The sequence below is a fragment of the Tenebrio molitor genome, chromosome 4, assembly GCF_963966145.1.
Source record: "Tenebrio molitor chromosome 4, icTenMoli1.1, whole genome shotgun sequence".
NCBI classification, from domain to species: domain Eukaryota; kingdom Metazoa; phylum Arthropoda; class Insecta; order Coleoptera; family Tenebrionidae; genus Tenebrio; species Tenebrio molitor.
Window position 1 is genome coordinate 10,608,963 of NC_091049.1, and position 60,948 is coordinate 10,669,910.

Below are 60,948 nucleotides of genomic sequence, written 5' to 3' on the forward strand. Positions count from 1 at the left end.
TTCTCATTTTTACTCACTTTTGCTGTCAAATAATTTGAACGAACGAAAAGCCGGTTTTGTCGGCCAAAAACGACAGATGAAGAGCAAATTGGACAACTAATCAACTTTTTACGGCAAAATCCAATGAGTACTGCTGCCTCTAGACCTAGAACAACGCGTCTCGTCGTATTGATGATCAGAATTAGGCAACCATTATAGGGCTTTAAAGCTTTTTCTCATCAGTTTTCACAAGGAACAAAGAGTTACCTAGTTGTGCCTTGCGATTTCTTCAGTAGGAATATTTTTTTGGAATAACGTAGTGTTTTTGAAAGGAACTACTTTTTTGACCATTTTTCCGTTAATGTGTGGGCATGGAACGAACAGTGCCGGGGGATCCTTGAGGATGTTATGCTGCGCTCGCTCATTGAAGTCTTTCCTTACAATGCTTTTACTTTCCAACATGATAATTGCTCAATACATACATCGGTTTGCATTGGACAGAATTGCACATAATTCGCTAAGAACAATTATAATTAACGTTTTACAATGGGCTTCCAGAATCCAGACATTAGCCCTATTTAAAATGTATGGGGCTTGTTTGTCAAAGGACAATTTTTCGTGCTCAAAATAGGAATTCATAAATGCGAGAAGGAACGAATGACATCATTTAACTTTTGAATATTACAGATGCTTAATTGCTTCTCTGCATAGGCTTCTGCATTTAGTTATAGAAAAACGGAGCTATCACCAAATATTAACAGAAGTTGTTAGTTTTTCAATTGTTCATACATTATCTTACTAATGAAATACTTGTTATTACTCTTGCTTGTTTTGCACATTCAGGCATTTGAGAACTAAAGGAGTAGTGTTTTTTCACACTGGTAAAGCGACAACATCACTCTAACCCTAACCTTTTTACAAATAAGGCATTTTCAAACCATTGAAACAATTTATAAAGATGTTCACGTTTTTCTGACCGGGATTCCTGGTTTGGCAGCGATAGCGAGCAGACGTGGAAAAAGTGCAGCGATAACAAACGTAAACAATGACGAGTGAGTGAGAGGTGATAAGCAGAAGACAGCGGGCAAGAACGAGAGGGCATGCCGAAATCGCCGAAAGCAAGGAAAGAAAGCAGCAAGAGAGAAAGAGAAGAGCGTAGGATGTCGAAAGAAGGCCTGAACCCATTCAGAAAGAGTTCCAGAACCAAAAGATCCCCAAGTAGAGGCGAAAAAAGAAATCAAAACAAAGAAATACAGAAGAAAATAGAAACAGTGCTCAGAGAGATAAAAGAGGATATGGCGGGAATAGTAGAGGAGAGCAAAGTACGAAGAAAGGAATTAGCGGCAGCGAGAGTGAAGGAAGGAGAGCAAGAAAGAGAGGACATGCTGAAATCGTCAGAAGTAAGGAAAGAAAGCAGCAAGAGAAAAAGAGAAGAGGGTAGAACGTCGAAAGAAGGCAAGAACCCACTCAGAAATAGTTCCAGAACGAGAAGATCACCAAATAGAAGCGAAAAAGAAAATCAAAGCAAGGAAATGAAAACAACCATGATAAGAGAGATGAGAGAGGAGATCAAAACACTAAGAAAGGAATTAGCGGCAGTGAGAGAGGAGAATGGGGAGCTAAGGAAAGAATTAGCGACAGTGAGAGAGGAGATGAGAGGAAGAGAAGAAAAAGGGCAGTTGGAGAAGGCAGATTGGATGAAAAGGATGAAAATGATAGAGGAAAAGATGGAATAGGGGCAATAAGTGGAAATATAGAGAGGGGGTGGAAGAATGGTTAGAAAGGGAGATAGGGGTGAAAGTGAAAGTAAAGGAAGCATTTAATAGTTATTTAATAAACTAGTTTGTTAATGAAGGCGATTAATAAACGAAACTGTTTAAAGCACGGACGAGTGTAGCGAGTGAGTGGCTTTAATAGTTGAGATTATTAATCGCCCGTTAACAAAAGAGTTGATTACAAAATTTTTTCGTTGACCGCAAACTTTTTTTTTTGGTGACAAATTTTGAAATTAAAGCCAAATCAAAACCAATTTCATCTTTTTCCATAAAGATGAGACCTTATAAATACCTTCATTCTTTTTTTGTCCTCAGGGTAGGCCATTTTTAAATTTTTCAACACTTTCTATTCCCTTTTCCACCAAGAGGGTCAGAAGACGTCAACTCCATTCACATTCAATTTCACGTAAAAATCACGATTGCTACGGAAACCTAGTTACCTTTGAAAAATATGACATGCGAATTATAACCAAAAATGTCGGTTTTTGAAAAAGTGAATTTGTAATTGTGCAGTTATGGAGCTATAAAATATAGAAAACCCTGCTGCACTACCTACTGCAGTGTTGGTAAGTGCAAACAATGCATGTTCGAGGTTGTTTATACGTCAAAATTTAATCAAAACGTCAAAATTGCAAAAATCGTGTATTAATGAGGTCCATTAATACACTATAATTTAGACAAAAGAATTCATTAATATTGAAAATAACAAGCGGTTAACGGAAAAATAATTAAAGATAAGTTGATGTTGGCAAAAATAGAAAGTTTGGAGCAAAAGAAGAACATAATGCTAAGTTAAAGGAAAAAAAAGGTGAGAGGATGTATATAGATGACGATTTGACAAAAGAAGAAAGGGAAACACAAAAGAAGTTAAGAGAGTTGGCCAGAGAGGAGAGAGATAGAGGAAAAAGAGTGAAAATAGGATACAGGAAAATACAGATATACGGGGACTGGTTTAGATGGGATGAAAGACAGGAGAAACTGAAGAAAATTTGCTAGAAGAAGGAGAGAATAAGAAGACGACCCGGCGAGAAAATGTACAAGGAGAAGGTGAATAAAAAGGTAGAGGGACAAAGACACAGATAAGTAAGAGAGAAGAGAGAGAATAAGAGAATCGAAGTACAATAGGGAGGGGAGAGAGTGTGTGTGAAAGAGGAAAATGATAGCGGGTTGCAGAGGTGGGGACGAGGAGAGAGAAAACAGGAATGGGAAGGAATGAGAAGAGAGAGAGAAGGTGCAGGAGGTGACGCGAGGACAGTGAGAAGATCGAACACATGCGGCGAAATGAGAGAGAGAAAGAGAAGGGAATGGGGAGAAATATGGAGCGAAGACGGCAGGGAGATGGATGAAAGAATAAGGAAGAGGAGAGAAAGAATAGAGAACGAGAGGAGTGAGGGAGAACAATAAATTGTTATTTTTATGTTTATGTTTGTAATCAGGAATCCGAAGGCCCGTAGGGCAAAATAAAGCATTTTGATTGACGTTTTTCTGACCGTTTTTTTGAAACAATTAAACTGTCACTTATCAATTTTGACATTTATATCTTTTTTTTAATGGTTTTCACTCGAGAACACAAAATACCAAAATACTCAAGACAGAATCCTATTTTAGAAATGGGAACGAAGAAAATAGTAACTGAGTTTACCATACACAACTTAGTTGGAGTTTCGGTAAAACCTCTCTTCATCACCGCTGTTAGTGTGATTAAATGTGCACGTTTTCAGAAGTTGTATTTTATACAGTTGCCCCATATTTCTTTTTTATGTTGATCATATGGTATAATTTACGTGAAATATAATACACATTGATAAAATCGTAGGGTTAGTTTAATTAAATATTTTTTTATATACAGGGTGTTAGGTAAATGTCCGGCCAAACTTTCACCGCGAGCTACTGGCTTTATGTAGAACTCGGAAAAAATATTTAAAAAATTCTATGTCAAAAAATAAATTGACATTTAATTTTTGAGGTAAATTTTTTTTAACTGCTTTTAGTCTTCTACGTTGTCCCACAACCTCGTAGGTAAAATTTCGGAATATTTTTTAAATACACCCTGTATATCATATTTTATAAAACGTACGCCAATGCGAAGTAACCTCTAGGAAATATGCTTTAAAACAAGAAAACCGCATTGGTGTACGTTTTATAAAATATGATATACAAGGTGTGTTTTAAAAATGTGCCGAAATTTTACCTACGAGGTTGTGGAACAACGTAGAAGACTAAAAGCAGTTTAAAAAAATTTTACCTCAAAAATTAAATGTCAATTTATTTTTTGACATCGAATTTTTTAAATATTTTTTCCGAGTTCTACATGAAGTCAGTAGCTCGCGGTGAAAGTTTGGCCGGACATTTACCTAACATCCTGTATAAAGAAGGTTTTAAATACGTACATCAACAAAAATTTAAGAGAGATGTTTTAAATGGTCTCCACTTTTCTGACTTTGACATATTCGAATTCTTTCTCGTATCTTGGCTGTCAGAATTTAGAAAATTGTTTGTTTTGTCATATTTTTGTATGATTATTCTTAATGTGAATTTATTTAAAATTTTAACGGCCTCTGAAAAATATGAGTACTATAGTGTGCTTTCAAGGCATGTAAGATATCTAGGAGTTGTTTTTTTCAGTGTGTACTCTCTGTCACTGTACTATTGATCGTGCCATAAATTTTAAATAGTTTTCATGTGTCTCTACACACTGGTTCACTCTTTCGTTCCATAGATGGAAAGTTCTGCCCCAAATTTCTTTGGAAATGCTCTCAAAATACTAGGACGACACAAACCGTTTTTCTGTCCGAGCAATTTTTCTTGTAGCATTCGGCTTCAGTTCTTTGAATAGCCATAAATCAGCTATTTCTAGGTTAGGGTATTAAGGAAAGTGTGCCACAGTGTTAATTGTGTGCAAGGACAGTACGAACAGGTTCTTCAGTTTTAATAAACCTTTCCTCTAAGATTCAGCTTTACTCTGTTGAATAGACATAGCCATAGGTGATAGGGAAGGCCACAGGCCACATCATAAGTAATTTAAGGATCATCCATAATCAGAAAGTGTGTGAAGTTATGCAGTAGTAACCGTTACCTGTCTACCGAGTTGGGAGTTATTTTTGAACGACTTTCTACTGTGTTTAGATTCATCGATCCATTGTCTGGTGGTCTCATGTGAAACAGCCTACTCCCCTAAATGTCTTTTAATTCTTTGGTGAATTTCTATAATCCTCTGTGTCTAAATATTAAAACTAGATAATGACCTGATCTGTTCTCGATTGAACTCCATGGTTTAAAAGGACTTTTTTTTCGATGCAGTTGTTTTATTTACGGACATTATTAATATGTGATATAATAGTATATTGTTATACGAGTTGAACAAGACAGTCTAGTGTCGAACGAGAGGGTTTAGAGCACGACGAAGGAAGTGAGGAGCATGCTATTTTTTCGTACTTCGGCCTCATTAATTTAATTTTTTTAAATATAAAATCATTATCTAGTGACTTTTACTTTAATGGAATTGGGTTGTTATTGACGAAGCAATGTCATTTCATTGCAAATTAATTTTCAAATTGTCTCCCAAATGTTGTTCCAATAATAATCTACCCCCTTAATAGTTTATTTTGATCCAAAACATGGATTCAGGTTCAAAATGACATCACATTTAACATTAAAATTTACTATCAATACCAACCCTACATTCAATACTCACTAGAAACATTTCTATAAAATTGATTTTTGTGAAACTGTTTTCGGTGTCACAAAATGCTCGTTGTGACACCGAAGTAGAAAATAGTATATTAAAAGACAAGTTTCATAAGATCAGTCTTGAAACACGAATTCAAGATTAAAAAATGAGTGGCGTAGCCACGGGTTATTTTAAAGAATGAGTGCTTCAAGGTCTTATGAAACGAGTTATTTATACTATTTTTTGTAATTTGCCCTTTTTAAGCCGTTTTTAAACAAAAATGTTTACTTTCGTCGATTTATGGATTTTTGTGGCGGTTGGTAATATCTTAATTTTAATAGTGAAAATTTGATCGAGTCTTCAAAGTCGCCTTTTGTTTTATCCAAATTCTGTTACAAAACACGCGAATTTGTTGCCTGATAAATCCTGATAAATAATTCTTTGCACATTTCGTAATTTAAACTGACACGCATGACGGATCAAGTTTTGCCAACCTAAAAATTTTCGTAAAATGTTCCGTGAAATAATGGCTATAAGGACATCCCAGATGACGACGTCGCGTTCGTTAATATGTCTATTAGAGAATCAAAATGGAGGCAAATTACAAAAAGATATTTTAAATGGTAGTCAATATGTATTAGAGATTGGATATATCAATGTTCTTTCTATAAGATTTGTTTTAACGTTGCAGTGAAAATAAAGTATTTTTCCGAAATCTACATTCTAATATTTTAATAAATGGTGTATCTGGCCAAGTAGAAGCAGATCCTATCGGAACAGAGAGTTACAAGTATTGTTGCATTCGGGTAGATTCTTTTTTAGAATGGTTTTCCAGATTCCTAAAGAACGAGGTAGTAGGTTGTGGAAGAAGTTTTAGTATTAGCAATCTTAATTTATCTGAAGTTTGTTCTCGTGTGGATTTGAGAACTATAGTTCTATAGAGCACTTAAGTTGGCGAACAAAAGCTTGGTACAGGAAATTTGTTTGCAAAGTGATTTACGTCAACAACACGATTTTACTTTTGACATTCGTAGTTTCAGCCGAAGATATGAAAAATATTTCCGTCTTACTAAATTAAGAAATATTTGTGAGTTCTTGCTTATTAATTAGAGTTGTTTTTGTTAACGAGTTCTTCAGTTTATCAGTGGAAAAATATTTGATACAAATCAGAGTTTCCATGTAAGATTGGCATTTAGATTTTTCGGATATGAAATTAGAAATCGCAGAATTTATAATACGTACCTACACAAAACTGAAACATCACTTTCACTATCTTAGTAGTTGCATTTAAGTACTTAGCTGGTTGATGTTTCTTGTTGATCGAAATGGTTTAGGTATAAGAATACAGGATGGTCCCGATATAACCTGCCAAAAGAAATCCAGTAATAGGTGACGATGAGTAGAACTCATACACAAAAAAAGTTTCTAATAAAAGTCTTTTCGTTTTCGAGATAAAAATAATTGAAAATTTGGTCAAAATTTGCTGTACGCTAATGAGTTAATCGGTTTTAAAAAGGTAATTCTGGTTACTTGGCTGCAATTTCTTTAGCAACGGTACCTGCAACACCTATGACATTTGTCAAGTTTAATTTTAAATTTTCGAATCCTTCAAAAGGTTATGAAATTCACAAAACAAGAATACGCCGATTTGCATTTACTCTATGGCGAAACACGTGGTAATTCAAGACCGGCAAGGCGACCATACGGCAAGCGTTTTCCTGAAGGAGTCCTTCCGTCCCGTTGTACTTTTGTGGAGCTACATCCGCATTTTTGTGAGGTTGGTTCTGACTGATTCCAATACGATGACGTCCCCGATTCTCCATTTAACCCCTCTGGATTTTAATTTTTGGGACCACACGAAAGATTTGGTATACGAAGTTGAAATAAATACAGGAGGCCAACTCCAGAAACGCGTAACAGACGCCGCGAACCAGATTTGTAAAAACCCAGAAATGCTGAATTCTGTTTATTAAAATTGGTACCAGCGTACTCAAATGTGCTTAAATGCCAACGGAAGGCACACAGAACATTTATTATAAAATAATTGTTCTAGTCTAGTTTACCTTTCATTAGTTAGTAGATATTCTCAGTTAGAGTTGAAAGTACGAATATGTAAAGTGTAAATAAATTTATTCAATACATTATTTTGGCTATTTAACCACAATTAAGACGATACTCTTGTTACACAGTTCTTCCACAATTTTGCACACACTACCTCTACATTTATTTACACATTGAGGAACAGCACTTTATTTATTACTCATTCATCTCAGTCTACAAAATCAGCTTTTGTACCTAAATAAGCTGGTGAATTAACGCACACAGTGTAGGTACAGCGTTTTCAATAAATGTCATTAATTTGATTTAGTTTGTCAGATTTGAGATTTGTCATAAACGATTCAGGTACCTATGTTGCTTAGATACTGTCATACTTACAAACACCAACAATTAATTCCTGAGTAGGTACGTATTTTTGTGGTCAGCAGCGTCGAATGGGTGTGGATAGGGGTTAATTTATCCCCATTATTTTGGACCTAACAAAATGGGGTTTTTTGGACTTGTTAGATCCTTCTAATGACCCAGAATTTTTTTGGCAGGTTATATCGGGACCACCCTGTATAACATATCGAAGAATGCGTACAACAACATGATTTTTAGTTTTAATTTTTAATGAACGAAACTAAATAGAAAATACCAGTTAAAATTGAAAAAAGTTGTTAAATGCAAGAAAAAACTGGCAAATATACTCGTACAACAGTAACTAATCTACAACAGACAAGTTAGTATAAAATTAAGTCCCGGAAAAACCTCATCAGCATGTACAATTATTGTAAACTACACAACCGCTAATAATAATATCTAACAAAATCTTTCAAGTAAATTCATGCGGTGAAAATCCCCTTGTAAATTTTCAAACAATGGATTTACATGGAACTACAAGCAGACAGCGTCCCCACAACCAAATTAAATTAATTACATACATACAAAATAAAGTACAATATGAAAATATCTGCATCTAAAAATGAACTAGAAAAAAAGGGTTTTGATGCCATTCAGGAGTCTACTTCGTAATAAAAATGTTTCACGTCGATTACAGGAATATTGTGAAGAAGATATAATTTTTCCTGAATGTTAATTAATCTCTTAATATTTTCACCGCAAGGAAGCAGTAAGTTTTGTCATCCATAAAGTATTGTAAATTGCTATAGCGAATGGTTATTAATCTAATCATGTATAGAACGGTTGAGTGTTAAACATGGGATGAAAAATGTTGTTGACCGTATGTTTGTTCAGACTCTCTAACAAAAGTTAGTCTTGCCCTATCAAATTTGTTTTATGTTATTTTTTGTAACTGTTTTTATTGTTATGTATTATGTATGTAAAACGGGCTCGTGCAAGAATCATTCAGTTTCTATAAGGAAATACCACTCTTCATGATATAATTCATTATGGGCGACTAAAAGAGTGGAACGGCATCGCAATGTCACTATTGCTTCAACGTTAACAGCTCACTTCTGAACCAACTGCTCGAAAAGTAGATCAGCTTAAACAGATGCCAAAAAACTAGAAGCCAAGATGGACTCCCAAATCTAACATTCAAAAAGTCGAAGAAATGTTACTTGTTTGGTAGCGAATTGAGAAATTGTATATTCTGCTCAGTTTCAACGGGGACCTACAGTAATACAGTAATAGTATTTTACAGTAGAAGTCGGTTACTGTCTAGCCAGAGATTTTGTGAGACGAGGTCGCAGAGCGAATCCAATAATACTGGCGAGGCAGTAAAGGCCCTAACGGGCGTGTATTGTACAATAGTTTTTGTAATATCTCTACGATTCGTTCACAATTATCTTTTTGAAATATATTTTTTTCAACGCCATCGAAAAAACTGAAGGATTAATAAGTGTGCGGAGGACGTCGTCATGTCAACCGTTGTTTGTGAAAAAAAACTGTTTCAATGTTGTTTGTGAGATTTGTTCAACGCTAAACTTTCTGTTGAAAATAAAATCGTTATTGTCTGCAAAATTGCGCTTGTGTTAGTGTTAAAACTGTGAAGCATCATCTTCGATCTCGTCTACATCTGCTAGTGGCATAAGGGATTTCGATTTATTCAAGGTGTGTCCCATAACATTAAACATTAATTATTGTACCAATTGTAAAAAAGTTGAAAAATAAAGTTTAGATCTACGTTGCCGGTCCCGCTCATAACGGACACCCTTAACGGACTCCGGTGGTTATGAGCTTGTTTACATGGTGACAAACAGGCCGGAAAGCCACCTTTAACAACTATTATAGCCCAAATGTTACCTCAAGTGACTACCATTTGTTTGTAGCATTTCTTGGCTTACAATATCGACGATGTAAAAAGTGACCTTAAGAGATTAGTTCTTTCAAAAACACTGGAGTTCAAAAAATATGTCAACAATTTGTTAGAACATAGTTTGCAACAGTTTCTTTGTTTTAAATGGACAACGTAAGCAACGTTTAAAGACCCGCACCTTTTCAATGTTGATGGTTTTCTATAAATATAAGTATAATGGACATACATTTTTTAAGAAGTTGATCTTACCCACATGTACTCTTTAAAAGACATATATTTAACAAGGCTGTGGCTTGGATCGAAAATTTCTTTGGAAGCAAGAAACGTAGACGTAGATCATGGAAAAAGTGGAAAACTTTTAAATGTGTTAGTCACGCTGAAACGTAAACAGGGGAAAGATCTACTTGCTGTGTGATATACGTATGTACGTACATGCTTAAATGCTTGAACGGGGTGAAATTAGATATATTAATCTATCAGCTTGTCTATCTAGAAGCAATTAGGCATTTAGCAGGTGAAGTCCATTTTTGCAGAGATTTGACCGGTTCGAACCCCAAAGCCGTTATTTCGTCGTCTGCTGCCTTGGCTTTGGCGGCGGCGACGCTGGCCCACTTCCGAGACCGTGATGCGAACGCTAACCGGCGCCAGATCCGTCTGGATGTGGCGTCAGTCTACGTCCCGACGCCATTAATTCAGCAAACAGTGCCTAATGATTGAATCAACAGTGTGCCGGGGCCGAAGCGATTGTTCTCTCGTTGGTGGTGGAGATCTCGGCCCCGCGTTGGGCGCCAAAAACGATTGCCCTTCTTTTATCCACCAGATCGTAAAATTATCGTCCGCAATAAAACGATGGAAGACGAGAGGCGTCTAGGGAACGGTCCTAACAAGCGGCCATGATTTTTGTTATTTCATTACAAGCAAGGATAAAATATCGCCTGATTTGGATAATACGGCGAAAATAACGAAGATGAAGCACTAGTGGGATTATTTGTCGCTTGTATTATCTCAGAGAGGGTGATGTGTGTGACTTTGGTGGCGGTGTAATAACCCCTTGCACATACGTACACAGTCAGGGGCATCAGCACGCCGTTTCTTTCTTTCAACCCCCATATTGATCGCCTGTTGCATTTCCAGATGGGCGCATGCTCGAGCCTCCAAAGCATGTCCTACTCTCACCGATTTGTTCCTGCAATGCCAACTAGGCCACGGCTCTCAGCTGACTTCGGCCTGGCGCTTCTTCGACGGTGGTTCTTCTTACTGGTGATTGTCGACTAGAAACAGGTGAGTCAGATGAGTGTCAATGCATGAGCTTTGATCAAAACTCTTCTAGCCCACTCTAGGTATTCGACTCCTTCCTTTCTCCCTTAAAACCAACAATCAGCTGGATGCATTTGTGCTATAGCGTTTTTATTACTAATGAAGATGAGATTCTCGAGTACCTTTCTTTTTCATCTCCATCTGGTTTCGTTTTGCTCATCGGTTTCCCCATTGTTGATTTTGCTCTGAAGGGGGTTTATCGTTGTTTGGTAGGCGAGGGGATCATTTCTTCATGCACACATCATCATAGTCTTACATCTTTTTCAAGTGGCCAATCGATATAATCCTTCAGTCCGCATTAAATTGATGCCACGTGACTAAATCGAGCACTCGGCCTCGTCGAACGTAATAAAGACGAGAATTTGAGATCTGAATGTTGCGGCAGAGCGCGGAGAGCTTATCGGTCTGAGATCTTGTCGAGGGTGCTGTCTGAGCGAAAAAAAGAAGAATTTTTACCCTTTGCTGTGCACGATTCGGCTTCAGGTTAGTCTGTAAATAAGTCCCATTATTCTAATTAAAATTAAAGGATTAAGTTACCCTTTTCCTCCAGTTTAGTACTCGCGTTCTCTGGATTCGTTTCTCGAGTTCGTTAGTTGCAGCCTCATTATTTTTAATATACTGGAATTATAATCCTGAACCCACGGTTATTTGCTATTTGAACATATGAACTTTCAAGACTTTGGAATTATGAACCTAATCGTTGTGAAACGTTTTAATATTTACGTCTCAAAAAACATGGATTCCTTGGTTTTCTATTACTCTATACACCTAATTGGATTGATATAACTTCTGTTTTTCTAAGCAGAAAATTGAGCTTTGTCAGTTAAAATTTCCTCTGGAATATTGCCTTTTTTGTTCTCCGCCCACTCTCTTTTTATTTTATTTTTTTGTTTTAATTATTTTTCATATCTTTAATAATAAGGTTTAAAGTGAGTAAGAATATTTAAATGAAATCGTTCTCGTCAGACAAACTCAAACTTTTGATTAACTTTTGTTAGATTCTAATTAAATTCTACTTTTCTATAAAGTATTAAGGATGTTTACAGATTTTCTATATAACATCAACAAATATTACTAAGAACAATGGATCTGTAATGATGATCGATTTATTTCTGTTAGTCTGTTGGCACCACTAAACTAAATTTATTCTGGAGTTTTTATATACACATTTACAATAATATAAATGATTTATTTATTGAAACGTGCAAATTGGTACAATGATAGTAGTAGTAGAAGGTCACATCGGTAACGGTGCCGTGTGCGTGGGGTTGATTCACGATCGGGGTTTGAGGAGGCGACTTGCTGGCGCTGGAAGCCTTGAAAAACCGGCCGAATCGAAAACTGGCAGCAATTTTTCCTTGCTGCCTCGAAGTTGGTCCTTTTTCAGTGCTTCAGTCGGAAAATAAGTGGCCCCGTAGAAGTCCAGACCTTGTTGTAAGAGCTGGTTATACTCATCGAGAGAGGCCACAGTGACCCGGATCGGATTAGGGCTTCCAGGTGGTTGATCGATTTTGGGGGAAACTCTAGTCACCTCCACCTTTGTATCACAAACACATGAAAGATGTTATCAAAGGAATGTAGTAAAACTCACCACCGAAGCATAGCGGTATAAGCTGGCCCGGATGTCGTCCTCCGGAAGGTCGATGGGCACCTCGTGCACCAGCATGGAGAAGGTCTTCTGAGGTCGACATGGGATGTTCACCTTACGATAAAGACGTCCCCCGGTGACTCGGTGGAAGCCCTTTCGGAAAACTTGTTGGAAGTCTTCCGGATCGGAGAACTTGAAGAGGATTCCTGTTGCAGTTTTGGTGAGACTGAAGCTGCCTCTGAAGTTGAGTTTGTCACAAATGTTGGCAGCCTTGTCCAGACTGAGGTCGTGGGAAGGTGTGAGAAGAAAAGCTCCTTTAGTGAGGAACCTAGCGTGGTCGCTGAGTTCGCTGTTGTCGTCGTCGTTCTCGCCCATCGCGTCAGGGAAGAACAAGGACATCCTCCTGCACTAGGACCAGCATACTTTTTGAACGGTTGGGGAGCGGCAACAGCTGGTTTTATATACTAGCTCCATCCTAAAGCCATCCTACGCCGACCAATTTGTAATAATTTATCAATGGCGTAATTGACCCATTAAAGTTTTAATATGGTTGGAGTAATTTCGGGTCGTTTGGTTCGTCCTTTTGTTTTGTTGCTCAAAGCCGGATAATTGGTCGTTTTTTTCCTCCTTGATCATCGCAGTGGAGGTTCCATCTATTATATTTTTTCTTCTTTTCTTCGTCTCACTCGTTCTGGCATCGCTTAAATTGGACAAATTGTTCGATTTAATTGTTTAATGTCGTGTTTAATTAAGCGCGACGGCTATATTAAGGGTGTAACAGTGCGATGGCGTCATGCCTCCTCTCCTGCGACGGGGGTAAGCCGTGTCAGATTAAGCCGCACCAAGATGACAATGAATATTTTCGAATATGAGAAAAAGTTTTAAATTGATTTTCCACGAAATAAGTAATGCAGACAGCAAACAATTGCTCCGTTTAATCCATATTGACTCTTTTTATTAACATGATTGAAATGCTTTTAAGTAACTCGATATCTTTAAGTGCAAAATAAAGAAGAGAGGAGAGGAAATGGCTAAACGGCGGCGGCGGGCGCAGTGGTGTCGATTCATGTTTTTTCGCTGTTTTTTTATGATAATGTTCTTAATGCCTTTCCACGTATTGTAGAATACATATCTCACATAAATTTTACCAAAAAAAAAATACATTTTTCGAATACCAGGTAAACAGAAAATTATTTACATTTTTAAATAAAACTGTGACTCTGTAATACCATAGAAATACTATCAGCTCTTGTTTCGGAATGAATGTTGGATTAGAATTAATGAATTTTGAAGCAGCAGTTAATCAGACGAGAATAAAATACAATTTTATTTTTATCATTATGTCAGAGGTACAGAGTTGAATGTTCTAATTCAGATATACGGTAGATTGCAGCCATTTCAAAGTTGTTCGTTTTGCAGATATTTTTTATGTCCTGATATATTCCCTTTGAGTTAAATCTACGTATTTGTAGCACACACATTCTTTATTTTTAACATGTGGCAATAATTCTAATACGAATTTAGTGCAATTTATTGATTATTATTCTTCGTCGGCTAAATATTATACTTTAATAAAAATAAAAAAATATTTTTTGGAAATATAAGCACATTAACTATCTATTTTATGTAAGAAACAAAATTCTTTAAATTTATGTCGTTGATTCTTGGCACAAAATTCACACAAATCAATTTGTACTTCTAAATGGTCATCTTTTTCAGTAGATTATACAGGGTGAGCAACAATAACTGATTGAGTTGGCAAAAAAAAATTTTACATAAAATTTTCAAGACTGTGAATTGTACCTATTTCGGTTTGTTTTATTGACGTTATTGACAGCTGGTATACATTTCAAATTTAAAAGTCTTGGTTTTTGTAATCTTTTATTAATAAAATGGTTTTCTCGTTGGAACATGACATAAAAGTCACCAAAAATCACCAGAATTTATTGCCAACTCAATCAGTACTTTGTTGCTCACACGGTACTATTTTGCTAGTTGACTCCCAGTGGCGGCGTAAGGGGGCAACTTAAGAATTGTAAATGGTAACAGAGGTCAAATGTTATATTTTTTGAAAGGGGTTTTTTATCTTCAATTTCATAGTGAAATTATTTTTTAAATTGGTCGACTGAAACGAAAAGGAATATCAGTTAATAATCGATTTAAAAATGATTTCGCCACTAAATTCAGAATAAAACGAGCTTTAAAAAATATAATGTTTGACTCCTGTTATTTAAACTGGGTGAAATGGAAAAGTATTTAGCATGTCAAAAGACGACCACGTAAAAATAAAAATATGTTCAAAAATCGACGATAAAAATTTAAGGAATTCTATTCCTTATTTACACAAATCTGTGCGGTTTAACTGGTTTTTAAGCAGTTAAAGCGGTTAACATGGTGAATTAGCGTGTGATTAAACCGAACCTCTTAAAGGAAATAACCGGTTAACCTATTTGGCTGGTTAAGTTAATTTAGTAATCAGTTGAATTAGAGACGGTGGCTAATTAAACAAGTTAACCATTTTAACTGGTTAAACCAAATCTTACGTCCCTACTTTACAGTTGCGCTTTATACAGGGTATTTCACTAATGATAAGGAGCCTGACGCATTTGAAAATGCAACCCACAATACATTTGGAAAACAAACCTGGATATTTTCCGCGTCGATATCCAGGTTTGCTTTCCAAATGTATTGTGGGTTGCATTTCCAATTCCGCCGGGCTCATTATCACTCGTGAAATACCCTGTATACTCAGGTACTAAATTTATTTTTCGCTTTTTTATATACATTGAGTGATTATTAATTTTGATTAAGTACATATTTTATTTTTCTGGTAATGTAATAGTAGATTACATACCGAGGTGGAAAGTGTTTCATTCCTGTCGAGAGCTAAGATAGTTTACCAAGGCGTAGCCGAGGTGAACTAATGCTCGAGACAGGAATGAAACACATTCCCACCGAGGTTTGTATACTATTTTATTCGGAATCATTACATTTTTAGCAAATAAACAATTAATTTGATGCAGTTTCATTCTACTGTTTTTCGACTTTCAGTAAGTACGCCACTGAAAAAACCTTATAATAGGGCGGAAAGTGGCCTATTACTGACCAAGAGAGGGAAGTAAAGATAAAAAGGAATGGTTAACTTTCCGCCCTCGTATAAGGTTAGGAATGTGCATATTACAATACGATTCCGAATAAAAAACTTTTACATCTTTTATTTTTTTGATAAATGCTTTTATTTATTTTTATTGACTAATAGATGGCTAATAATAATGCCATAATAGGGAAAATACAACCTATCCGTTTGGCAGTTCTGTATGTCAAAAAGTTTGACAATTGTGGCAAAAGGCCAACCGGGACCTGACCAACGTATCGAAGAGAAACTACATACATGTTTTAATTTTATAATTTAATAATAATGCAGTAAATGAATATGTTGATTATTTGGTTAAAGTAGACTGTCATTAATTTTTAGTAAATCACTGTGTATACGATCTAGTATCGAAGAAGTTGCAGCGCATTCCTAGATTTATCGAAATTGTTTTAAAATCAATTGGATATAGATTAATCGATTTGAACACCTTGTTTTCAACTCTTACCGTTTTTAATGTCATTTTTTATGTACGTTCATTTAAAATTACATAATCGATAGTTTTAGCATTTTTTTCGAAGAATAGCTGAAATATTTAAAACTGTTATGGTGGTGAAATACGTAGGTATATCTTGATTAATTTAAAATTGTAGTCGTCAATTAGGCGTTCTTTTGTAATTTGTGTTTTTTTAATGGACCGATTCAATACCAAACGAGAGAAGAACACCGCAGTAATCTGTATTGACCATCGCCATCTCTTCCAATTACGGTTTCGTGGGCCTCCCTCAATCGCGTTAATTCGATAATCGCCCCGACTCAGACCCTGGACTGTCACGATGGATCGTAATGATAGTTTCCAGGTGGGCCACCGATATCTTATTTCCTTTCGCGTCCGGTTCTGTCCGTCGCACCCAGCAATTATAACGAGGCGTCGCCGGCGTCGCACCACCGACGACGTCCAGCGTCAGGTATACAGCGGTATAATATAAATGAGCGTGTGTATTCCTGCCGCGCCCCACAAACTTCGATGCCGCACCTTTTCGACTTCCGCGGCCGCTCCTTTGCATTAACTAATAGAGGAGGGCTTGGCCCTTCACGGCTACCGAATGACGGCGGGGCACGAGGGGGACGCGATGATCGCATCGCCCTGGGGGCCAGCGTCGGGGGGCGGACGCCGCCGATAAACCACAACGATCATAGATTGCGGAGTGGAGTCAGATGGAGCAAGAGCGACGAAATAAATCCCTCGTCGGAGGAGTCCTATTTCGGAAGAATTTGTCGGGGTGGGGAAAAATAAAAAAAAAATCGAGTTCTCATTGTTGGACCAATGAAAAAACTGAATTCTCAAAGTCCAGGGTGCAAGGCGAAGGCTGTTACTGCGATATTATTGTTGAAAACGAATCAACTTTGTGTCTCCATAAAACTTAGACCTTAGACGAACCCCTGGCGGTAGCTTCTAATAACATTTAATTAAGGCGCGCGCCTAATAAAAATTGAACGATAAAATCTACTCGGTTATCTCAAAACAACACCAAGTCACTGAATTAGGTTTAATTTATTTAAGGAGTGTCCCTCTAGATTAGTTTTTCGTCGGGGTGAACGTGTGTAAAGCACGCACGCAATTTTTCCTGGGGAGGGCGCCACTGTTCGATGGAAATATGGCCGCCAACATGTCGTTGATTGACCTAATGAAGGCGGGACAGAAGGGTTTCTGCTTTTGTGTGTGTGTTTTTTTTGGGAAAACACCTGTTGCCCACATATGTTAATGTATGTGAACCGGTGGTCGCCATCTACAACGCGGTGACCTTATAGACGTCCTCGTCGCCCTCCCCCTTCGTGTCGACGACCCGGTCCTGGCGCGTTTCGATCAATAAATTTCCAATGTGCCCTACAAACATTTTACGTGTTTAGAGTTTAATTATAAGCTATGGTTTTGGTCTTGTGTTGAAAGCTGTTGTTATGGGATTGAGTTATGATGGTTTTTTTGCTTATCAAAATTTAATGACAATTAAAAAAACTCTGATTTTTTTTTATAAAACCCTCGTGTTTCAGGTGGAAACGCAATAATTCGATAGTATTTAATATTTAAGAATTCAGTACGAACTATGTGGCTTTGAAAGATGTCTTTTGAATAGTAATACACATCCACAAATATTGAGTAAAAACTAAAACCCAACGAAAAAGCTCAATTATTACCAAATTTGAAATTCACGTAAAATTCTGGTATTTTGTAAAGAAGCCAATTAAAAAGGTATGTGTATGTATATTTAATACATTCGATGAATGTCTACTTCCTGTGATAAAACGCCCTCTTCCGGCGATAAATTTATGATCAGCTGATACTTTAATCTTGTTGAAGGAATGTTTCTTTGTAAATACTATTTTTGTAATTAATTATTCTAAATAAGTTCGATAAAAAAATACATACATGTTAAGAGTATATACACATATTTTATTTGAGGAACAATTAAAATTTTTAATATCTATGGATTTTTTGAGCCCACTCTGTAAATATGCATTTTTAAAGTAATTTTATTAGTTATGCAGAAATTTAATATTCTGTACTGACACTGGAGCGGTTAACGTTGAAATTTTTTTATGGAAAGATATACAGTGGGAGTCTAAAATAAGGAAGATTCCTAAAATTTATATCGTTGATTTTTGGAAAAAGTTCCTCGAACGGATCAATTTGCATTTCTAAATGGTCTTCTTTTGTCACAAATTACATTTCTCTGTTCCAACCAGTGACGGCGCAAAAATAAAAAGAGATATAAGTAAATTTTAATATTGGGTGTTCATTTAAATGTATCCTCAAAGTTGGCGTTGGAGAGTCGATTGTGAATACACCACTTTTTGCATTGTTTGTATTTTACTGTTTTTACTCTGCAGACCAACGAGTGGTGCGTTCACAATCGAATCTTCAACGCCAACTTTGAGGATAAATTTAAATGAACACCCGATATAAATAAAAATAACTTATTGAACTAGAGGCTCAAACTGAGCACCACCACTTCTGACATAACGGCATTAAAATTGGTTGAGAACGTTATGAATAAACTGTGGTCTAATTTGGCGAATTTAATGTCTAATTCTCGGCCTTACCTCATCGATGTGATCGAAATGTATTGATACTTTTGTTGTTTTAATCTTAATAGGTTTAAAAAATGCTAGCTGTCAGGACGTTGGTAAAGCTAATTTTGAAAGTGTAATTTGATGAAATATTTTTGTTTGTCCTAAATTCTACTGATACTTTGTTTTGTTTTAATCTATCATTTTAAGAAAAATGCTTTTACTGTTAAATTGAAGATAGATAATTCTTTAAAAAAAATATGACATTAAACTCCTTTTATTATTTAACATTTTGAGTGCCTCCCTTTGCGTCGTCTGTGGTTGGAAGAGAAAAGTGAATTCATTTGTCTGCATGAGAATTTTTGCCAGAAATAAAAGACATAAATGTAATGAACTTCATTCCTTACTTTTTGCTAGCACTGTGTAAATAATAAATAAAATGTAAATGGTTATAATTGTGATCGATTAACTTCATTTATTTTTTACGAATCCATCCCTGCACGAATACGCCTTCTCCATAAAAAAAAGAACAGATCTGGGGTTGCGCAGGGTGAAATAAAATAAACAGGGATGCATCGTTAACACACACAAGTCCATTACTTGCCACCCCCTTTTCAGGACCTTTTATGAAACCTAATGATCGGAAATTGGCTTCGATGGTGTAGTTATAGTCACCACCTACCCCCCGTGACACGTATAGAAGTCCTGTCAACGTTTCGCAATTATACAGAGCGTTGTGAAAGATTACTACAACAAGAGAACGACCGGCGAAGAGCTTCGTCACGACACAAGGGAGAAAAAAAAACATACAATATCGATCCGTCGCCGTTGTAAAATGCGAAACCTTTTTCATTAAAAGTGTTTGCCAAATCGATTTATGAGTCCAAGAATACGCCGTTAAACATTATCTGCCAACATAAATTATGTTTATGGCAATACAAACACGACGCCTCCAACCCCGCCGCCCTCGGCGTCCGTCGAGGTGAACGTCTAATTAGAAAAATCGAGTGAATTGATGTGCCGTTGGTAGACCGACAACGTGCGGAAAATTCGGTCCTCTTGGGAATGTCGATTTTCGGCGAAAAATAGAAAAGTCAAATGTAATGGTAACTTGCGGCTATTTTTAAATGTGTTCGTAACTAGGCGGTGGCGGTGAAAGGTCAGCAGTCCACGGTTTTTCGGACAAATATCAGAACAATGGGGGAGTTATGTGACATTATAAAATATTCAAGATTTTAAAGTGTTTCCTTGAGAGATGTGCATTTCAAATGATCACATTGAAACCACTTACTGTGTTAATTCATTGATAATTTCTCAAATTTTGGTTAGTGGGTCTTGGTTGGATTTTTGTGTAATTACATGACGTGAATAATAATTACATACGTAATATACAACGACTCGTTTTAACAATCAATTTATCGCTAAGATGATTACGTCTGATTACAACATAAATAATTTTTTACGTTATATTAAGTGTAAATCTAATAAGTGAATCATGCACATAGTCGATTTGATAGAGAACTAATCGACGAATCATCGGTGTGTAATGTTGTTGGTTACGTTTTGCATAAATTTAAGTGTGGAACTGGAAATAGTTGAACTGTTGATGATTACCTCTTACCACGATACAAATAATTTTTTCATGATATAAAAAGTAAACCATGAACATAACTCATTTGATAGAGAATTGAGATAAAATTATCGACTCTACAAAGTTGAACATTCTGGTTTCTAAGAGACCCAATTAACAGACAAATTTTGGGTAATCGATGTTCAGAAACTGACGCGTTTGCAACTGGCTGTGGTTTGAAACGTGATTGCCGTTACTTAACATACATAACCTACAATGAAACGTAACATTATGAACAAGCCATCAACTGTATCTTAAACATATGTACATTGAAAAATACACTCCAAGCGGATTAGTTTTTGAACGCAGGTTATATCTTCGTTGATTGCTTCTTACACAAATTCAGATTTCGGACTAGAAACATAAATATAGGGAATTTAATTAAACAATAAAATTCAGTTTTGGAGACAATAGGCAAACTTTGTAGCATTTTTTGTGAGTTTAATTTATGTGATTTTTAATTAATTTTAAGAAGACTTACAGTTAGTATTTTATTTTTATTGTGTTGAGAAAATAAAATCATTTTGGTGACGTTGTAAGGCTTCAGAAAGTAATTTATTTTAATCAAACCTTATTTTTTTCTTAATAAAAATATAATAATGAGATGGATATGACTTTAAATCTTCATTTATTATTTTTCTTAAAATATTACATACAATAAGAATTGTGTTTTCGGTTTTGTCCACAATTTAAAATAAATTTATGTTAATAGTAGTTTATTTTACGAGTTTGTGTGTAAATTGGGCCTTTTTTGGCATGTTTAAAACGCTAGTGAAATGAGCGTTTTAAAGGCCCACGAGTGCCAAAATAAGCCCAATTTACACACGAACGAGTTGAATGCAACGTTTTTTTGTTCGACGAGCCCCTTAAAGGCTCCAAATCGCTTAAAATCTTTGAAATTAGCTTGACGTTTCGTTTTGACAAGTTGTGACATTTATCAAAATCCGTTCACACAGGAGAAAATTCTCAAATTCTGACAGCGTCGAACAAAAATTCCTTTATTTTATTCAAAATTTGAAAAATATACATACAGCGTGTTCCAAAACTATCGCTAAAAAATGGTACACAGGAATTTCCCATATCAATATTATTGCGAAATCGTAATCAAACGTTCTTTTTTATGCGTATGTGTGGTTTTACAGACGTTTAAATTACTATAAAAGTGGCAACATTGTACAGAAGATGTTCTGAATGTGATAATAATAAGCAGCATTAATCACAGCAACCATCTTATTTTAGCCTACAACGATCTATACATTGCAAATTTTAAGGTAAATCGATGTTGCCAAATGTAAATTTAAAAAAAATGAATAAATAAAACGAGCGTTTAGAAAGCCTGTTAGAAAAAGGAAAACAGGTTTTTTTTTTAATGGAACATGTCAGTTATGTCCATGCGCCCATCTTAAAATATCAACAGACATACACGCATAGACTGTTTAAAATTTAAATACATAATCCCTTTGTTCCAGCCTTTGCAACTCTTTATCTTCTGAAGACATACAAAAAAATTTTTTTTAATGATTTATTCAGTATAACATACGAGTACTGTAAAGTTTTGGCGGCAGTTTTCAAACACCCTGTATAAGTCTCGTTTAAAATGAGAACCCCATTGGTCACCTTATAGGTCATTAGAATCAATTAATTTTATTTAACTTTGCAAAATAAGGTCTCATTTAAAATGAACCCTTTGGTCACCTTACAGATCATTTTAATTGTTTAGATTTAGGGTTCAGGTACTGGAGCGTACTTTAGTAAATATTTGCTTAAGTTTGTTTAATCTCCGCAAATGTAGCACGACCTTGCCCGAGTGCACCGTGCAACTCGGAAGAAAGGTACAAATACTTAACAATTATCAAAATTGATATTAGTCAACGGGAGTCAAATTCTGACTCACCGACTTTATCTTCTTTGACTGTTCATTGTACCGAAACACAATTTTCTTTTTTTTTTTTAATTGCAAACGACATCAACTTATTATTGTTTAGTGATGCTTGTGCGTCGTTTCCATATCAAAAATTTTGACTTTTTCCAAACCGTACACTACTGACGTGGGGCAGACGTGCGGAACGGAGTGCGAACACCGGAAACACGGAAACAGCTGAACAACGCAGGACAGATGCACGCCGACACCTGTCCCCGCCGACGACCCCACTAGTAAAAAAAAATAACAAAAACAAAATAACGTAAAATTGTATCTGGCGAATTTTTAGGGAAAAGGCGTGGGCGGCGCGCACACCGCGTCCTTGGACCCAATTATCTGTCATTGTTTTTAATTGATGCGATCGGGGTCGGAGTTAATCGTTCTCCTCCTCTCCCCCGTTTTTGCGCCGTCGACATCATCTCCGTAGGTACGAATTGTGCAACAGCAATAGTGACTAAGAGGAGCGCGCGACTGTAAAAATAACAACGAATGATGTCATTTAACATTGTTACAATGCTAATAGACCGCGATTATGCGAGGATTTTTCTTTTATGTAACGCCACTGCATTAATTAGCGTCCGTCGGTGGGATAAAAGGACGGCACTGGAAAGGGCGACGACAGAAAGAGGACGTCCGAAAGGATTTTGCTTTTTTCTTTTGTCGGTCCGAATTGCTCCCGATGATATATTGGATTATTTCTACGAAAACATTTATATAGTTGATTCTGTACAGTTTCTAATAATAAATTTGTGGTTGAACGTTTCTTGCAAGAGTTTTCCAGACGGTTTTACATTTTTATAGGTCTCTAGGAACTATCGAATAATACAAGACAAACAATGACCGCTTGATTAGATCTTCTCAACTCGTGCGATATGATTCGTTTTTTGAAAATAAAAAGACGTTCACGATCGATTTCTTCGAAACTTTCTAACTTGATTCAATTTGTGACAGTTTCATCATAACGTTCTAACGGACGAAGCGACTGAAAATATAACGACAATTTTGGGAAAAATCTAAATGGTCGGGAACACCTCCAAACAATTTTTTTCTCCATAATCCTACACCTACACAGCATCCATTAACTTTACGGCTTGACGTGGAGATTGAAGAATCGAATTATATCGAATGATATAATTAGTGATAATAAAGCCCAACTGTAAAAGGCGAAGTTACGTCATTTGACACAATTTGCCACTCGATCAAGAGGAAAAATAGATTACTAGGACAAAAATTGCTCGGCAACAACCGTAACTGTTATGTAAAGCACTTTACACACGATCAGCGTTAAATTAATGCGCGCCAAGTTCCCAAACTTTTCGTGTCTTCCCTACCCTTCGTCATCCCGTCGAAATGTCAAAATCAGCTGATTGATGCATTCACAGTGGAAATTAATAGCGGCCAAGTTTCGTTAGTTTTTGTACCGGTCGAGGGAAAAATAACACAAAACAAAGCTAGCTACACTGCTGATGGGGAATGCAAAAAAGTCGATTGTCGATTGTTATTGTTCGGGTAAACGACAACCACTGGATGCTTTAAGCTCTTTATTAAAGCTAATTAGCGGTCGGTCCTTACTTATGTTTCCTCCATTCGAAAGGAGTGGATTTTTTTTTGCAGCTAACGATCGCAAAAAGCCGGGAATTGGATCCGTCGTACACTTTCGAATAATCATTTTATTCATGGTCGTTCACTACCTCCCGCTGTTGGAGATGGTGTTCGAACGTTTAGAAACGAAACGAATTCGTGTCACAATAATGGAGTAAGCGGTCGGGTTTCGATTAACATCGTTACCAAGCCGCCTTGATTCAAAACAGAAACTTGGTGCTTTAATAATTTCGCCAAGTTTTGTTGTTGGCGAGTTCTGGTACACACTTTATATGTAAATTGTCTTCCGACGCAAACTTTCAGTGCCTAATAGTTTTCCGGGAGTTGCAACAAGGAAAAAATCAATCGGTTTAGCTCTTGTATACTAAAAAGGTCGAAAAACTGAATTTGATAAAAAAGTTTCGTGCGTCAGAAGTAGAAAAATCAGCGGTAACACATTCATGTTCCTCCAGTGCAGTGCGGTGATCATTTACGCGTTCAACTCGTGTGGACTTATTTGTCTGACAGCGAAGGGACAACATCTCGTTTCTAATTGAATTGAAGTTTGCAAACTTTTCCTTTTGAAGGGAAACTGTGACATCTTCAATTGCATCTAGTGAGTCAGCTAGGAAGTTCCTCTTGCTGTTTTACACAATTACAGTGTATTTTAATGGTTAATTTTCTCTAAAGTAATTTGAAACACTGCTGTCTCTATATTAATAGATCTTTGACACTGAAACGGAGCAAAATTAGTGAAATTATTATTTTTCCCTTCAAGCGGCCGAAAATCGCGTCTTTGTGTATCTAGTACAGAAACGGTTAAAGTGGCTTTTTTGTATGACTCAATATTGAACCGGTACCACTGTGGTGGAACACGAGCCGCCCATGTGCTCGGATGACAGATGTCAAAATCAAAAATAGCAACATGGCCGTTCAACGTTAAAAAGTAAACTTTAGATTTTAGTAGACTTTATTATTGAACCTTCAAGTACTAGATAATAACCTCGACTTCGTTTCGGTCTTCAATCTCTGGACACACAAAAAGACTCACTTCTACTCTTATTGATATATGTACCTACTATCTACTATTTTTACTTGATAGTCTCCAAAGTTTTCAGGCATTATACACAAAATTTCTCTTTTGGAATATGCTGCTGAAAAAAACCCTGCAAAATAGGATATCTGATTTATTTTGAATTATATGTCGTTAAATTATGCGATAATTTTCTAACGCTATTAATAAATTAATTATTATCCTCCAACTACAGGGACTGTAATTATCGTAATTGTGTAAGTTGTCTGGCATGTTTTCTGTTTTGTCTCGTCGTCTGTTACGACTTTCGGGGTTTTCCACTTCTACTTAGAACCGTGCCTATTGTTATTTGCAATTTTTTTTCACTTGTCGCTACAACTGTTTTATTTTTCGAAGTACTCTTTATTGTATACGTAGGTATTTGGCAATTGTATTTAGGTGAACAAGTTCTACTGTTACCACCTTAAAATTAATGTTACAAAAAGGTGGATAAACTATAAAATGAAATGGAGTCAGTAAGTGATCAAAAAACTTTTTATGTGAAACATAGAATACGTTAATGAGACTTAAATTGATTTCGAAAAAATGTGTTTTCGTATTTGTTGTAAAAAGAACATTGAAATCTATCGGGTGTTCATTTAAATTTCTAGTCACAGTTGGCGTTGAAGAGTCCATTGTGAATGCAACATTCGTGTAAAAAGACAAACAACGCAAAAACTGAGGTAAGATTTAAACGGCTGATGTGTTCACAATCGACTCTTCAACGCCAACTTTGATGGGAAATTTAAATGAACACCCGATATGTTGCGAAAATTTAATCGCATAATAATATACTGATAACGACGCTTTAAGAAATGTGAAAATTTGAATTTGTTTAAAGTAAGTTAAATTTTTACTTTTCGATAATAATTTTTACGTTCCCAAGTTCCTTAAATTCCACCGTTGAAAGTAATTTCGGACACCACTTGCATAGGAATGGAATCTCCAGTTGGACCTTCTGGTGAAATTTTCGTATTAATTAACGCCGAACCAGCATAATCGTCGCGATAAGACGAAATTTCGATTCCGTCCCCCGTCCCACCACCCCCTTCGCCAATCGATATCTCCTTCACAGTAACACACAAAATTGCTTTCACCATCAACCCAACCGCCCTCGATCTCTAATTGCGTCATCGCGCGGAATTTCACCACGTCCTGATGGCAGCGTGCGGAGTATTGCGACCTTGATTCATCTTTCGCACCCCTCGATCATTTCCACCCCGGAGCGGTCACGAGGCGGCCACTTCCCTCGGCGACGGCCGAGCCGAAATCCGTCCCGTCGTGCACCTCTCGGTTTGTTTCATCATCGCCTGAAATGTTCTTGGAGTTGTCGCCCGTCGAAGAAGGCGACGCAGCTTTTGCGGCACGTCATTAACACCAGGCGGCGCTGACGTGAAGTTAAAAGCATGTGCGCGCTCAACGCGCCTATTGTTGCGGGGGTGTGTTGGTGCGAGATGGATATACTATTGACGTAATCCCGGAAGTTGGCGGAACGAGACGACGCGACCCGAAACGTTCCGTTTGTTATAATTCCCAGAGATGTTTCGGCGAGTTTCGTCAGTCGGATGGCGGAGGCGGCACGGTGTGGAGGTGTGGAGGGTTGGTGTTAAGGGGTGGTTTATGGTGAATCGTGCGAATTTTTTTTTTGGTTTTTGCCTAGTCCTGAACGTAGGATTTGTGTTTTTTTCCTGGATTTTTTTTAAAGGGGTTTTTGGCTTGACTCCTGCCTTTCAGTGAAAATTTTTGTAAGTAAGTTTTTTTCGTGGAATTCACCCGATCTCCAAAAATTTACAACAATCAATTCACCACTGAAGACTTACAGTTTGTGACAAATTCAATTAACACTTGTGAGGGATTTCTTAAAATATCGAGTAATGCGAGGGGACCGTTTTCGGTGCGGTTGGTTCATAACATTTTATTTTAGTGATTTTGTAAATATTTACATTTTTCCTTTTTATCAACATAGCTCGTAATTAAAATTTTCCGCGTCTCGTGACCTAACAAGAATTTTTTTGCTAATTCCACATTTCTTTTGTTTCAGATTTGCTTAACGGAAAATTCCGAGGGTAAGTTTAATCAAGTCACTTCATCACCAAACCAAAATCAATTAATCTTGGAGGAGATTTTTTTACGATACGGTTTCGTTTATTTATTAAATTTTTTGTCACTACGTTTTGTTGAATTATGTCAACAATATGTTGCACATAATTACGTCAGCTTGTTAAAAATTGAATCATCGTTTAAGAATGTTTGTGGAGTGTACTTCCTTTTTTAAAAATATTGTAATCACTACGATTTTGTGTCGTAATTCTTTTCTCATTTCGCTTGATTGCGGTCCATCGATTTGGTCCCAAATTATCGGCTAACGAAGTCAAATTAACACCCACTTTTCGTTAATCTTTTGATATTTCTTCAAAATGAACAAATTACTTCACCTCCTCGTTTATTAATGGACACTCCTCCAATAACGGACGCAACCAGCATACCTAATCGGCTGTTCTCGGAAACAATGGGACCATAAACAAAATCTTGCTGAAACACCGAAAACATTGTTTTATTAGTTGTAGGAATTTTTAAATTTGTTGTAAACCGAAATGTTAACGTTTTCTACGTTTGCGAAAAGAATTTTATTCGATATGGTGAGCGGTGTCGAATAGAGCATGAAAAAACTGTTTATTTATGACAAATATGTGCGATACCGCGCTTATTAGAAAGTACAATCAGTTGAGTAGTGTGTGAATTTGGTAAAAGTTTATGTTGTGGAAAATTACGGTGTTCCCAGGAAGACAATCTCTAGATGCCACTGTGAACGTGAAAATGGGGTACCCATGTGTAATTCGGTTGGGGAAAAATTAACGCCACTCCTTGCTAGATTTTGTCGCACCCAAGAGTAAAATTTTGATGCGGTTTAACCAAGAAATTTATTTTTTCATTACGTGTCTCGTATTTTCCCGATCGATTTGCATAATTGTAATTGTTAAATTACAAATGAACTAAATCGTTATGCAACATATTCCGATGCTTCTAGAAACATTATGCATGTTCGGTTTGACTCGGTGCGTTGCTCATCTATCGAGATTCTGCTACATACAGTTATTTTAAAAATTGCAGCATGCCGTGATCTATGCAAGTCACGTCTTGGCTTAATTGAAGTCCTGCTGATTGACGAATAACGACAGACGCCTACTCTGTGTTTTTTGTATTTCGATTCTGGGCTACATTTTACATTTGATTGTACGTAGGTGATGGTGTCGCCTCATTGTTGACAAAAAGTATGATCACGTCATACAGTTTCATTTCAGCAAGTTTAATCCAAATGTATCGGGTGGTCATTTATCTATCCGGTCAAAGTTGGCGTTGAAGAATCGATTGTGAACGGACTACTTGTGTAAAAACGTATGATTTAAACAGCTGATCCGTGATCCGTAATCTTTGGTGTGTTTACAACCGACTCTTCAACGCCAACTTTGACCGGAAATTTAAATGAACACCCGATACATAAATACTCGTAGCGGTACTAACAAATTTGTAACAGAAGAGTGACAACACAGAATTTTGAGAATTAATTGATGATTTTTAACTTCGTAAACTATATAGGCTTAGTTTTTGGGGAATTTTTTTTAGGTACTAATTAGTAAAATGTACTTACATAAAAGTAATTTATTGGTGATATTACGGCATACCCAATTTTATTACCTCGCATAAATTTAAGCCGTCCGGAAGAGCCCACACTATATTATTTATGTATTAAAATTAATACACACTTGTTTATTGACATTAACAATTCGAATCTAAAGTTATTTGACAGCGTTAAAGATGAACAAATTTAGTTGTCAAAATTTATACAAAAGTAGTTTGCCTGTAAATTTCATAAGAGTGTAGTACAATTTTTTATTGTATTCAAAATGGAGCAACTTTTCAAATTTTGCGTATTGTGTATTTGTAATGTGTCAGTCTGTGAGGGCGTAACACTTATTCGCTCAAAGTAATTCAGAAAACCAGGGGCAATATTCTAAATTGACATCTAAAGTGTGTGGAAATATCCGGCGGCCACTAATTAAATAACAGGAATATAATTTAATTTATTTTTTATCAAGTAATAATATATCATTAATATTCCCACGACAGTGAAAGTTATGATTTCGTTCTTATTAGGAAAAAAGTAGCAGCGTAGAAGTGATCTTAGTAGGTTAGGTTAACAACTGTTGACATATTTTTATTATGGGTGATCTGTCAATTTTAGAATTGGCTGGTTTTAAATGAATTCATTTAGTTCTTTGATACATTTACAGGTCCAGTTTATGGTTTTTATTAATAAAAAAGATCAGAACTATTTGCATTGAATGAAATGTTCAAATATTTGCTCATCCTTGCTTACATAATGTCAGCTTAACGCAAGAATTTAAATTAGAGTTACCAAAATAAAAATTACGCATCAAACTGATCAGGCAAAGAAAAGATATTTTGTTTTTGAAATATGCAGTGTCAAGTCGTTTAAACAATCAAAATTCGTGCTTTCATGTGAAAATGTTTTTTTTTTTCGCGTTTATAATTCGGTTAGCATTTTCACCCACGAGTCGCCTCTGATCGTTCCAGCGGATCCAAATGGTCATTGCCGTGTCGGTAAATCACCGTGGTGTGCACATTTCGAAACGAAAGTTCATTTTATGCAACGCGTTTGACCTTTTCGTACTGACATTTCGGGAATATTCTGCTTTTGGTCTAGAGCTAGACAGGGAGAAGAGCCCGAGGTCTCATCGTATCCGGTCTAGAAAGTGTATTGTACCTTTATGGGAACGTCGTGAAATCGTAATAATAACAAACAACAGTAATAAATGATATTGGTCGATTTGGATCGAATAAATCGTGGATCGTGAGCCGGTGTACGGTACGTAAATGGTGAGTACCTTTTCATGGTGTTGTCGATAACTGCAAGGAAACAATGGAAGAGGGGTAGAACCGCAGATGGCGATCTGTTCATTAAGATTAATGGTTCGAATTTGAGTTTTCTCGATGCGATCGAATTGAGTTGTAGGACAGCTCGATCCGATCGAAAAGAAATAGATGAGGCGTAAAAAAAATGTTAGATGGTAACAGAGATCGTTTGCGTTAGAAATTATACAGGTCGAACGATTTAATACACGTTTTCGGGCGCCAGTTGTACGAATAACAACGTCTAATTAACGTCCGAATGTGTAACACTGCGAAATTGGAAGATTTCATGGCAATTAATTTCGGAATTAATTTAATAATAGAGGTACATTCTTTACGGAAGTTGATACCTGATTTACAACATAATTTTACACGAGTTTCTTGAACGATGATTTGTTATTATGGAAATCTCGTGTGGTGTCGCCAGATGAGTTATGTAATTTTTTTTTACCGCAGAAATAGAAAAGAGAAAAAATTAACGAGCCGCCTGTGACCCCCAAACGATTGATCATGCACGGTCATAAACGCACAGCCTATGGCGGCCCACGTCTAATTTCGAGTATCGATAATAAGTTACGAAAATAGACGGTGATCTGGTACTCTTTTCGGTTTTCAATAGAAGAATGTCTGCGTTAAGTTGGGGCTATCTTGGTCGGCCATCTAGTAAATGGTGACGTTACAAAGCGCAGCGAACTGATCTGCAGATGGCGCACAAAAAGGTCGTAGTAAGACGGAATCACCCGGTACCTCTGAAAAGAGCAATTAAGTTAAGATATAATTCTGTTATTTGTTTGGAAAAAATATCGGGTATTTATTTATCCTCAAAGTAGGCGCTGAAGAGTCGATTGTGAACGCACCACGGATTACAGATCACGGATCAGCTGTTTAAATCTAACCTCACTTTTTGCATTGCATTCTTTTTGTTGTTACTCTGCAGGGTAAATTTAAATGAACAACCGATATATTAAAAGCTAATTTATTACCGTGTAATTAAACCGATGCTGTTTTTTTTTTGTACAGTTTTTTTTGGTAACTGGGTGCGGACAAAACAACGTTTTGCAATAATGCATGAAAATCAAACAGTAGTTTGTGTCATATTTTGAGTTATAAATTTTGGAGAGTCGGTTGCAGCAAACAGGGTCAGATGCTTAATTTATGGTCGCTTCAATTGAATTCTTTAATTAACGTCATCGAGACCTCTGTTTAGCGTTTATTGAAACGTAACGGTTCTGTGTGCTATAAATTAATTAGGGGGTGTGTTTTGAGAGGGTCGGAGGGAACCGTGAAGGACACACACGGGTGTTTTCCCATTATCCACATGTTTCGTTTTTATATAACGATTTATTTACGTATAAGATGGACATCTGTCAATTATTCACGAGTGCCATCGCTTGTATGTTGTCGGAGTCGTCGTTGTCTGAACCGACCATTAAAAATTATCGGGGCGATCGTGAGGCGGTGGCGAGAGGAAGGCGGTGGTGGCGACACGTGCAACTTGTTGAATATGTCGATGGAGGCGGCATAGAAACAGCGATACAGCGCTATTCAGGGAATTCATGATTTCACGTAGGAAAAGCGTCTCGGGCACAGTGTGCTTGCGATTTCTCTTTTGATTTAAATTATGAGAAAAATATGCAGTTTTCACGTCAAAAATGTAAACTGTAACGTGTTTCCATTTTTTTAAACGATTCGAAACTAGAAGTTTTTCATATACGCATCGAAGTTATACAGTATGATTAACAAAAAAAAAAAACAAGATAAAGGGCGCCTATGGAAAATAAAACTTCTGAAAACGTGCGGCGTTTCAATCATGTTAAAAATAAGGGTTGTGCTGAAACTCCAATAAAGTTATGTGTGGTAAACCTAGTCACCATATTCCCTTTGTTTCAATTTCTAAAATAAGATTTTGTCATGAATATTTTGTGTTCTCGAATGAAAACCATTTAAAAAAAATAAAATTCAGGTAAATGTCAACATTGATACCCGACAGTTTATTAACTAATAATTACGCCGTACGTTTTCAGAAAATTTGTCTCCTAGAGCTCTCTGCCTCTTTTTTGTTGCTCATATTGTATTTTTCCAATTGAATGTTCCATCTATGGATTTGGATAGATCTTTGTAAATCCGATTAAACTAAAATGAGTTTATCTTCAAGCGATCGAAAATCGTTCCTTTATGTATCTGTATAGAAACGGTTGAAGAGGCTTTTTTTTGTAACCGGACTTGAAACACTTCAAATCCTAGGAGTTAAAAGTCCACAGGCGGCTCGACCGAGTCAAATGTAAGGCCATTTGGAGCATTTCTCACGATTATTTGTCAATTACAATAATTATCAATTACACGAAATATTTAATAATAAAATTATCCCTACCTACTAAAATAAGTCTCTAAAAAAGCCAAATAACGAAATTATTACCCAATATTTAATCGGTGCCACTGTGGTATAACACGAGTCGCCCGTGTGCTCGGATGACAGATATCAAAATCAAAAATCGCAAGATGGCCGTTCAACGTTAAAAAGTAAAATTTACACTTTAGTAATACATATTATTGAACCTTCAAGTACTAATAATGTTGCAACAAAAGAACTTAGAAATTACTGGTGTCTTAAATTTGAAAATTGTCATTTTACTGTAACTGCAGCAAAAGACAATAAATGAGATCTTGTTCGATTTTTTTTTTGTGTTCCGCTTGAAGATAAGTAGTGTATATCATTCAGAGTAGAAGGTCTTTTTATGCTTCGCCCAGTCGCCGACTCGACTTCGTCCCGGTCTTCAATTTCTGGGCTTAGCACAAAAAGACGCACTTCTACTGTATTATTGGTGATGAACCGATGAATTTTGTGTTAGGATTGAATGTGACGATTCGTGACAGAAGAAGGAGATTCTAAGTGACGGATTGTATCAAGGATCACTGAAGAAAGTTATAAAGGACGAGTTTAAACAATAATTAGCACAATAGCATGAAGTATCCTTCGTACGGCTTCCCAATTGTTATTTAGGGCGATTAAAATTAGAAAAATTGTTGGTGCTAATTCAGTAATTAAGCAAAGTAAGAACGGAATAATGTGAACATCTAAAGACCTAATGGATCTTCTTACTGTCCAGTTTAAAGGTCTTGACCTTTGGGAAGTTTTGACACAAAGTATGCCAAAATACAAACAACTTCAAGCAGCACGAAAACTAAAGGTTGACGTTAATGTGGAAGAAACACATTGAATATTGTAACATAATCATGCTGCAATTCGCGATTTATAAATTCATAGTTTGAATAAGAAAATGCTGATTTTTTGGAATGGTTTGGCTTTCAAGGAAGTTTTGTATTAACGTACAATAATATCGAATCGTTGAAGACCTATTTCGTACCACTGAAATACAATAGAATTTATTGGACTTCCTTTACAATAATTCGCTGTCAAGTACAGATTCTGAAGTAATCAATATGGACAACCTTCACTTGTTGCAAAGTATTGGCGTTTTTGGAAAAGAATTTAAATAATTGTCGTAAATTGGATAATAGATACATATTTTGGGATGCACATTTTATTTAGACTGTAACTGGTTAGTGATTAATCTTATTAGGTAATTGAAATGATTAGTGTCTGATAATATCGGGTGTTCATTTAAATTTATCCTCAACGTAGGCGTTGAAGTGTTGATTGTGAACCCACCACGGATTAAAGATCATGGATCAACTATTTAAATCAAACCTCATTTTTTGCATTGTTTGTGTTTTACTGTTTTTACTCTGCAGACGGGCGAGTGGTGCGTTCACAATCGACTCTTCAACGCCAGCTTTGATGATAAATTTAAATGAACACCCCGATAGTACCTACTATTCCGGACACGGAATCTTGGCCAACATTTTTTAAACATTCCAAAAAAAAAATGACGTAAACCAATCATTAGTGTCATTAATAAATCACAAGTATTAAAAATCACTTTGAAGTTTTTCTTGTGACATCAAAAAAGCGGGGAAATGACATTATCCAGTCAAAAGTTGGGTTATATTCAATAAAGACCAGTTTACACATATTTGCAGTTAAATGTCAGTTGTGGCCAAGATTCGGTGTCCGGAATAGTACTATTGGGAGCACGGAATTTCGGGCAGACTTGAAATTTGACTGATACAAAATGTGAAATAGGCTTTAGGTGCTAGACGTATTAATAACCTCATTTTAATATCTACTATTACCTCCTATCATTTTGCAAATTGCATTCGTCAATTCTGAAAAGCTGCAAGTGCTTATGTGATTTTCTGAAAACTTAACCGTCTTTTTTATTAAACCTTGGAAATCAATAACTAAAACGTAAAATAATTGTGCATAATGTGACAGTTTATTTTGAAGTTTCTTCAAAATTAATTACATATTATGACATTGATGACAATAAAGCTTAGACTACATTGGGTTTTTTTAAATGACATGTAAATTGCTGCTCGAAATTCCATGCTCGCAATAGTACTATGGCGGACAAAAAATTTCGTCCACAACTGTCACTCCACTCACGTATGCCCTAAAGCAGTCTTTAGGAACGAATAACCTTACTTCACATGTTGACATATTGTATTAATGTTCTTATGGGTGACAGTAATAAATTTCAAACTTTAATTAGCAAACGTCAATCATAATGACAATAAAGGTTAAGCTACACCCAATTTTTGTGAAATGACAGGAAACGGGTGGACGAAATTTTTTGGCCGTAATAGTACTATCGCGGCCAAAATACTTTGGTCGTCACTTTTTGACACTTCAAATGTAAATCAAGTATTAATGTCAATATACATGACAATTTCAAATTATTCTTGTCAAAAATATGGCACCTTCAGTTTTTGATAAATATAGAATCGTCTTACTTGCTTCTGAAGTTTGTCTAAACCGCGACCATGTTGATCCCTGCCTCCGCAGCTGGGATTTACCCCACCCGTATGACACTGATAGATTAAAATAATTTTGACAATAGTAAAAAATAAGGTTAAACATCCTAAGGTTTGCTTTACAATTAAATATCATTTATGTCACATTGACGACCAAAGTATTTTGGCCGCGATAGTATACTGTTGTGCAGAAAAATCACATACACTTCAAAAATCAAGCAATCAAGTTTTCGAGTATTTTGTGCTTTGTAAATGTGGATTTTGACATTATATTTATAAACTGCCAGCAAGATTGTCACTATTTTATTTGTTATTAAGAAAATGAAACAGCTGTTTGACGCTGACAAATAAAAGGTAAAAACCAATCCAGACCGACTTAACACAACGAAAACTAGGTTTGCGGGATTTTTCTGCACAGCAGTGTACTAAACTTGTACTATCGTGAAAGGAGTTGGAAGAAGTAGGAATTTATAACTCGACCAAAATCATGTTTGCTTTTTTTTTTGTTTGAGCATTTTAACAAGATGTCCGAGTTTACTGAAAGTTTGGAATGTAATAATTCAAACATTATTTTGTTATACCTAGTATGCAGAAAATTGTCCTTATTGGTCCTTCATAACTGAAATCGAATCGCGATACATTCGTTATAAACTGATTGATCCGAGACCAAGAACATTTTTTTTTTAAATCTTCTCAACCAATGAAATGTTACCAGATGGCAACATTTGTTTATAAATCATAATGTTCATTTGATAAGCTTTATGAATAAATAAATATTCCTAAGGTAGAAAAAGCTTCGTAAATCACTCGTTAACAATAGCGATGTTTTGCTTGTGCATACCTTCATGTTGTCTCTATCTAACAAGGGAATACATTTTTTGCAAGTTTAACGGTAAAGCGAACAACATATACGAGAAATGACTCACTCCTTATGTTGTAAAATTTTTTGTTACTTTCATCATCCGAATCCAGCGAATCACACTGTACACGAGATCGGACGGATGTTCCGCTCTGGCGCCCCAGTCGACCTTGATGATGGCGAACGCTTAACGCAAAAATGGTTCGATAATTTCGTAGTTGGGCTGTGCGGCTGTGGTGCGTTTTTAAAAATACCCCAACGTTATTTATAGGACATGCTCATTACCCTGTGTTATTTATAATTAATCAACGTTTGCGAGCGATATGCGATACGGATTTTTATGGCCTTAACCATATGTAATGTTCTCTTTTTTTCGGGTCTGAACGGAAAGAAAAAACAAACGAACGTGTCATTGTAACGTAACAAAAACACTCTCTGTCAAAAGAAAAAAGAGTGATTAGGTAACTGACAACTACCGGGTCCGGTCCTGTAATCGCATTCGTTCTACAAAAAAAAAAAAATAACAAGGAAGAAGGTGTAGTGAACAACTGAGTGAGCAGAAAATTTGGCAATGTTTGAATCCGGTTCTGTATTAAGAGATAACCTCAAGGAAGAATGTAGGTGTGGGATGGGTTTGTGAAGTTTTTGAAAAAGTTTTAAGTACTGTCGGTGAATGATTCATACTTTAGGCGTTCAAGCAGAATTGTTTCAGAAACGCCAAGAAGGGGAGTAGAAATACGCCATCATTGCAAAAGTTTAAAGTCAACACCCTCTCAAAGAATTTTTTTTTGGGTTAGTCGATTGCAGATAAGTTTTTCCATAGTATTTGACTTAGATAATTCTTTCCTGTTCACTTGCGTGTCTTAACCGGATTATTAGATTTTTTGCGAATTCACGGCAAGATGTAAAAAGTTGTCTGTCGCAACGTTCAACAACAATCAAAGTTTCAGAAATTACATTTTTTTGTGGCGAAATTGATCATCTAAGGTTTTACGGCAAACTACAACAATTTGTAATTTTAACAAGGAAATACATAAATTGTGGTTTTTGTGAATATGTTGGTGCATTTTTGAATTTTAATTGAAATTAAAATAGAACTAGCGTGTTCGTCGAGTTTGTAATCAATCACGTGTTCTGTAGACGGCATAAAATTTGCTTTAAGGCTTTTAAAATATCCCAATTTATTGTTAACGTAAATCGTTTGAACCATCGATGCTACATCCGTCTTGGCGACTATACGTCGTGGCGTATCCGTCGTTACATTTACACTCTGAATTTTACCAATTTTGCTGAAATTGTCAATTAAGTTTCTTCGCAATTTAATAATTGGCTTCCCTGAGTTAATTTAGACGGCGAGTTTTGAGCGCAAACGCAACGTATTTTAGCGAATTGAAGTAAAAAAATCTGCAGATTCATTTTAGACGATAAACGTGTCTTAATAATGTTAAATTTTGATTTATTAAAAAAAAAAACGCGTTTCGACCGTGAAAGGTGCAAATTATGTTTAGCGTTTTGCAGTAGGTACTAGGTATACAAATGTATGTGTTTAAGTTTTGATTATTTGAATATTTGTGTTTTTTTAATGTTTAATGTTAACGACGTGGCGTTACCTTAAATATGAGTATAGAGAACAGATACTAATTGGGTGTAACCAACCCTTGGCGATTTAAATTTGGGATAATCATTTATGATGCGGGTTATTCCCAATTGAATTTACAAAGCATTATTCGATTTAGCAAGGGTACATTAGCAAGTGATGAATGATAACGAATTTGCAAAAAGTCATAAACAAACAAATGTAAATCAACTGTGCTTTAAATGGATTTTTTTATCCCCAGATAGGACTTAAATTATGTCGTTTAACTTACGTGAACAAAAATTGATAAGATTGCTTTTTTGGTATTGCCATGTTTTTGTATAATATTTCTCTTTTTAGAAACAATTATTATTGGTCGTTAGTGTTAAATAAGTGAGAAACGGATGCGTTTATATTTTGTGTTATTCAATTAGACACTTTTAAATGCGTATTTTAAAATTTATATACGGAACTAATGTCATTTGCCTGTAGAGAATAAAATAGGCTAGAAAGTAATTTTTTTTTTGTGCAACCGTACGCGAAACGAGCACTTCACGTACCTAAAACAGGCCGCGAAATCCAATTTCGCAGCCTTTGCTTTTAACGAGGGCCGTTAAAGTAAACGTCATTTTAATATTTCCATGTAATAGGTATTTCCATTTCCATGTAAGACTGGCGCCGCGTTTAGATTTTTCTGGTATGAAATTAGAAACCCCAGAATTTGTAATACATACGTACTTTTTAACTCTGGAGGAGTACCTACACGAAACTGAAACATCACTATCACTACAATTCTCTTCCGACATTTTTACGATTACGTACTTACAAAATGAATTGTTTTATTTATGTCATTTCTATAGCGACATGTAAGCCGAATTTATATGTATTTATTGACAGTGAAGTAAATTTTACTTAATCATTTTAAAATAATTAAAAATTTTCGGTTGCACAAAAAATGTGGGTATACCTTGGCCTCCAAGTCCTTTAACATCCTGGAGATGTCCTGCCTCGCCCGCAAGCGGCCTCGGCGAAAATTTTTTTTTTTGGGTACGTTAAAGAATGATTTAATATATGTACTACAAATAACTATTATACAGGGTGTCCCAGAACTCGCGGATCAAACTTAAAGTGCGTTTTCCTTGATGGTAATGAAGGTAAAAAACGTTTAGAAAAATATTCAGCTTTTTCGTTATGAATTAATCAAATTGACTAATAGAGCTCGATCTAAGTTTCCCTTTACGAGAAAATTGAGTACCTTCCCTCAATTGCCAAGCAACGTGTAATTCGTATGAATAATAAAATTATTTTCAATATGTATTTATCTAGTCGACTTGTCGGAACAGACGTCAAAAGTGACAGCTACTTTTGAAACAACCAAAAATGGGATAATTTCGCCAAAGCCAGGTGAAAAAATGTATAGAATCTTCACCAGGGAACGCAAGAAGTTTCTTCTTTCGGCAATGAATGAAATGTGGTTTGTTATGACTGAAAATTTCCAGAAAAATTTGAACCTTAAGGGGTATGGGAAATTGACGGGAGGGATATGATGAATTGAACCTTAGTAAAAAGTGAAATATGGAGGGCCTGTGAAGTGAATCGGAATCACAAGAAATTTGTCCTGACTCCTGTACATACATTCTGCATCTGCAACGTATTAGCGCGGTTGCACGAGCGGGACGCGTCATCGTCGAAATGAAAGAAAAGACTTTTAGGAACATGCTTGACATTGCAAAAAGCTGGAGTTACACGTACAGTCGTTGACCAAAATAAAATAGGACAAAGTGTTACCTTAGACAGTTTCACAATTCATAAATTTGTGTAGTGTAACTGAGGCGTCTGTGTCTCAGATTACAACTTGATTTGACTTGACGATTGATTTACAAAAAGTTAGGTTGTGTTTTTTCACTTGTCATCTCGTCACTGTCACTTTGTTCAATTGAATGATTCTGAGTTTTTGAAATATTGTGGAATGATGACACTTAAATGAATTGTTTTTTTATTTTTGACACTTTTGTTTCCTAAGAGATGGATTTCGCAAAAATATTGAATTACACAATCGAAATTTACTTTGTCTGATTTTATTTTGGTCAACGACTGTACGTTTTGAACAACAGATCAAGCACAGTGGCAGTTCTGAAAGACAGAAGACAAAACTGGATTGAACTAACGTATTTATTTTAGCATCATTATTAGTAAAAATTTAAGATCAAATTTTATAACTTAAACGATGTAGAATCCAACAAATGAAATAAGAAACATGCAAAATAAAAAGAATATTTATAACAAGTGTTTAAAATGACCACCTTTCATCTGAAGGAATAGGCGAGCTCGTTTTATTAAATTTTTCCTTGCCAGTCTAAGCATATTAGGAATAACAGTAGCCAGTGCTTCGTGGATTCGGTCATTCAGTTCTTCTAAAGTATTGATAGGTTCGCGGTAAATCTAGTTCTTCAAATATGCTTCTACGTCGTCATCAAAGGACTGAAAAACAGCATCTTCAGTCCCTGGCGTTCTATTCTCGCGGTAACCACCAATTTCTTGTCATGTAGGCACCAAGGACTCAGTACGATTCACCAACCGTATACTATCCATTTACTAAACTCCCGCACTGTCAAAGTGTTTGCAAGTTGCCGCACTACCGTTCTGAGACTACCGACCAAAGGTGGGTAAGTTATTGTGATCGGTCCAAAATTTCGAATTGCTAATTTCATCAGATCTTTACGTTTTGAGGTCTTCTGAACACGTTTATGAAGTTTTTAGAATGATGTCTGTCTGTGCGTCTGTCTGTCCTACTTTTCGTTCTCCCACGATTACTCAAAAACGCTTTGACCGATTGCTTTCAAATTTGACCAACACAAACTTACCCGTGGTCTCTCGAGTTGAGACCACGGGGGGTGGAAGAGGGTGGGGGTAGGTCGAAAAAATAATAAGGGAACATGAAAATTTGACTTTACCGTTTGAAAGGGCATGTGTTTTTATGTTGGAAATGATATTTACTATTTGCGAGGATTAGAAGACGACTTATGTGGGTTAACACGGACAAGGTAAGTATCTCGGGTCAATTCAGATTGGTTTAAATTGATGTCGGGTAAGTTACTAGGCCGGGTCTTCGACTCGGCTCCATCCTAATTTTTTTTACTTAAACGTTGGCGCAAAAAATTGAAATTTGAAATTTGGAGTTAAGTTTAATAAATTCGCTTTCTTTCATTCAAAGTATTACTTACACGAAATGGTTGAACAGGAAGAAGATATGAAACGTAAAAGAATACTGTTAACGGCCAGAGCGAAGCACGGTATTGTTAATTATTGTTTGGAAAGAAGAGAATTAACTCCATTAACATAACCAAACTTTTCTTGTTGACGTTCTTATAACTAGATTTTGTGTACAGGCCACTGAAAATATATGTCACCATAGGTACACTTGCTTTCAAAACTTTCGCGTACACATTCAAAATCAAGTAACAACGATTTTGCAAAATTTAAGCAGTGTGAACGGGTAATTTTGAGATTAGGTTAAAGGTGACATTAACAGCAATTAAAAAAATTATTATTGATCTTCTACTCACGGTTCCTTCTTGTTTTCCACCTCTTCTTTACTTATTACCTATAGAACAGTGCTTTTATTTAGCCTATTTAACCCTTATGGACCACTCTTCTTCTAATTTGGAAAGCATCAAAACTTTGTCTTGCTCTGTCAGTCGAATCATTTTGACTTTTTAAAAGTTTAAATGTCAGAGTTGATTAATTACAGCCCTGATTTAAAACAGCGAAAAATAGGTGTACGCGAAAGTTTTGAAAGCAAGTGTACACTCCAAAAAAAGAAGTCCAAAATTTGACACTGACAGTACGGGAGTTTAATAAACGGATAGTAGTTTGGATGTGGCAAACGTTGTTGAAAACATATTGCATATTCTCTTGCATCCTCACGTGCATTGCGCCCGCACTCTCCATAAGGTATGAGCATTTCGGGATACTCTGCAGCTGTACCTATACATGATTTCAATACGAAGTTTGACAATTTTGAATCAAATTATAACTTGACGACAAAATCTTCACAGTTGCTCAAATACTTACTGGAAATTCCGTATCATTCTTACTAGAATTATGTTGCTAGGCAATTCAAACTGTTGGTTAAATTTACCTGAAATTCAAATTAACAGCGTCCTTCTGATTGGTCAACTTTAAGTATTCATTCAAAAAATTGATTATACCCTGTACTTTTTTTTAAACGCTATTGCTTTCAGTTATCACCAAGGAAAATGCACTCTAAATTTGATCCGCGAGTTCTGGGACAGCTGTATATTGACAATTATAATTTGGTTATTATAACTTTTGTTTTTTTTTTTTTACAAAATTTTAAGACATATTGCATGATGACATGATAGAGTTTAGACTTTAGAGCAAAAAAACTCGTACAGTACAATTAGTGAATATAATTATGGTTAAAACGCAAACGTTAAATTACCGTTCACGCATATATCACAACGCCGCCGCCGTGAGATACACCAATTGTGCCAATAATTTAATGCAGATATTTAAATTTATGAATCTACCCAACGGTTATATTTTGACAGTTAATGCGATATCTATGTGATCTGCTTTTTAGTCGATTTCGACCTCGTTTAAGCTTTTTTCTGTCTCGACCACAGATGAAGTCTTTCATGGCGTCAAACACAACACAAACAAAATTCTAAATACGTGCTAACTAACCACGCTAACGATTGAGGTTATATTATGAGATGTCATTTTTAAGTCACTGAGGAGCATGCGCAGTTTTGGTACCGTCTTGAATTAGTACATAAATTAAGGCAAAACCTTGGAACTTGCAAGGTTCTGAGTTACATAGTAATTGCAAGAGTGCGTTAAATACAAGTTTCGGAGGTTGTGAACAACTTTACGTTATCAGATTTGACAAATCTTTACGGTTAACAATTGTAATTACTAATTATAAGGTTTTGAATGTAGCCATACGATGAATTTAAGAGGATTTTATTTAACGACGATTTACATAAAGCAAGACCAATTTCTCTTTTTATCGGAGTAAAAAAACCTTCTATACGAAGAATATTGGAAATACGATACATTTAATACTTCATAATGATTGTAAGTCATTAAGGTAAGGTCGCTTGCAGCGCTGAGCTGGACCACAAGCACCAATAGCCACGAAAGTGCTATTGAGCCCAAAGAAGATATGTCTCCAGGATTTCCTGTTCATATTCCACCCTATACCACCAGAGAGGCTCTACTAATTAACCACATTCTGTCGTTTAGACAGCTGTGATCCTGTTCTATAGTGAAATGTTTTTTATCAGTAAAAAGTATCCTCAACTATGTGATACAATAGATACCGACTCCTTTCAAGTCGTACACATTATTATACTACGTAACAAAGAAAGGTAAACACCCAGTACTTATAGTTTTATTTCAATAAATTTTTGCGGGAAAATGTGTTTTGGGTCAGATAAGAAATGATTAAATTTACAGCCCTATCTATTCAGTATTCTGCCTTTTGTCCTGCTGGTTCGGTTATTGCAAGTGTAAGGAAATTTTGTCTGCATTGAAAACTTTTATTTTTGAATTTTAGAAAACTTATTGAAAAGTGTTTTTGTAAGGCGAGAAATGCGCGAGTACGTAGACTTGGTCACATTTCTCAGCTTAGCGACTTTGAAAGAGGACGGATTGTAGGCTTATGAGAAGTAGGTTTGTCAGTTAGAGAAATTGTCAGAAGAACTGGCAGATCTGCACGCATCATTTTAAGATGTTACCAGGCATGGACTCAAGAAGGCCGTGAACACAGGACTCGGGGCACCGGACGTCGTAGGATGACAACAGAGCTTGATTCTCTGATCTTGATCAATAAAAGGGTGTTTATCTTTCTTTGTCACTAGTATATTTTTACATACATATCATAAAGCCTTTGTTGATGTTTATGTGACTACAGTTTTAGGTCTTTTTTCTCCGTTTTTCAAGTAGGTACATCAGTGATCCGCGTCGCGAGAGCAATTTTTCGCAATAATAGCTATTTTTTTTCCTTGGTGTCCGGATGATGTCACGGTTTTTCAAAATCCTTAATACTGCATTTTCTTCAATGCAATCAATCCACAATCATTTGATCGAGATATGTACTTGTTTTAGCAAACTATTGGAAGTTACTACGTTATTTTGTCGCTCGTTTAAATGAGCATTTCTCGTAGATCTTAATCCAGTTAGAAAAGGGAAAATCATGATGGGCTTTTTTTTTCTTAAAACCAAGTGTTGCTTTGCTAAATCAACGCACAGTGATTCCGGAATTGGACACAAAAAGTGCCTTCAAAAGTGTTTGAAAATTATAGTTTACAGCGTCTAAAATGAGACAATTTTGCACAATGACAACGCTTTATCTCCTAGTACTCGTACATACACAATAGGAGGTATTTTTGCCATTTTCTTTTGTCAGATGAAAGAGCAAGATGTGAGGTCTACTAGTTTCAAGTGCTGATCAAGTCGTTGAAACCACAACGCAAAAATAGTGAAAAACAAGTTTTCAAAAATAAGATTACATCATTAAATTACAGAAATTTGAGTGTACGCAACGTGTGTTCAAATAAATTATGGTCAAAAACGTGGTGCTTGCTCTTGTTTCCGTTGGCGTATGGCGGAGCTTCGTCAGTTATTAAACCATGGATGTCACATATTCAGCGAAGCAGTGGTATGAATTATTTCTTTTATAAAGACAGTTCTTCTTAGAACTACACAACAACAGTTTTCCTGTTTTCAACACGATGGTTTTTACTACCTTAATTAATATGTAGTTCAGTTTACATTAAAATGATAATCAAGGAGTAGTTATATACGAGTATCTAGAGAGAAAATGTCAAAGTATCGCACCAAAACAACCTGAGTATAATAAGTTATATAACCACGCCTTGCTTGACCATATACGCAGGATATATTAAAAGTGGCACATAATATTTATAAAGAAAAAATTTAAATTCGATTTTGGTCTTGGGCAAATATTTATCAAAATAGCTATTAATGACTATTTAATTCATCTGTCACTTACGCCCGTTTGCACCGTCGTACTAAGCAATGCTTAAGTTTTGGAATCACATTGTTATCCAATACCTTTAAGCATTGCTTAGTACAACGGTGCAAACGGGCATTAATGTTCATCAACCAATGAAACAAACTTAATTTTAGTGATTTCCATGGTTACAAAAGAATTGCAGAGGATATTGGACTAGTAAAAATCTCATCGAATATTGTACTAGTTATTGTAGTGAATATTTTAAACAAATGAAAATCTTTATTTAAACTTTTTTTTTGTAGCGAAAAATGAACAGAAATATTATTGCCTAACAAATTGAAATGTACAATTTGAAAAACTGAACAAAATTTGACGAATTTGATTCATTAAATAGTCCTCCAAATACGATTCGTAGTCAGTGTTACGCAGATCTTTTTTGCGGTGGTGTTACTCATACTCGTATGAACGGCATTTCCGAATTCGACTCGTGCTACGCACTCGTCAAATTCATATCCCAGCGCCGTTGACATTCGTAACACCACCACAAAAATCATCGGCATAACATTGACTACTCGTATTACAGTGACAATTTCCTTCGAAAAATGTAAGCCAATCAAAAAGCTGTAATATTTTATTTTTAGCCAATAACAATCGAATTATAGCGATAATCTGCACTAGTGCAATTATGGATAATTTACAATAGAGCAAAACTTGTCAATAAATCACCAATTCAGTGCAAATGTGATGACCGTTAACGACTGCATAAAAATTTAAATAAAAACCAATTTTTAAACACAGATTTACGTTTATTTGTACTTCCTATTTAAATTTTTCTCAGGAAATAGTCTGCCAAATTATCCTCTCGTTCATGTCAAATTGTCTCATAAATTAAATTGTCGACAATTTGACATGCACTCGGGATATTACTATTGACAATCCTTGTTAATTTCTGACTTGACTCAAATTCTAAAAATCACTCTAACTTAGTTGCGATGTTGCAATAGATTCAAAATTTATGAACAGTATTTTTAAAAATTGAATTACAAATAAACCAAAAATGATAATGGTACAATCAATATTTGTTTTACTTGTCGAGTGATGTGTTATTATAGTATAATATACTATTTTATCTACTTCGCTTTACTAATTTCTGAAATTTCAGCTGTTCAAGTTTTCATATTAGACTAGGGACTTTCGCTTGGGTTGGTAACAGACATTTTTCACAAAAATGTAAGGTTATTTTACTAAGTTTACTTTGTAGTTTCACTGGTTACCTTGACGCCTGACGTCAAACGGCTGATTTTGCCAATATAACAAAAGCTAAAAGTTACCAAAAACAGTTTCATAATATGCTTCATTATTAAACTGTTTTCGGTATAATAATGAGCCTATTTTTAATTCAAAGTAGATAATAGTTATTTAATAAACTAGTTTGTTAATGAAGGCGATTAATAATCGAAACTGTTTAAAGCACGAACGAGTGTAGCGAGTGAGTGGCTTTAATAGTTAAGATTATTAATCGCCCATTAACAAAAGAGTTGATTACAAAAAATTTTCGTTGACCACAAACTTTTTTTTTTGGTGACAAATTTTGAAATTAAAGCCAAATCAAAACCAGTTTCATCTTTTTCCATAAAGATGAGACCTTATAAATACCTTCATTGTTTTTTTGTCCTCAGGGTAGGCCATTTTTAAATTTTTCAACACTTTCTATTCACTTTTCCACAAAGAGTGTCAGAAGACGTCAACTCCATTCACATTCAATTTCACGTAAAAATCACGGTTGCTAAGAAAACCTAGTAACCTTTGAAAAATTTCACATGGGAATTATAACCAAAAAGGTCGGCTTTTGAGAAAGTGAATTCGTAATTGTGCAGTTATGGAGCTATAAAATATAGAAAACCCTGCTGCATTACCTGCTGCAGTGTTGGTAAGTGCAAACAATACATGTTCGAGGTGGTTGTTCATACATCAAAATATCATCAAAACGTCAAAATTGCACAAATCGTTGATTAATGAAAAATAGTGTATTAATGAGGTCCATTAATACACTATATTTTAGATAAAATAATTCATTAATATTGAAATTAACAAACGGTCAACGGAAAATACTATTTAAATGTATTTCTCCATCACAATAGACACAAATTTCCAAGTTTGACTCTTTATACAACGTGTAACAAAAATAAGTACATTAATTTTAACCGGTAACAGAACTCGTCATGATGAACAATTTTTCTATGTACCACTTTTTCGAAATCGGCATTTTTTTTTAACATTTTCCCTCCCATAAATTAACGAGCCGTTCAGTCGCGTACGTAAACCTTCTAAGCACAGCGACCAGGTAGCGTGGTCTCCAGTGGCGAGTAGCGAAATTCGTGAAAAATTTTAAACAATTTTAACTCATTAACAAGAACGTTTACAAAAAAATTTTATTTAGAAAAGTTGTTCTTGAGTTTTATTACCAGTTAAAATTAATGTACTTATTTCTGTTACACGTTGTATGTAACTCCGTGAGCGGAGGGTTAACAGTAAATTGGTATTAGAGTTTTTTTTAATTCTATTTCATCATAGAATCATGTGATGTAAATAGGATGCGCCACATTTAATACACCCTGTATATGTACTTTTTTTAACCTTCGTCTTTTTAGAAGTAACACCTCATAAGACGATCATACCACAAGCGAAACAACTGCTTTTTGGGAAAATTGTGAATATTAAATCATCTTAATTTATCACAAACGGCGACATAATATAATTTTTTTTTGTTCCACACTGTCAGAATTTGAGAATTTTCTCCTATGTGAACGGATTTTGATAAATGTCACAACTTGTCAAAACGAAACGTCAAGTTAATTTTAAAGATTTTAGGCGATTTGGAGTCTTTAAGGGGCTCGTAGAACAAAAAAACGTTGTATTCAACTCGTTCTTGTGTAAATTTTGCTTTTTTTGGCACTCGTTGGCCTTTAAAACGCTCGTTCCACTTGCCAAAAAAACCAAATTTACACACGAACTCGTTAAATAAATAACTATTGTTTGATTTTATTTTTTTGCTTACTACTATTGATCAATGATACGTTTGGTTTCTGTACCTATATATTTTTTTTCACCTCTAAATACTGTATCACGTGTCTTACCGCTGAATAAACCAACCGAAACAACCCCTATTTGTATTGCACGCTACGAGAACAACAGTTAACAATACGCATCCCTTGTAATATGTCAATTTGAATTAATAGTTTTGTCTCAATTAATCGAACCGTACCATAATAGATAAATTAAGAGTAAATGTTCTGCGTGGTCTCTCCGCGAACGTTGAAATAAACCTGTCTGAATTTTTTATTTATACACCTACATTTCTCTTTCTTATTTAATCAGATTTATGACTTCGTTTTCATACTAACAGTTAAATGTTTTTTTTTTGTTTTTTTGTTAATACGGCCACCGAAGAGACCATTTCGAACATTTGAATAATAGCTACGAGTTACGTGTGCAGTATGTACTTGGTTTTAATAAATTCAACTCTGTAACGATCGCAGTGATTTATATGCGAACGATTTGTCATGCCGTCTTTTCAGCTAATTATTATGTGTTTATGTAACGTTGATTGTTAATAATTATGTTAATTTTTCGGTATAATTAGATAATCTTTGTTACGGTGTTCTCTCAATTTTATTGATTCGGTTCAACGTTTGTTGGTCCCTGAAACGAAACATGATTAAATTAGTATCAATTATCGCACGGCGCCACACAAAACCGGCTGAATTTTATTAAATTATTGTATTTAACGGTGTTTTTATCTTAATGTTTACATTTTGATGTACGGACAAGGTAGCATTTCGTCTGTGATTGCCCCAAAACATGCACTGAACCCTTCAAAATCGTAAAATTCCGGTATAATTTAGAACTTCAGGTTTCGCCATGACCGTATCAGATTCCAAATGAGAGTTATTTAATGGTAAATGAGGTAAATTCAAATCAGTATCGAGTGATCGCAGTTGGCGTTACTTATAAACGTAATCTGTACAAATACAGGAATCACGATTGGTCAAGGTTTGTTGGTTTTGATATTTTGTTGCACATTTGAAAATCGATCTTTGGTCGGAACGCATTCGTTATTTTTGTTTATTTTTGATGCTCCATATTATTCAGTGTGGAATCGTGTCAGTGCAAGATGTGCAGTTTGAAATGTCAGATTTGAATATGAAGACGGTATTGTTGTGCGCCGGAGATGTTACTTACGTACAAACGCACGTTTGGATACGGATAAATGTTTTGAGCGGACTCTTATTCCTTCTGGAATTCAGGTCCGACGTATGACATTTTGGCTTGCATAATTCAACCTTGCTTCACGAGATAAATCATAAAATTGTGCAAAAGGGAGTGAAGAAACATTAAAATTTTATCAAAATATATGAGCCACTTTAATTCATTATGACAAACGTCAAATTTAGTTTGTGTGACGTAATTCACATTTGCATACAAATGGTACTAGTTGCAAATTGATGAACTTCTCGAAACTGTGGCGCTGAAAAGGTGTTTCGTCATTTTTTACCATAACCAAGCGTGTTTGCATATTTTTAAATTAATCAATTAAAAAATGTTGGAATCTGGCAATGTTTGGCAGCATTTTAAGGGCGAGATACTTAGAAATTAGATAAACATCACGAAACAAGAGACGTTATAAAGCAATAGAAATGAATCAATCAAAGGTTTAAAAATTTCCTATATCTACATATGTATTACAAAAAGTTTTCCGTTGATATATTTTTTCTTCAACTGTCTCAAAAAGAGGTTACTTTTAATACCGTTTCCTGTCACTAATGTTTTTGTATCTGTACAAAAGTTACGTGTTACTAAGGTAACACTTTTACATCCTAGGCTTTAAAATTTTTACTTGCAATTAATATGTAGTTTAACACTTCGTTGAATTGAAGAAAACAACTGAATATGTAAACAAAACAAAACATGTACCTGTGAGTGCTTTTCATGATATGATGGGTCCTTTACTTGGTTGGAGAAACAATTGTATGTGTCATTCGGTCTAAAAGTGGCTTTTTTAACTTGCAATTATTGCGGTAGATTAGCTACACTACGCTTCGCCTCGCAATGCAAACAAATTGCTCGTCAAAAAAAGTGCCACTTTTAATCCTAATAACAAAGTCTACTATTTCATGGAATTTTAATTTAATTTAATGAAAAATCGTTAGTTACTATCTGAAAAAAAAAGTTTAGGAGCTGTATTAGATATTTGTTGTTGTCATTTAGATCATTATAAATAAACAATGGTAATTCAAAAGTAGAGATGACTTCATTGTGGAATGCCAAAATAGAATCACGAAGATATGGACATGGACTGCCTGATACATTCTTAAAGCAACTTTTTAAACAGCTCGTATCATAGAATACTTCGTATGGCCACAAAAATTTTAATTTTAAAAGCAAAATTGCATATAAAACCAGCAAATTCTGCTTCCGAACACCATTTACGGTAAGCAATGCATTGAATCTATTCTTTGTTTCTCTTATAATCATTATAGCTCAGAATAATAAACACACTCTATATCGGCGTCAAGATTATGAGATTGTAACACAGATTGAACATCGTCGAGGATTCCGACAATGAAATTTTTAGTTGGATTTTGGTCTGTTCTTTTGGAACACAGCTTTTGGTATTCCATGTTAAGAACGGGGTCACTGTCAAGAAATGAATGATGTAGATTAAATTTAAATAATCTACGTAACAATCATAAGCTTAAACGTTTTGACAATTTCCGTACGATATTGCTTTTCAAGCTAGAGTACGTAATTTCTGTAAGTATTGTACAATCGAACCGCGAAAATGTTTCTTCTTTACTGGACGTCCACAAGGGCAGCACACTGACCATCAATAATGTAGAGAATGAGTCAGTGTTGATTAAACAACTCTTGCCTATTCTCTTGGACATGCTGCACTGCTCCACTATTCCATACTGAAGACTTATTCTATAATCGGGTCACTTCCTCTGCATATTTATTATCAATTTATGCCAGCAAAATAGTTTTTTGAGATATCAGGTGATACGTACAGAGTGGTGATAAAGTAATGCACAAGATTTAAAATGGCAGGTGTTTCAGATGATCTGAAAAAACGCTGAAACATTGAACTTAGGAAATATAATAAGTTTCATTTGTAAATCATTTTTCCTCTAATCGTCAAGAAAGTGGGTCATTTCAAGACGCAGTTGGATCTGGAAAGTGTCACTTTTCAAGCCTAGTCAGTTTTGCGATTTTTGCCTGCCGAGGCATTTTTACTTTGCAAGTAGATAGTGATTTTACTATAATGGGTTATCGTTACCTAGGTGACTGTGCCCGACTTGATGCGATAGAATTTTATTTTAAAATTTTTAAAGGGCGATTTCAGAAAAAATGTAATACATTACGCAGCATGAAAGTGTCTATGCTTGACTCGGAGGCTTGAAGAAGTACTCGGACGCTTCGCATCCTCGTATTCTTCAACACGCCTCCTTGTCTGCAAAGTATCACTTTCATGCCTCGTAATGTAATATACTATTCAGAGATGTATTTGTTACTATGAGGACGCTATAATGTCAACAATTTTTTTTTAATGGAAGAGAGTGCATTTTTTTACATTACTAGGTACAACCCTTAATCACGTCCAATGTGTGACGAAACACTCAAAAACCATAGAACAAACAAAGACGCTGTATTATCACATGAGTGCTTTAATAGAACGACTGTGATAATACGTCTTATTAAAGGAGTGTAATATACTCGTACTATTTTATCTACTTTGCTTTACTAATTCCTGAAATTTTGACTCCTAAAGTTTTCATATTAGTCTAGGGACTTTTGCGTGAGTTAGTAACAGACATTTCTCACAAAAATCTTATATTTACTAAATTTACGTCGTAGCTTCACACTTTGCTGCTAATATAACAAACCTAAAAGTTACTGAAAAGAGTTTCATAATACGATTCATTATTTATTAAACTGTTTTCGATATAATACTGAGCGCATTAGTAACGCAAAGTAGATAGATATTTACGATACAAGTGGGGTAAGAGCATTATTAACAAACACGTGCGAAATTTGCACGATGAGGCGAAGCCGAGTTGTGTAATCGCACAAGTTTGTTAACGCGTTGTCACACATGTATTGTACAATATTTTACTTAACTTCTAGCTGACATGTGACTCCTTCATTCGTGGATCTATCTTTCCAGAATTATGGTAGATCCTATTTTGATTACTTCGTTAACATTCACATAATAAGTGTCTACATATGTTTAGATTACATTTATTTTGTGGACAAAAGACTTTTATTTGGTGTCATTCAAACTGAATCGATTGGAATGAAATCAATTTGACAGGAAGTTTGGTTTGAAATACGTTTGTCGGACAGTACAACATTATTACTCTTTTATTGGGAAAGTGATCTGTCGAACATAAAACAAGTACATACATAGATCCTAATCTGGATCCCTGAGATACACTAAATGTAACAGCTGTCGACTGAGAAGTGACAGAACTGACAACCCGCAATGGATGCATATTGATACGTATAAATATGTTTTTAAATATGTATTCTGTGTAAACTGACATTGTAAAAAACCAAGTCTCAAATTATTATGTTTTAAGGAACATAAAAATAATTTGTCGTCAAACAGACCGTGGTTTTCTCTCTTTTATAAACGGAGGTTGTCGTTTAGTTGGTATGCTTTGACATTTCCTTCAGACACCTCTCACTGTGATCAGTTTAATGTAAATTAAATCATTAATTAAAGTAAAAACTAGGGTGTCGCACTAGGTAGGTTCTTTGACTACAATTTTTTTTTTTTTAAGAATCCTAATTCGCAAATTTGGAGATTACGTTAACAAAACGTTATTGATAGTGTAACAAAGAGGTTTCATTGTATTATTTTTAGATCACTTCCTATGTAGAATTTTATTCAAGTGTTTTTTAATACAACTAATATTTTATACAATGGAACCTTTCATTTCGAATGTAAAAAAATCTTCGATGGAATTCATTCTGATGTGTTTATTTTTATTTCTTGATTACCGACAAATTTATAGATATGTATCCACTTGTCCATTACAATTAAGCCATCATTTTTTTTTAAGATATTCGATGCCTTAAGCATCATCATTTGTAGAGACAGAACTGGTGGGGGAATAACAGCTGCCAAACTGTATATTAATAAATATAATCTTTTATAATAAAGTTTTTATATAGTTTTATCCAATACTATGTTTTTGCATTGAGTAGATATCTAAATATCATTTTCATTAGAATAATTATACTGGGTGCCCCAAAATTCGCGGAACAACGTAGTAGTACGTTGTTAACTAGTCATTAAGACATCAGGTAAAAATGTTTAAAAAAATCTTTTTTGTAGAAGATATGGACCTATTCGTTACTCTAAATGTGGCAACATTTAAAAACATTCCATGCATCTCAATAGCCTGCAAATATTTCATTTTTGTTGTATCCATGGAAATTAAAGGGAAAAATCAAAGCCATGTTGCCGTGCGCTATTTAAGGTAAAACGAACGTAAAATTACTACTTGGAAATGCTGGAAATAATGAAGAAAATAATTGCAAACCTGATCACAATCGTTCAGAATTATTAGGCCACTGGTTAGTAAAAGACAAATAGTCAAAATCTTTTTTAATATTTAAAATAAATGAGATCAAAGCTGCACCTTTTGAGCCTCCATATCTTCAAATCTAAGAGGTATAGAATTTTTAAATTATTTTTCTAGTTATTCTCTAACATGAGTTGACATTGTCTCATTGAGTTGTTCCGCGAATTTTGGGGCACCCAGTAGAATAATGAAGAATGAAAGTTTTTTTATAATTTTACATTATTACAAATTTTTCAACGATTTTTGAAGTAGGTGTTGATGATCGACCACTTCCACTTTTTTGTACTACACTTCTTACGACAAATATCCCCAGAAAACGAAACTCAACTCAAAAAAAAACCTTACACTCGCAAAATACAACTGACATCTGTCAAAGAAAGCATCATCCCTTTTTTCGCTCTATCTTCTTTCATCAAAAAGTCATAGTCAACTTGATGAACTTTTCATTCGAACACCCGTTATTATTATCTAGGGAGAGAAATGCATTTATGTTCCTGTTATAACTTGTTTAGGTGTTCATTTAAATTTCCCTTCAAAGTTGGCGTTTAAGAGTCGATTGTAAACGCCACACTGCGGAGCAAAACGCAAAAAGTGAGGTTAGCTTTAAACAGCTGATCCGTGATCTGTAATCCGTGGTTCGCTCACAATCGACTCTTCAACGCCAACTTTAAGGAGAAATTTAAATAACACCCGATATAATCACTCTGTGTTTCAACGCATTTTTACAGAGATTTATTAATATTATATCTTTGTTCTTTTAAAAATAACTAGACAATAACGATTGGATTCAGGTCAGGACTGTAAAGTTGATGATTCAGTTTTAGAAGCAAGATTCTCAAACAACGATTGTCGTAAGAAGTGCATGAACGCATTCTTGCTAAACGGCAGCTCCCATCTTTTCATCGGTTATTACCTTTTCGTCATTGTAAGAACCATACTTTCATCTGGAAACCAAGGAATAAATTATTGTAAGACTGGGTGCAGCATCTCACTTAACGTTCCAGCTCAACTGTCAAAAGAAGTTTTAACACGCAGCACAGAAAGTGGTCAGTAATACGGAATTTGAAGCAGCACATCTTTCTGCCAATTCTTTGTCTTTAGCAACCTGTCGTATTTTCTTCACATTGTACATTAATTTTTCTTCGGTAGTAGGTTCTATAGGACTTCAACCTTCAATGAATTCTATCTCTAAATACATACAGCTATTTGAAGATTGACAAAACGGTACCTTCACGACAAGGCTGCTGGATCGCTACTTTTCTACCAATTAGGAGTTTTTCTTCAGTAGCTTCAGAAATAATAATAATTCGTTATTCGTTTGTGCTCCTAAAAAACATATGTTATTAATGAAAAAGTGGAAAATGTTTGAATAATTCTCCAAACTATCTAGCTATCCTGTTCAAGGCAGTTTTTTTAGTTCCTAGTAACGATCCGTATGTGAAACCGTCTCTCTTAACTATGTTTCTATTTTCGCAAGGTAAATCCGTTCATAAAATGTAACATATTGCGTGACCGTCTGGTTTTGTTTGCTTTCTCGGTACTCTTTGTTGTTGTAGTAGAGCTGGGTTTAATTTTAAAAAGCGGAAATTTTTCACTAAAACTTCGACACAGATGAGTAATAAATCCACTGCTAATTCGCTCAACCTCTAAATTTTATTGACATTAGGAACAAAGGTATGCTAGTTCGGGCGGAACGTAAACGAATTGACCTTAACCTTCTGTGACACACATACAGACTATCATTTTATCTTCCATAATGAATACCAATAAAATATTTAATTGATTTTATCTGTGCCGAATATAAACTTGATGTTCCACGAAAACTGTCAACAACAAAACGGTATTCCCAATTTTGAAAAAAAAATTCTAACGAAATTTTTCTTATTTCAGGTAATCAATAGAGGAAAATCGGGTGGTGGTGCTGGTAAACTTGTATGGTACGTACTTGGTATTTTGTGGACGTAAGTAGTACGATATTGCATGTCGATTAATTTAATATATAAGAAAATTGCTTACAACTTACAGCAAATTGAAGATGATTACAGTAATTTCGAGCTTTTGCAAAGTCAGAAAACGGTTTTTAACTGTGATGATTCATGATTCCAAAAAGAAAGACAGTCTATAAGAGTTTCGCGAAATTTTTATAAGTCTCACCGAAGCAGTACTGTCTTCATCAACATGTCGGTATCTCAGAGCAGTAATTATAACGTTCAAGGAGGCGTAGGAGTTTGTGTGTGTGTGTGTGTTTGTGTGCATGTATTAACTATGAAGCATAAATCATAGGTGCCCGTTGCACATCCGCGCATTCACTTGTCTTGTCAACAACGCGGACACACAGTCCGCTTCCTCCTTTTCTCGTCCGTGACGATATCGGATGCGTCCATCGCAGTCGGTCTTGCTCGTTAACGTAACGACATACGGAATAATTGTTTGTTGTTGTTGCGTTGCGCGTCGTTTCTCCTTTTTGGGAAGACATGAAGTTGTGTTGGGCAACAAACGCACACACACACACAGCGACCACCATTGTGTAGTCAATTCATCGTTGCATAACGAACAAATCGAACTGGGCGACGATTTTCGTGAAAATTTCACCGCCAAAAACAAATTTCAACACATTATGATGTTGTTGATGGGTTGCTGTTGGCATCGGCGACTGTCGAAATTGACGGATTGCCAGGTGGAAAAGTGTAGCGACGAGTGACGGAAGAGAATTTGAAACTTTTCAATCGGCGTTGAAAATTCTCGTTGACACACGTTTCGACACCGACCGACCGGTTTGACGTGTGAACGGTCCACCCTGTATCGGGTTACCGACGATTTGACCCCGACTGCACGTCTTGAATCGTCCACGTCTCTGTTATTAGGGTTTCGTTGCCGCTCTGTATATGCGACTCTGATTTGAATTCAAGTGAAGAAAAGAAAAACGTACGCTTCCGTTGCCGGAGACTTTGTTCGGAATCAATAGCGTAACAGGCGGAGGGACGCAACAACCTAAAAAAAAAAAGAGGAAAAAAATCAAATCGCATCTTCTTTTTTGTGGGCGGCCCAAGGACGCAGCAAAGTTCGACCGACCGTCCGACGCTCGTATAATTTTCCAAAAGTCTTGTTTTAAGAGATTTTGTCTATGGCGACGAGGCCCACAATGGAACCAAGAGAGGAAAGTTTTTAAGTCTTATTTACTGGCAGAGTCGGTCGGCATTTTGTTTGATCCCATTACGAGGGTTGTTCGATGCAAATCTCGGACGTTTCGGCGTCGCGACGCCAGCCGACTAGTTGAGCGCGCCGCGTCGGGGACGGTGATGAAGTCGTAAATAAGTGAGGCGCGATCGTGCGACGAGTTTTAATTCGATGCCAAGAGACCGTGGAATTTGATAAGTTGGGGGTGGTTTACGTTATGTTGGAACCGTCAAGATCACATTTGATCGTATTTTCAGATCAAATCGCCGGATTAAAAATTGTTTCTTTGATTTAAGTGGAAATGATGAAATATTGATTTTATTGATTGGTTTTTCTGGTGAAAATCGACGTTTCAGCTGAAATTTTTAGATAGAATACAATCTAGTATGATTTATTAACAGTGACAGAAACCAAAAATCGCCAACTAATATTTTACTTAAAATTAATTCTCAGTACTACAGGTGTCCCAAAAGTACCGCCTTTCCTTGAAAGTACGTCATTTAGGGATGTAGTAGAGTGCTGGAAAAATATTTTTTTTAAATCCTGACCCTCCATTTAGGAAATATACGCAATTTTAAAATATGAAAAAGGCAACGCTGTAACCTGAGAATTACCTCTACCTAGAAATACGTAATAGCATTGTATTATTGAATACCTATGCAACCATTTTGATGAGCTTGAGAGGTAACACAACAACCAAACACTTCAACAAAAATTATTTTATTAAAATAAATGTTCAAAATTTTGCCCATTTGCGTCTAAACATGCCTTGGCTCTTTTAACGATGTTGCCATGAACGCGCTCAAACATTTCAGGAGTCACCGTAGAAGTAGATATTGAACTTTTTAAACTATTTTTCAGTATTCCATAACACTTCTAGATGACGCACCTTCAAGGAAAGGCTGTCCTTTTGGGACAGCCTGTATATTAAACTATGAAATATGTAGTTATTTACATTAGAGTACGGTAGGGGTATATTACAGCGCGAAAAATAAGTTCCAGGCACGAGGCGAAGCCGAGTAAATAAGATCTCTAAGGAAGAGGGTTCTAAATAACTCCCACCATTGTCCACGTGTACTTTTAAAGATTTTTCGTTTGGGTTTAAACATAATTTTGGTATTTAAATGGAAATTATATTATGTTATAATTACAAAATGAGCGTCGGTGAAGTTTTTGGAAAAACGTTTGCTTGAAATAAATCTAACCGGAACATCTCATTTTGTGCAGAGAAAAATCTGGAAAGAACGAAGCCTCACGTAGGTCACTGTAAAATTAAACTTTCAATGAGCCTCGTCATGAATCGGCAAAAAATTTGTTTAGAACCCTCTCAATTTTGGAGTGGTTGTGTGTGTAGTATGTATGGCTGCTTGAAAACTTTCAGAAATTCGAATAATTAAAGCTCCATCATGTCGAAAAGCAAAAAGGTAATTTAATTTTGACGAAACGTAGTCATACGTTTTCAGGACAGGAAAAAAAAACTTTTCTAATTACGCTCGTACAACTATTTTCTTATGCGACCAGCATAAACCCTCCCGTAACGAAAACCCTTCAACTTGTCACGTCTGAAAAGTGCTTTGTGGCCGTCAGAGTTGATGTAAATTCGTCAACAAGGCAAATTGAATTATCTTCTTTTTGCTTTACGGTGACGTAACGATTTTTTTTTAAATTATTCAAATTGTCCAAAGTTTACCGACGGTAATTCGATTTTTCTCGCACCTCTTCCGTTGTCGGTGTGATATTCGATTTGTGAGTAAAATTGGGTCTCGGATGAGAAAGTATCGTTTATCAGTGCGGATTCAGTACATGATCAAAGAAGTAAAGCTGGGATTGATCCCGCTGAGTGATATCGACAGATTGTAGCAACACTGGTGGACTTCATTGCTGAAAGGAGCAATAAAATGAAAGAAAACTCCTTTCGGACACTCGTAATAATTTTAAGGTCTCTCTACAATGGAATTTGTCGAGGAGCAAAAATAAAATGATGGAATTTAAGTCGTCATATTCGCCAAACGGGAAATAAATCCGACGAAAGATCGGAACGGTCGTTACAGTAAAACGAACTGGACAATTTCGTTTCAGTAAAGATTGCACTTACATTTATTTATGCTAAAATTTCGATCATATGGCAAATTTACATACAGGGCGTTCGATTTGGAAACTGGTGGGAGCAACTCGTGTGTGTTCAGAAAGTTTATCTTTTTCTTTACCCTTGAACAGATCGACTGGTTCCAGTTTTTACGTGCATTTTTATTGTTTGCCAATTGTCATCCAGAAACAACATTTCAGAATTTGTACAACGTCCTCGTTAATAAAAATTTAAAAATTTGACATTTTAACGTGAGTTGCACGAAATTTGCTTTAAACTTTGATTAAAAAGTGGATATATTGTAAGATGCATTGTGCATTGTTTTTTTTTTTTTCAAATACTCATCTCAGTTTATAATACAATATTAATAAATTATCTGTGACTTTGAGCCGAAATAGAAAAAAAAATCCGTTATAACGAGCGTTCAAAAAAATTTGTAGGCAAAGCAGGTCCTGATTTTCTTTCTTTTATAAACGTAGTTTGTCTTTTTTACTCGATATGCTCTATCCTTCAGATACATAGTCTCACTTCTTTGATCATCATTCCATTCTAAACGAAATCATTAATTTAAAGGAAAATCATCAGATCACGTAGAGCGAAAAACATTTTTTGCAAAGGAAATAATTTACACTACCTACTGCTTAGTCGCTGAATAAATGACGTCTGATATCATATGGTTTCACAGCTGATGAAGATTGCCATACGTTAATGGAAACAACAGTCACCAGGCCATTTAACTAAAAAAATTTGAACGATCTTTAAATTAATTTATTCTTGTTCTACAGTCCATTCCATTTAAGTACGTAGTGTAGAATAGCATAGGGACGATTTTCCCGTCATTGATTGGTCAAAATGAGAGAAAAGTTTACACTAGGCAATGTTCGATTTTTGATACTACTGTTGTCAAATTTTGATATTTGATAGATTTTTTTGGTTATTAGTGTCAAAGTTTATGCCTTTTTTTGTTGTTAATTTTCCTTGGAAACTATGTTTTCAAATTTGCCGCGTTCGTCAGTGTGAAACGTTCTCCATTCGAAGCGACATCTACTGCATTCTTAAATGGAATGGACTGTCGGTTTTTTTTTTAAATGAATGATATGCTAGAAAATATGACTTTTACCCTTTCTGCAAATAGCGATTCAATGATTAATAATTAATGCTTTTTCTTCAATGGTAAAACTCATTTTACCAATTATTATGAAAAGTCTGTAAACTTTGCCTAAATCGAAAAGTTGTTTTCTAGGTTAGGTTTCTTTGACATTTCAGCAAAACATCTGCTTACCAATGGCGTCGCGTTTGGCAATAAAACTGGTAAATCACCCATTCTTACGAATGTAATAAATATGTTGCTCTTGTTAATTTTATAAATTTTATCCATTATCAAATAATAATAATAAAATGCACAATTATAATAATTCCAGAGTCTAAAATTCATGAGATTCATGAGATATCATAAAGTAGCGTTTGTCTACGCCCACGCATTGAACGCTTATTTGCATAGAATCCGCTACGACATGACCGATAATTTGCTCTGATTTGTTTTCTTTTTGATCACTTTGTACTCAGGATGTGGAAAGAATAGAAATAGTTGCGTTGGATGTCATTGGCGATTGTAAGAAAATGTTATGTTAAATAATAGTGCTTCACTGCTTCAGTGTTGATAGCATTCCAAAGTAGGATATAATCTTTAAATTTAAATATTTTTGGAAATGTGGGTATAAATGGTGTCGATTAAAAACAGTACGACGTGGTGTTGGTGGTTTTATTTATCTTTTTTACAGTTTAAAATATGAGATAGCCGCTACGGCAGAATTGTTTTTCGTGTGAACGCCCCCTTGCCTTTCGGGCGCCATTTTTCCAAATCAACATTAAACCTATTAAAGAACACAATTTAATTATCATTAATTTCTCACGATCCTGAAAATAATGTCCGTCACGTAGGCACTTTTCGCGTCGTTGTCATTCTTCAAACATCATCACGCTGCAATTAATTATCCAAATGAATAGTTACATTGTTTATCGACAATGGAAGCTCGACAGCAATGGCCGACCCGAGCATCGCACAGTGCTACCAACTCTAGATTTGGTGCTCCGATAACCTTTTCGCGAAGAGAAATAATAACGGTCCGGGCGTCGAACGGCTAATTGCCGGTTTTTTCCTTCCTTCTTCTATTTTCGTTAGTGTTACACATTTGATGAATGATCTTTTGTTCGATGGTGGGACGCTTCGATGCCATCTCTCTATTCACTGACATTTTTATCTTTGATCTTTTCGACAAGCGGATAGAGACTGCTAGCGACTTTTATTCCCAGTTTGGCACATGCGTATAACTAATAGGAGTAATAGTGAATTCATTTCATAAAAGCAATATGTGGGTGAACTTTAAAACCGTCATAGTACAAGCGAATGTAATTAAACTTTAAAATAAAACTGTTTTATTTAAAATACAAGCTACCAGTAGATAGTTCACCCTCATACTATTGGGGACACGGAAAACTGGGCAGATGTGTCATTCAGTTGTCAAAATTTCTACACCATACCTTAGCTACTCATAACCAACCTTAAGTTAATTTGACAGTTTTTTTGAAAATATCAATTATAATGACAGTAAAGGTGCTTTTACATTGACACTTTCTGAAATGACAATAGCAGACTGCCCAGGATTCCATGTCCCTCATTGTACTACCAGCGAGTTTAATATTAGAAAATTATTTAAACAATCAATTTAAAGTACCTACCTAAAAAATTGTTTCAATAAGGTTTACTATACATAT

General features: G+C 35.5%; 2 protein-coding genes and 1 long non-coding RNA gene across 6 annotated transcripts; 2 read left to right on the forward strand and 1 right to left on the reverse strand.

The window, feature by feature from the left end:
- The first annotated feature begins 1,079 nt into the window (after nucleotides 1-1,079).
- Nucleotides 1,080-1,715, forward strand: LOC138128290 (uncharacterized). Its single transcript, XM_069044486.1, has one exon. It carries the CDS (start codon nucleotides 1,080-1,082, stop codon nucleotides 1,713-1,715), a length of 636 nt encoding a protein of 211 aa, XP_068900587.1.
- A 10,520-nt stretch (nucleotides 1,716-12,235) lies between these two features.
- LOC138129619 (uncharacterized) lies at nucleotides 12,236-13,343 on the reverse strand. Of its 2 annotated transcripts, none has more exons than XM_069045918.1 (2): nucleotides 12,654-13,343; nucleotides 12,236-12,596 (listed from the first exon to the last, which is right to left on the reverse strand). In XM_069045918.1, the coding sequence occupies exons 1-2, from the start codon at nucleotides 13,044-13,046 to the stop codon at nucleotides 12,333-12,335; spliced, it is 657 nt and encodes a 218-aa protein (XP_068902019.1). In that variant the 5' UTR covers nucleotides 13,047-13,343; the 3' UTR covers nucleotides 12,236-12,332. The 2 variants fall into 2 exon arrangements, with proteins under 2 accessions (XP_068902019.1, XP_068902018.1); XM_069045917.1 differs by having other exon boundaries at nucleotides 12,651-13,332.
- Nucleotides 13,344-26,080: 12,737 nt separating this feature from the next.
- Nucleotides 26,081-60,415, forward strand: LOC138127704 (uncharacterized). Of its 3 annotated transcripts, none has more exons than XR_011158349.1 (4): nucleotides 26,081-26,756; nucleotides 27,053-27,077; nucleotides 54,801-54,847; nucleotides 58,859-60,415. It is a non-coding gene; the product is annotated as an uncharacterized lncRNA (long non-coding RNA). The 3 variants fall into 3 exon arrangements; XR_011158350.1 differs by having other exon boundaries at nucleotides 59,417-60,415; XR_011158348.1 differs by lacking the exon at nucleotides 58,859-60,415 and having other exon boundaries at nucleotides 54,801-58,850.
- Nucleotides 60,416-60,948: the final 533 nt, after the last annotated feature.

What these genes read in the sequence shown, in the direction of transcription:
- LOC138128290 (XM_069044486.1), top strand. Translation starts at nt 1,080, where the DNA reads ATGCCGAAATCGCCGAAAGCAAGGAAAGAAAGCAGCAAGAGAGAAAGA.
- LOC138129619 (XM_069045917.1), bottom strand. Translation starts at nt 13,046, where the DNA reads ATGTCCTTGTTCTTCCCTGACGCGATGGGCGAGAACGACGACGACAAC. An exon ending in TATACCGCTATGCTTCGGTG is followed by an intron (nt 12,597 to 12,650) that starts GTGAGTTTTACT and finishes TGTGATACAAAG; the next exon opens with GTGGAGGTGACTAGAGTTTC.